General features: G+C 42.6%; 1 protein-coding gene across 2 annotated transcripts; it reads right to left on the bottom strand.

Annotated features, from left to right (window-relative positions):
• Positions 1-14,399: 14,399 nt before the first annotated feature.
• Positions 14,400-37,339, bottom strand: LOC121167760 (UPF0547 protein C16orf87 homolog). 2 transcript variants are annotated; one of them, XM_040997341.1, is made up of 4 exons: positions 37,234-37,339; positions 27,254-27,350; positions 20,588-20,770; positions 14,400-15,450 (listed from the first exon to the last, which is right to left on the bottom strand). In XM_040997341.1, exons 1-4 carry the CDS (start codon positions 37,297-37,299, stop codon positions 15,332-15,334), a joined length of 465 nt encoding a protein of 154 aa, XP_040853275.1. In that variant the 5' UTR covers positions 37,300-37,339; the 3' UTR covers positions 14,400-15,331. The 2 variants fall into 2 exon arrangements, with proteins under 2 accessions (XP_040853275.1, XP_040853276.1); XM_040997342.1 differs by lacking the exon at positions 20,588-20,770 and having other exon boundaries at positions 37,234-37,334.
• Positions 37,340-72,089: the final 34,750 nt, after the last annotated feature.

Here is a 72,089-nt window from a genome sequence, read left to right as displayed (position 1 = left end):
GGTCAGCTGTACCCACTCACAGTCCTTCTGACACTGCTTCAACAAGCACAGGCAGCTGGCATTTACCCTCAAGCAAAAGTAAACAAGCCCCTAGAAAGAAGTGGAACAATGGAACAATGTAAAGAACCTTGATACTTTAAACCATTAACTTGATGCTGCAAACACCAGGATCCCGTATGGGCGCTGGCTCATGATGCTCCATTTCCCATTCAGCTCCCTGCTTATGACCCGAGAAACTAGTAGAGCATGGCCCAAAGCTTTGGGACCCTGCATCCGCATAAGACACCTAGAAGCTTCTGGCTCCTGGCTCAACTGGCTCTGCTCCAGCCAGCGCAGCTACTTGGGGAGTGAACCAGCAGATGGGAGCTCTAGCTCTCCTTCTGTCCATAAATCTGATCTGCCTTTCCAATAAAAATAAATCAATCACTAAAAATTTCTTTCTGGGGAGAAGTCATCCAGTTACATAAGCCTTGTCTTAAGTATGACCAACAAACGATCAGCACAACCAGCAGCCTGAAAGAAGAAGGTATGATAAACCAAAGAGAACATCAAACTGGTAGAAACAATACCAGAAAATAGAAGAAAATCTGACTCAAAGAGATTCAAGAAAGCTTTTCAGAAAGCTAGTCTTGATCAGCTTGGGAAAACAATTGCAGAACAAGAGGAAGCAATTAGATTTAAAAAATAAAATGCTCAAAGAATTATAAAAGAGAAATCACCCAGGACACTAGGTTAAAGAGAAAATGTACATGGCAGAAAAGACACAAAGACACAAATCCCAAAGTCCCATGCACACTGAATTGGGTCCCAGGATTGGGAGAGGTTGGGGTGGCAGGAGAGGACTGAATTCCCTCCAGCCGTTCACCTTCCCACATCACTCATTCCCAGATCACTGATGGGAACCCACTTGGCTGTCACTGGAGATCAGTCCCTGCATTTACCAGCCCATCCAGACTGAGGGAAAAAGGGAGTTGAAGAAAAGTGGCCCAAAACTGGCAAATGCATGCCACGTTCTTAATGTGGCCCAACAGCAACAGAACCAGGACAAGTCCCTTCATGAGTACTGCAGGGATGATGTAAGTCATTGCAACAAATGCTAACAGCTAGGTACAGCTCCTCACCTCATGGAGAAGCTGCCTGGGCTTGCCACCATGTTTCTAATCACACTATGACTTTCCCCAATGCCTAGGTGTACAGGGCAGAGCAAGCCTCTCTTGAGTCCCTGGCCAAGCAAACCTTCTGCATTTTGCAGGAATGCTCCTAACAGAGTCTGCATTGATGGACTCCAGGCACCCATATTTCCAGTACAACCAATCGCTCATATCAAACTGACCGTGACTGACTGACCCAAGGTAAATCTCCACAAATGTAAACTACTGAATTTTCCTTCCTAAGAACTGAAAATTAATCTGTTAAGACAGAGATGCAAGAGACAGTCTGTAGGCTCCAGCCTAAAGGGGCTATGGACTCCTAGAATATGTAAAGACAGAGTGAGACACAGTAACACGTAGGTCACGACAGATGTAGGTCAACCAGACTTTCAAATTTCAAATGAATAATCCGGGCCTGATGGCGTGGCCTAGTGGCTAAAGTCCTCACCTTGAATGCCCGGGATCCCATATGGGTGCTGGTTCTAATCCTGGCAGCTCCACTTCCCATCCAGCTCCCTGCTTGTGGCCTGGGAAAGCAGTCGAGGATGGCCCAAAGCCTTGGGACCCTGCACCCGCGTGGGAGACCTGGAAGAAGTTCCTGGATCCTGGCTTTGGATCGGCATAGCATCGACCGTTGTGCTCACTTGGGGAGTGAATCATCGGACGGGAAGATCTTTTCTCACTGTCTCTCCTCCTCTCTGTATATCTCCCTTTCCAATAAAAATAAATAAATCTAAAAAAAATTTCAAATGAATAATCCAATGAATCAAATGAATAATCCAAACTGCACAGGCTCAAGGGAGTGTGTCAAGACTTGGAGGTAGAACTCTCGGTACAGGAGGAGGTGATGAGGCTAAGGAAAACACAATAATCAAGAGAAAAGCTGGTCAAGACACAAACACAATGCTTGAATCCAAAATTTGAATCTCAAAAGAAATCCTGCAGCACATATGGACAGAACCTCTATGACCTAGGCAGATTTAGAGAGGAGAGACAGAAACATTTTCCCCCTACTGGCTCACTCCCCAAATGCTTGAAGTAACCACCAGTGGGCAAGGTAAACACCAGAAGCCTAGAACTCCATTCCAGTTTCCTAAGTGGTGGTAGGGATGTTAAGTCCATAACTACTGCCACCCAGGGTGCAGTTAACAAGAAGGTGGAACTGGATGCTGAGCCAAGATTTGAACCCAATCCCTCAATCCCAGCAGTAGTAGCTTAATTGCTGTTAAAAATGCCTGCCCTGAGTGCTTACACTCATTACATCAAAGGGATGTTGGCAATAGCAGGTGGAGGATAAGCCTATTGATCCACTGTGCCCACGCCAAATCCTCTGTTTTCTCAATATCCACATGGCTTTCCTAACATCACATTACTTAAAATGCATTTTTGTTTCTCCTCTATCCAACTCCAATGTTTCAACACTGGGGTCACACTGATGCAGATTTTATCCTCATTTTATCACTAAGAATATGATCCTCAGTAGCTTTGTTAAGTGAACTTCAGTTTCAATCATGGAAAACATTTGGCACAATGCTTGCGGCATAGTCACTCTATTACAAACAGTGGCTCTTTTCTATTAAATCTGCTGCCCTTCCTTCAAATACTATCATAAAATAAACATACTGAATTCAAAAATGCTTAAATGATTCCCTGTTAACCTATGCTTCTTGATGAAGGGCAGAAGCTGCACTTATGAGGGTACTCCAGAAAGTTCAGAGGGGGTTAGCATTGTGGTGCAGCGGGTTAAGTTGCCGCCTGTTACACCAGTATCCTATATGAGCGCCAGCTCATGTTCCAGCTGATCCACTTCCAATTTTGTTCCTTGAAGTATTAGGGAAAGCAGCAGAGACTAGCCCAGGTCTCTGGTTCTTTCCCCTGCCACCCATGTGGAAGACTGTGATGAAGCGCCTGGCCCAGCCCAGCTCCAGCAACTGGAGTCATTTGGGGAGTGAACCAGTGGGAGATTTCTGTCTCTGCCTCTCTCTTTGCCTTTCAAATAATAATTTTTAGAAAGTTTTTGCAAAATCAAATTAAGATATTTTGGAGCAAAAATCCTTTTAGTTTTAATTATGTATTTATTTGAAAGGCAGAGTGACAGGGCAAAGCAGGTAATGAAGCCACGTGTGATACCAATTTCCCATATGGGTGCCAGTTCTTATCTCCACGGCTCCACTACCAATCCAGCTCCCTGCTAATGGCCTATACAAGATGGCCTAAGTACTTAGACTGCTGTCATTCCTGGGGGAGACCCAGATGAACCTCCTAGCTCCTGGTTTCAGTGTAGCCCACCCCCAACCACTGCAGCCATCTGGGAGTGAACCAGAGATGGAAGCTCTGTAACTTTTTCTTTTTAAGATTTATTCATTGTTACTGCAAAGTCAGATAAAGAGAGAAAGAGAGACAGAGGAAGATCTTCCATGCACTAATTCACTCCCCAAGCGGCCCCAGTGACCAGAGCTGAGCCTATCTGAAGCCAGGAGCAGGAGCTTCTTCTGGGTCTCCCATGCGGGTGCAGGGTCCCAAGGCTTTGGGCCATCCTTGACTGCTTTCCCAGGCCACAAGCAGGGAGTTGGATGGGAAGTAGGGCCACCGGGATACAAACCAGTGCCCATATGGGATCCCAGCACATGTAAGACAAGGACTTTAGTCACTAGGCTACTGCACCAGGTCCAGCTGTTAACTTTTCAACAAAGGGAAGGACAGCGAAGCAAAGGCGAGGGATGGGAAGGCAACAGAGACACAGCTCTTGTGCCTACTTGTTCACTCTCCAATTACCTCCAACAGTCAGGCTTAGACCAGGGTGACAACAGGAGGCCAGAAGTCAATCTGGGTTTTTCATGTGGGATCCAAATATCTCAGCCATCACCTGTTATCTTCCAAGGGGCAGTATTAGCAGAGAGCTGGATCAGAAGTGGAGCCAGTCGCTGGGCTGAACTAGGCTTCAATGTCTACTGACATATATAAGAGCCGAATGAAATGTCGGACAGACTGGACTAGTCTGCTGCATATACTGGCAAACCAGGGTAGGGGGCAGGCCTGGTGGGGGTTATTGTGGATCGCTCCGACTAGGCTGCAGCTCCCACGGGGTGCAGGGTCCCAAGGCTTTGGGTCGTCTTCAACTGCTTTCCCAGGCCACAAGCAGGGAGCTGGATGGAGAGTGGAGTAGCCAGGATACGAACCAGCACACATATGGGATCCTAGCACATGCAAGGCGAAGACTGTAGCCTCTAGGCTACTGTGCAGGGCCCCATGAAGAGCTTTTGCATAATACACATTTTTCCTTTTTAAAGTTTTGAAGAACCTTTGTATTTACATTCCACTAAATCCTTGTGGCTTTAACTCAAAAATAGCAGATGGCAAATTTGTATCCAAACTTCCTGCTGGAGGTAAAGTAGATCCTCTTAATGATGATGTGTGCGATTTAAATGAGTTTCTCAAAAAAAAAAAAAAAAGAGGACGTTCTAAGTTGAAGGTATAATTAGCAACTAAGCATAAGGGGGAAGGAGTTTTGTTCCTGTTCTGTATTTCATCATAAACGTAAGTTTTTTTCAAGCAAAAGAAAAGTGAAGTGTGACATGTCTATTACTGGAGTCTTGGGGAGCCTCACCCTCAAATCCCAAGGGTCTAGTCAGTATTTTTTTTTTCCTGGAAGTTTACCATATGGAAAACCCAAGGAGCACACTCTGGAAATAGTCCAGACACACAGAAAAGCACCTCAGAATCACCACCTGCTTTTTCTATAAGAAAGAGCTGTCACATACACGCAATTCTCGTGGAAACACAAAGTAAATTTTCTGTTTAGCATTTTCTTGACACATGTCATATAAACCATCAAAACTATTATCTACAATCTTAAATCTTGGAAGAATATATTTCACTATTAAAATGCAATGCCCCAAATTGACCCCCAAAATAAACAACTCAATCAAAGGACCTGAAAAAACATTTTGTCCAAAAAAAGATACATAACTGGCCATTATTACATATAAATATGCTCAGTATATCACTAGTCACTAGGGAAATATAAGTGAGAAGTACAGTGAGACACCACTTCATACCCATTCTGGGTGGCCAGTATTAAAAAGAAGAAGAAGAAGAAGAAAAGAATAAATGTTGATGAGAATGTAGAAAAATTAGAACCCTTGGACTTTCCTGGAGGGAATGCAGAATGATGTGGCCACTAAGTAAAAATTGAGCTGCTTCTCAAAAAGTTAAATAATTACTCTAAGATCCAGCAGTTCTTAGGAACATACCCCAAAGAACTGAGCCAGACTCTTGCACCCCTATGTCCATAGCAGTACTATTCACAGTTGCCCAAAGATAGAAACAACCCAACTGTTCAATAGATGAAAACAAAAATAAAATGTGAATACATATATCATTTAATTAGAAAAAGGAATGAAATTCTGACACATACTACAACATCAATAAACCCTGAAAATTTTCTAAGTAAAATACTTACAAGCCAGCCAGACACAAAAGGACAAAAGCAAGTACTATATTATTTCATTACATGATGTACCTATAATAGGCAAATTCATAGAGACCAGAAGAGGATGGGGTGACCAGGGACTCAGAGCAACAGAACAGAGTTACTCAGCAATGGGTACAGAGTTTTAGTAAGAATGCTAAAAACATTTCGAAAATCACAACATTGTGAATGTACATAGCGTCACTGAATTGTACACTTAAAACGACTAAAATGGTAAGTTACAACTAAAAATAGACAACTACTTTAACCCACATTTTAAAATTTCATGAGTTGTGTGCCAATATAACAAGAAATTGAATCAATTATCAAAAATATCCCACAAGAAAAAGCCCAGGACTAAAAGGCTTCACTGATGAATTCTATCGATCACAGAAATCCTTCTTTCTCCAGCTCTTAATGAGAACAGAAGAGCAGGGAACACGTCCTATGTCATCCCGAGTCCAGCATTGCCTGATGGAGACATCACCAGAAAACCTCCAGCATGACAGCAGAATAACAAGCTCCAGCTCTTAGTCCCTAAATGCCCACAACAGTGAGGGCTTGCCAGGGCACGACCTGGGGACAGGAATGCAATCCAATTTACCACATGGGTGGCAGAAATCCAGCCATCATGGCTAGATCCCAGGTCTGCAGTAGCAGAAAGCTGGAGTTAGAAGTCAAAGTTAAGAATTAAATCCAAGTATTCAGATACAGGATGTGGGCATTTCAACCCTTTTCCCCATCAAGGTGATTTTTAAAAGGTCTTATTTCTAGTAGTAAGTCCATAATGCATCTGCTGAATTAGTGTCAAGCATTTGACAGCACAAATGGGAGACCGACTTCAGCTCTCAGCTTTCCGTGAGGAGAGAACACCCATTCAGCACTCCCACTTTCCCCAGAGAATCTCAAGTAACTGGCTACCTTGTTCATCTTTGGTCACTAACAGGACTTGCCACATTCTAATTCCCTAAGTCACTAAGAATAAAGACAGTAGTTTGGACAAATGCAAAGATTTGAGAAGCATCTAGGATTAGAATGACCCAGCTGGTTATCTTATATTTAATGTATAGAAACATACACAAAATCAAAGAAACAGGAAAATACATTACAAATCAAACAGTAGGGTAGGGTAGGGTCTGGTTCTGTGGAATAGCACCCTAAGCCTCTGTCTGTGGCATCAGTATCACATATGGGCATGGGTGTGACTCCTGGCTGATCCAGTTCCCATCCAGCCTCTGCTATTGGACAGAGAAAACAGTAGAGAATGACCTTGTACCCACATGACAGACCAGGGAGCTCCTGGCTTTGGATCAGCCCAAATTTGGCTGGTGTGGCCATTTGGGGAATGAACCAGTTGATGGAAGATCTTTGCTTTTCCCTCTCTCTCTGAAATCCTTTATTTCAAATAAAAATAAATAAATATTAAAAATAAATAAATTTAAAAAGAGTAAGACAAGCCTTCAAGAACAGATTTATGAATATGGGCATTGTTAATAACTACTGGTAGAAAATGGAAAACATTTCCTTAGACTTTTTGAAGTCAGTGATGTTGGATCTCACCACGTTCAGTCACAGCAAGTACTGGAAAGAATAATCAGAGAAGAAAAAGATACATTCACGTTATAAAGTAAATTTATTACTGCTTGCAGAAGTCAGAATCCTCTGTAAAAAAGAACTCCAGCAAAAACAGTTAAACAATTCAATAGTGTCAGAATACAAAAATGAATTGCATTTCTTCATACCAGTAACACTCTATCTGAAAAATTAAGGGAAAAAAAATCCACATTTGCCACAAAATCCAAAGAGTAAAATTCTCAGGAATAAATTAAATCAAGGGAGTAGATCTGTACCTTAAAAACTGTAAAACCTGAAGAGACTGAAGAAGACACATTTAGGATACTCTGCATCTGTATATCTGAATTATTATTCATTTAAGAACAGTTAAAAACCCATACTATAAAAGTGACATAAAAATTCCAATATCTTTTCATTAAAATAAAGTTCTAAATCTCACAGAACCACAGAAAATTCTGAATAGCCATAACAATCTTAAAGAAAACAAAGCCAGAGGCATCACACTTCCTGATTTTAAATTATACTTCAAAGCAGTGTAGCAAACAAAACAGTTGCTAGCAAAAAGACAGCCACATGAGTCAACGGGATAGAAAAGAGTCCAGAAATACACAAATGCAAATAAAGCTAAACAATTTTTGAAAAAGAAAAGCTGAAATGCAAAAAAAAAATTGTGTATCTACACACAAAAGAATTAACTTGAACGTTTATGTTAAACCACTTAACAAAATGCTCAACATGGATTAAAATCCTAAACACAGAATCACAAACAATGAAAGAATAAAAAAAAATTTTTTTTAAAGCTCCTTAACATTGGCCTGGGGGAACTTTTGGACATTACATACCTCAAAAGCACAGGCAAAACAATAAGCTAGTAGAACATTAAATTAAAAAGCATGTGTAAAGCAAACACACACACACAACCAAATAAACAAAAAAAAACCCCACACCCAACAAAATGAAAAGGCAATCCAGGGAATGGCAGAAACTCTTTTGGAAGTCATAAGGGGGTTAATGTCTAAATTTCATAGTAAGAAAACAACTTCAAAAACAGTTTAAGTACCTTAACAATAATTTCTCAAGACATATAAATGGCTAGCATATATATGAAAGGTATATGAAAAAGTGCTTAATATCAAGCAATCATCAGAAAAATGGAGATTACAAAGACATGTCACCTAACACCTGTTAGGATTAAAAAAAAAAACACACATAGTGTTTGGATGTGGAGAAATGAAAAGCATATGATCCAGCAACAATCCTATACTGGGTACATATACATAAAAGCAATTAAATCAGTATGCCAAAGATGTGTCTACATGCTTAAACACAACAGCTAAGATATGGAATCAACATAAGTGCTTATCAATGGATGGATAGATAGATGGATGGATGGATGGATGGATGGATGGATGGATGGATGGATGAAAAAAAAAGAGAAAGAATTTAGGCACAGAAAGACAACAGATTATAAATTTCACTTGTGTGAGCTCACAGAAGTACAGAGTAGAACGGTAGTTATCAGGGACTGGGAGATAAGAAGGTTTGTGAACATAGTGGTCAAGATACTGGATGTAAGATTTTAAACATACAGGAGTAAATCTAAAAGATACATTGTACACTAGGTTGACTATAATTAATAATACTATACTTTCGGGGCTGGTATTGCAGCATAGCACATAAAGCTGCCATCTGTTGACACCTGCATCCCATGTGGGTGCTGGTTCGAGACAGGGCTGCTCCACTTCCTATCCAGCTCTGTTCATGTTCCTGGGAAAGCAGCACAAGACGGCCCGAATGACTGGGTTCCTGACCCACAAGAGAGATTCAGAACAGCTCCAGACCTGGCTTCAGCCTGACCCAACCCCGGTGCTGCAGCCATCTGGAGACTGAACCAGCAGGTGCAAGATCTGGCTCTTCCTCTGTGTTAACTCTGGTTTTCAAATAAATAAATCTTCAAAAAATAATGTTTTGCACAGTTGTAAAACTTAAGAAAGCAGAATTCAAGTGTTCTATCTACCAAAGTTAATGAAGTATATCTGTAATACTTATGTATGCTCATTAGCCATTCCACAGTGCAGACAGATATTTGGAACATTCTGTTTACTCTAAGTAGAAATAATCTACATAGGTTCAAGTAATTAAAGTAAAATAAATGAATAAATCATATGGGATCTGTGAAACAGGACATTCAATCTTACATGTGCAGCACTAAATTCTCAGATGGACAGGAAAGCAGAGCAGAAAAAAATAAGCCAGTCCCCAAAACACAAGTATCATATGTTGACTCTGCCATAAACAGCCTTTAGGCAACTCACAAAATAAACAGATGTAAGTAATCAAGTGTATATACACACTCTCTCAGATGAATGGAGACAAGCACTCTGGGAAGTAAAGTTACATTACAGTATGCATCTCTTCTCCCAAATAAAAGTGGGATTCCTATTTTGAAATGTAAATATATCCGTACATCATGATACTAGATTTCCCACTTCTACCAATAACTACCATGTCATGAGACATTTAAATAGCTGAAAGCTAATCTTGTAACGGTTACTATGGGACTATACTACTGTAATCATTCAGGAAATAACAGTGGGGCTGGGAGTGGGGTGAACAGAGAGGGAGGAAAGGGGGGGAATCCCTATACCTACAAAACTGTACTGTGGTAAATCATAAATGTATTACAAGTTTTTTCTTAATACGTGAGCAGTTAAAAACTTAACATTTATGGAGAAAGGCATGAACTTGAGAATTTCAACAAACTCCAGTCATGACAAACTTGAGAAGTTCAACAAACTCCAAGCATACCATAATCAAATTTTTTAAAACTGAAGGAAAAACATTCAAAGAAAAATGCTTCATATAGGGAAAAATTATTTGACTGCATTATTTCTTATCAGAAATCAGGGAAGCTAGAAGAGAGGGAGATTTTCATACGTCGTGAAACACAGAGCTGTCAACACAGAACTTTATCAACAAATCTCTTTCATGAATTAAGGCAAAATACATTCTCAAATAAAAGAAAATGAACAGAACTACCCATCAGATCAGCTCTATAACAGCAGTGTACACTGAACAATCAGCAAGGTGGACTATCTAGCTTGGATCCTAACAAACCCTAATCATTTTGAAAGAACTTAAATCACATGTATGTTCTCTGAACATAATGAGATTTTCCCAAAAACTCAGCAATAGAAAAATAATTAGAAAAACATGGAAATATTTGGAAATTATAGCAGTACTAGGAGGCTGGCATTATGGCATAGAAGCTGGAATTCTTACATCAGACTGTGGTTCAATTCCTAGTTGTTTCGCTTCTGATCCAGCTGTCCACGAATATGCCTGGGAAAGCAGCAGCAAATGTGTCCAAAGTCTGGGTTCCTGCCATCCGTTTGGGAGTTGTGGATGGAACTCCAGGCTCCTGGCTTTGGCATGGCCAACCCCAGCTGCTGCAGTGTCCATTTGGGGAGTGGAGTGAACCAATGGAGAGAAATTATTTTTTTTAAAAGATTTTTATACTTTTATTGGAAAGGCAGATTTACACAGAAGAGGCAGAGAAAAAAGTGTTCTTTCCGCTGATTCACTCCTAAATGGCTACAATGGCTCAAGCTGAGCTCATCTGAAACCAGAAGATCAAAGCTTCTTCTGGGTCTCCCACACAGATGCATGGTCTCAAGGCTCTGGGCCATTCTCAACTGCGTTCCCAGCCCACAAGCAGGGAGCTGTATGGGAAGTGGAGCAGCCAGAACATGAACTGGCACCCATATGGTATCCTGGCACATACAAGACAAGGATTTAGCCACTGAATCATCACGCTGGGTCCACAAATCTTTTAAAAAGTAGCATCAAAGAAAATTGGAAAATATTCTGAATTAAAAGCAAACTTACAACACAACAGAGTTTGTAGGAGTGAAAAAGCAGGCAGAGTTGCTCTGTTGCTCTTTCACGTAGAAAATATTTTAAAAATGCAAAAATTTAATTTCTCCAACTTTAAATACACACACACTGTAAAGTTACACCAAAATTAAATATACTGCCAATTCAGAACTATCCACGTGGACCGAACCCCTGGAATGTGTACACATTGAGACTCTGGGTTGACATGAGCTGGCAGTTCCTCAGGGACGTGTGGGAGGTCGTGAGTGGTTTCCCACTTTGTTTCTCCTCTTCTCTCAGAAACAACAAGAAATAGCAAATTTGGGAGCAATGAATTTTTTATCTCAAGAAAAACACTTTTATGAAGCAATGAGAGTTATGCCACAATAACCGTTACTTTAAGTACTTCTGAAATTTAAACTCAATTTACTTTGGCTAAATTCTTTAACATTAATTTTGAGAGAAAGAAAGCTCTCCCATTTCCAAGGCTAATTTTTAAAAATTTTTCCATCAGAAACTTTCTCAAATCGATTATTTTCACCAAATACTACAAAAGAAGTAACTTGTGGCATTTCCTTTTCATTAATATTCAAACATGAGTGTCTATGTTCATAAAATGTTAACAAATGTTCTGTTTAAAACTAACAAATAAGGGAGCCAGGATTGTAGTATAGCAAATAATGCAGCTGCCTGCAATGCTGTCTTCCCACTGAGGTGCCAGTTTGAGCCCTGGCTGCTCCACTTGCCATCCAGCTCCATGCTAATGGCCTGGGAGAGCAGTGGAAGATGGCTCAGGTACTCAGGCCTCTGCCATCCGCATGGGAGACCCAGGTGAAGCTCCTGGCTCCTGGCTGCAGCCTGGCACGGACCTGATGGCTATGGTCATTTGCAGAGTAACCAGTGGATGGAACATCCCCCTCTGTTAGTCCCTCCTTCTAACTCTTTCAAAATAAATCATTTCAGAAAGGTAATTTTTAAAAATCTAACAAATGAATAAAATCAACTCTCAAGCATCAAAGTTTTCTTAGAAACATTCTGTAATACTATTGAGCAGCAGTGTGTGAGGGTAAACAGACAAATCTGCATCATTTAGCCTAAGGATTTCCAAATTACTTTTTAAAATCTTGATGGCATTTAAGAGTACCAGAACATTTTCAGGAAGGCAAATCTAATCATGTAACTTTCAGAAAATTTTCCAGGATCACATTACTACAGATATGAAAACAAATTTTAGATTAAGTAATTGAATAACTAAAATTACACTCATAGGATATCTGCCAGCAAATGAGGTTTCTTCAACATTATCAACAAAGAAATCTTTTATGAGTCTATTACCATGTGCCTGCACTAATTAATTTTTTAGCTTTATAGCATGATAATTCACAAATATACCTACCAGAGAATCCAATATTTGCAGCAACCATTTAGATGAATTATTTTTTTATAAACAGGAGAAATCTAACTTGCCATTACCGAACAATTTCTTTAAAACAATTTTTTTTTTAATTTATTTGAAAAGCAGAGTTGCAGAGAGAGGTAAGACAGAGTCCTCTATGTACTGGTTCACTCCCTCCAGGGCTACAACGACCAGACCAAAGGCAGATCTTCCCAAGGTCTCTCCATGGGTGCTTCTGCTCCTTTCCGAGGCACTTCGGCAGGGAGCTGGAGTGGCGGTAGGGCACCTGGGTTTGCAGTCAGCACCCATACGGGATGCTGGTAAGGCTAGCATGCCCACAACACTGGCCCCAGAAATTGTTCAATAAAGCAACAATTCAACATTATGAGCATCTAAAGTAAAGCGATGACTTTTCTACATGGCAAATGTCAGCCTAGTCATGAGTATTCTCTTTTTTACTGTATAATGCATATTTTAACATAACTTTCCTCTAATGGTCTTCAGCTTTAAGTGGACATACTTTTTTTAAGATTTGTTTTTATGGAAATGTCAGATTTACAGAAGAAAAGAGAGAAAGATCTTCCTTCCACTGGTTCATTCCCCAAGTGGCCATAACGGCCAGAGCTGAGCCTATCTGAAGTCAGGAGTTTCTTCCGGGCCTCCCACATGGATGCAGAATTCAAAGACTTTGGGCCGTCCTCTCTTGCTTTCCCAGGGCACAAGCAGGGAGCTGGATGGAGAGTGGAGCAGTCAGGACATGAACCGGTGCACAGCAAGGACTTTAGCCACTAGGCTATTGCACCAGGCCCTAATGGATATACTCTTGTGTAAGTCTACTTTTCACAAGCTGTTTTTGGCTTTCCGTTGCCATATGCATATTCACAAGCAATTTTTAGGAATTAATCAATTTTAAAGTTTCTGGTTCAAAATCAAAAGTTTTCTTCAAAAGATTATTACAAGATAATTGCAGTAGTACCTGCAGGTACATATGAGGGTTAAGAGAAAATACATTCTTAAGAGAATTCTTTGTCCTTTCTGGAGTGTCTCTTAGGCTCCCTCTGCTGGCTATGCCATACTCACATAAAGGAGGAAAAAACAACTTCTTTTTCTTTAGGACAAGTGATATACAAAACAGGATGAAGCCGACAGGTAACTGAGCATTTCAAAAAAGCGAGTGAAGACTTGGAATGCTCTCAATACAAACCAAAGCTGCCTGGGCCGATGGAGATGTTGACTACCCTAACTGGACCATTACACTTTCCATACATGTACTGAAGTATCATACTGTGGCCCACAAATATGACAGGTTTGCAGAAAGATCAGAGGAAATGCATATGAAACACTACACACAAGGTTCAAAACACTGGGACAACATCAAGTTATCTTTTAATTCCATTTCTCCATAAACTTTTTAAAGACATCCTTATATATAGTAAGAAAGGAGTACCTCAGCGTGTGGTGTGTGTGTACAGAGGGTTAAGCCATTTGGGATGCCTGCGTGTCACACAGGGCCAATTCAGATCGTGGCTGCACCACTTCTCATCTAGGTCCCCGCTAGTCCATACGGGAAGCAGCAGATGGTGCTTCAAGTACTGGAGCGCCTGCCACCTGAGCAGGAGACCTGGCTGGAACTCCTGAGGAACCAGTGTGAACCCGTGAATGGAAGATCCTCTCACTATCACTCTGCCTTTAAAATAAATAAATGTTAAAAAAAAAAGAGGGGTGAAGAAAGATGGGGGGAACTGAAATTGAAAATAAAGGAGGTTATTTTCAAACCTGAACGTTAATCATTAAACTGGTATATCAACTACATAAGCATTTAGTATAAGTCAACTATGAACAGTTACCATTTAACACTAGAAAAATTAAAAATTCAAATATATTTCACAAACTTCATTAGAACAAAAAGGTTACACCACACTACTTAATCTACTTAGTTCCAATATTAAGGTTTATTTTTTTTTCAGAGTGAGATTAAGTAACAATTTAAATAATTATCAGGATGTATAAATGAACATCCATTCAGGTAAAACATTACCGCTTAAAAGTGGCTAGCTAAGAAACATTTTGCACGTAATAAATATATTTTATGTTTAGGTTAACAGGCACCATCTTGAGAGCACAAAAGTTGTTTTAACCAATAAATAAATTACATTCAAGAAAACAGGTTTTTATATCCGAAATATTATATATTCTTAAATGTTTTTCTTCATATAGCACCCAAACTTCCAAATGTTCCAGAAAGTACAACCTCAAATATAACTCACCATAAGTCACAAAAATAAAAGCCAGAAAAAAAATCAAGTTAAGACAAAATTTACAGTTTATATTCTTAATTTCCCATTCAATAAAATATCAATTGCCGATATAATGTAAAAGTAAATGAACTGTATATATGGCATCCATTTAGTGCTGGAAATCTGAAATATATATATTTAAAGTCACCATTTCTGACAGTATTTAAAATATTGCATCTCTGGTGGCAAACCTGAAAACTATTAAACATTTGCTTCCCTAGGTCTCATACTTCCACAAACCACCTTATGCTTCTTTATGTGGTGTCTGTGTGTATGGCATATAGCACACAGACACCCACACACACACACACGTATATATAAACACACTACACTTACTGTATCCCAAACACAAAACACTGATAGTGCTCCTTGGTAAACAAGGAAATCCCCAAACAGTCCAAGCTTACAGCTTTGCTCCCAAAGTGTGGCACTGGCTAAGTGATAGAGGGAAGAAGAATCAGTAACCCTTACAGATGCAGTCAGAATGCTCCTGAGAGTCCTTAAGTGTTTGAGAATTTGCTGATGTAATCCTGAAGAAACTTTCAACAGATTTCGCAGACAGGTATCAGAGAATAAGTCTTTGATTGATAATTTTCCTATTTATTTCTGCCAAGGCGACTGAAAACACGAAAGCCTTCTCATCAGAGAGGTTAGCATAGATGTCAATTTCTTTTTCCTGTTTCTCTGTTAAAAGAAAAATGGAAAGTTTGACATAAAGCAGTAGATGTAGTATTTCTTTTCAAAAACTGAGCTTTCAAGTGTTTCCTTACATGAAAATATTACACATACATTGTAAAAACATTTAATTATAGAGTACTATGCTGTTAAGAATGTTTCTAAAAGTACACAGAAGAGGCAGTGAGATGAAAATTAAATGGAGTTTATACACAACCCTATAAAGTCTGGTAGCTATACAATTCCCAAAAGAATTTTAGGCATTTCTCTTCCCTAGTATGCGACTTCTCAGTCTTAATCAAAATGAATTTTTCACCCTAAAAGATGCTCAGTGATAATTTTATGACTGTATCAACACTATCTAAACTTCACTATATGAATATAACCGACATTTCATTTTTATTTTTTCTTCTTCCACATTATAAATACAACCCATATTCAGTGTAAAAAACTTGAAAAATAAGGAAAAAAGAAAAGAAGATGCACCTAGTATACGTCCGTGAACCAGCTAAAATCACAATTAATATCCTGGTATGTATTCTTTCAAATTCCTTTTTTAGCATCTACTATGATTCTGTTCCTTCCCTCTAGTTCCCACTCTACAAATACAATCACTTTTTTTTTTTTAGTTGTTCCTTTTGTTTTCACAAAAACAAATCTATCTCCAAATCAGTTCTATAGAATGTCACTTTTGGCTTTAGGCATGGCTTACTCACTTCCCATCATGGAAAATTAGGATTTTATTGTTTGACAGCTCTTGCTCCAAAACAAATACTGCTCATTCTTTTGTCTTCTTAAATCACAATTTCAGTAACATCAATTTTCAGTGTTTATAACGATTATATGAGTGACCTCACTTGTCCTGCACATTTCTTCCCCCTGAAGTGATTTTCTTTATTTGCTTGGTTTTCATTTCTAACTCAAACTGTTCCAATTCTATAAATCTTCCTTTGGGATCTTTACACATACTAGGTATTTTATAAATTTCATCTTCTTGAAGAAATTTCTCCAAGTCTTCTGACTTGCTCCAATCTGGAATGGCTGTTTGCTAGGCTTACTGCCCAATTATCATCTTAGACGCCTTCTTCAACATCACTGGACAATCTCCTCTCTCTCAAGCTGGATCCTCCTGGTCCTGGAGTCCAGGATACTGCTTCATTTTGGTGCCATGTAACATGCAAAAGCTTCCTGGGAAAAGGGAGTGTGAATAGCACATTTCCTGATACCCTGAATATCACAAAAAATGTTTAGTCTCTCATTAATTCATAATTTGGCTGAGTAAAAACATGTAGGTTTCCCTTAGAATCATAAAGGCATTAAATTGCCTTATGATTATCAGTGCCACTGTTGAAAAAAACTAGTATCTTTTTAATACTTATTGTCCAAATCACTGCTAAAATTATGTACAGTGAAATGCACAGAAAGTTGAATTGGATAAGTTTTGACATATGTACATATATTCCCATGTAACCCACACAAGATCAAGAAAATTTTTGTCACTCCAGAAAATTCATCCTTTTCCAGCTAACCCTCTATTCCCTTACCAGTTAACTACCTGTTCTATTACTACAACTTCATTTTCTCTATTCAACTTAATCCAAATGGTATCTCTTTTATCCAGTATTTTTGAAAAGCACTGATGTTGGTTACCAGTAGTCTGCCCCTTGATGAGCAGTATTCACTGTATTTCAATATTAGTTTGAATTATTTCTTGAATTTTTTAGAATTATTTTTCAACTGAAAACTTAATAATTTCCTCTATATGCTTTGGCATAATTTCTATTTTTAACCATCCATAGGGCTAGGAATTTTGTGTAGACTTTTACTATGGAAAATATATTCCTTACGTTTGGGAAAATCTGTTAGATTATTTCATTCATGACTTCTTTCTCCATCTTCCATGCTCTTTTTTGGAAATCTTACATATTTACAGATGTTAGACCTTACACTGGTCTTCTTTCTAAATTTCTGATATTTTCTGTTCTTTTTTTTTTTCTACTATTATACTTGCTGGAACCTTTTTTTCAATTTTATCTTTAAGTTGCCTATACCTGACAGAGTTCCGATCTGCTGCTTCATTCCTGACATGCCTGCAATGGCCAGGAAACAAAAGGTAGGTCTCCCACAGGGGGACAGGAATTCTACCATTAAGGCCACCTTGCAGCCTCCTGGCATCCTCATCAGCAGGCTACCCCAGAATGGAACCCAAAGGCTTAGAAACAGGAAACAGGTCTCTCAGCCACTAGGTTAAATGCCCAATTCATTAAAGTTCATTTTTCACGTCCTTTTTGTTCTCTACAATTTCTTTTTAAGTATCATTTTGTTCTTTTTTCATGACTACAGTATCTTCTTTTGCTAAAGATATTGATAGCTTTCATCATTTCCTTCTCTCAGCAAAAATTTTGTTTTTTCAAGTTACTGTCTTCAGTAACTTGATTCAGCTGGTTTCAGCTTTTTACATTAAGTGCTTTCTTCCGGATTTCTTAGTAATTCTTGGTGACACGTGCATATTTAGGCATGATAAAAAAGCTGTTTAGAGGCATGTACACATATGTGGAGCATGACTAGAGTCACCAATCAGAACGACCTGACTAAGCCATTTCTATGAAATCACTAACGCAAGCATTTTTATGTCAGTTCTTCTTTTCAGATTCCCCAGAGAAGATATTTCCAGATTCTTTTTGCTTGAAAGATATAAAGTCTAACTGAAGAACTCAGTATTTATCATCTTAAATTTTTATCTAGTCTTCCTGACCTAGTAGGTTTCTCTGCCAATTCCTGATGTTTTTTAAATCAAAGATTATTTTCCTCTTATCCAATTCAAAAAATAAATTTGGAGAGAGATTTCCATTCTTCCAGATCTTTTCCAAAACACAAAACAATTATTAAAAGGATTAAAATGATTATTTTGTATACACACTGTTAGGTTTTCCTTAATTCCTGTGTTAAGGAAGCTAAAACTTATTCAAATGTCCTAACAGCAGACAATCAATCAAAATTAAACTAGTAACTATTTAAGATTGAATATACATATTTCAAAGGTTTATATTTCTATCCATACTGTATTTGGAGAACAATGGTCTACTATATTAAGAATTAGCAAATGACAGCCCATCAGCAGTTTTTATAGAGCTGAAATGGAACACAACCATGCCGTTTCATTATACATTACTTTTGGCTACTTTCCAGCTACAGTGACAAAGCTGAGTTGTTGTGACAGATCTCACAACCACAAAGCTAAAATATCTAACATGTGGCTCTTTACAGGAAAAGTCTGCTGAAAACCTGGTATACATTTAAAAAATTTAGTTTATACTACAAGATTGGCATTGAACAACTTCCTAACATCTCAAATCAAAAGTATATCTTACTGTAGAAACAATTTCTAAAAATCCTTCTATAGTAAACTAAAAACACCAGAAAAATTCTTATAGAGTCAAAAAACGCTTATTTTTTCCAGTGATAAAGATCAAGACTGTATATATAATATTCCAACACAAGCATATAAACTTCTTTTCCCTAAAACTGAAAAACTGTCATTATCTGTTTTCTCATCTCTTACCACTAGAAGCATTCCTTCTCTATTCTTTCGGTCATATTACCTTAACTTCAACTGCGTAGAATGTTCTGATTTCAAGCCAAGCAGTACTTCTCTTCTTCCATTAACTTAAAAAAAAATATATGCTTCTAAAATAGTCTTTAATATTGATTTTCTGATCATCCAACTGTTAAAGCAGCATATTCAAATTCAGCGAATAACTCAAAAATCTCAAAAATCTCTAAAAATAAAAAGTCTAATAAAGAGGGGAAACAAAAATAACATCGCCCGAGGATTTAAACAGTACCTAAGTACAGCCTTCAGAAAAATACAGTGAAATACGAACCTTATTCCTTTATGAACACAATATAAGACATTTTCAAGTTGGATAAAAGCTAAGTAAAGGTAAACTGTGTTATTTTACCTAACTTTACTCCATTAAAAGCACATAAAAACATAGAGAATTGGTAAACAGGTAAACATTCTCAGTGTCTAAAACAGCAGACATTTACATTTACACAGAAAGCACTTGAATACTAAAACTAAATACCTCAGAAAACAAAGCATAACTTACAATGTAAACGAAATATAAAAGCATTTCATAGAAGATAAAATCATTTTGTCTTGAAAGTTAAAACATTTAAATGATACTCATGAGCACAGAGAAGTGAAGTTAAAATATTAAAAAGACATTCATAGGCACAGAGAAGTTCACTACTTCTGTTACATATGTGAAATTTTCCACAGTAAGTTTTTAAGCAGATGCATAAATGAAAAAGAGCTGAATTTCAGTTAATGTCTAAAACAAAGTCGTTGGTAAGGCATACTAACAATCAGAAGAACTTTTAAGTAGAAACAAATATAATTCAGCTCAATAAAACTTCACTTAGCTGTGTAAAAAAGGTCTCAAGACAGGGAGCACACAAATCTCCCTTTGATGAACATAACAATTCCTCCTGGGACAGGTGATGGCCTAGCAGTCAGGACATCACAGGGACCGTGACAGCCCTCAGCAGAGTGCCTGCGTTGAGTCCCAGCTCCCTCCCAACTCCAGGCTGCTGCCTCTGTGCACCCTGGATGGAAGGATGGCTGAGTACTCAGGTCCCTGTTACAGACATGGAGACCTGGATTCAGTTCCATGCTCCCCCATGGGCTACTTCGGTTATCCCAGGAGTGAGCCAGTGAATGGGAAACCTCTGCCTTTCTGTGCCTCTCCAAGCACGAAACAAAATTAAAAGTTGTAAGAAAAACATTTTAAATAGCATATTTCTAAAACTCCTGTGTAAGCTTAACATGTCATAATAGGGTTCAGACATATATTTTTTTAAAAATACAATCATTTTAGTAGGCTTTCCAATTGAGGATGTCACATATAACTTATTATTTTACCTAATTTAAGCTTTTAGGTTTCAAACAAGAATTGCATTCCTGGTGGTTTTTTTTTTTTTTTTTTTAGATAAGCATCTACCACAGAGGACACACTTTCAAACTGAAATATGAATTGTGTGGGGCTCAATGACTCCATACTACCTAATTATGATTTCAGGTCAATTTGATTCTTGGGGAAAAAAGCAGCTTGAATTTATTCATACTTGGATTTATTCATACCTCTTTCTTCCTCGTGTTTTTTGGCAGAAGAACTTTTTGGTCTTCCTCTTCCTCGTCTGATATGATCTGAATGGCTGTTACTTCGAGACCGCTTTCTGTTTTCTAAATCTTTATTTACTGTAGAATTTATCTTCTCTCTCCTAACTCTCTCTGTTCGCCTCCTCTTGGCCTCATGCTTGTTTTCTGTATGGATGAATAAAAGTGATATATTTTAGGGCTAAGCAAGAACCATTTGCCCACTCACAGACTTCTTTGCACTTTCTAAGCATCACTGTAGTGCCCAACACACTTCACAAAACTAGAACCATAAACACGAATGTCCCCCACGCCCATACTGCAAAACAAGAATTTCAGTAGAATTCAGATCTACATACCATGTCAGGCAGGAGGAATCTCGGAAGAGAAAATTAAGTTTCTTTATTTGGGAGCTTTAAATTTAGGCCTTGTAAATCCCAATAATCCACAAACACCTTTCTGCCTTTTCCTCCTCTCTGTTTCCAGAGAATTAGGAAAAAAACATTTTTTTCATTCTTTTTTTGTTTCCTATCTGTATTACAAACTGAAATACTCCAAATACTCAGAAGCAAAATGAGCTTAGCCATATATATTAAGGTTACAATAATATTAAATAGCTTCCACTAAAAATAATCAAACACTTAGGGAAGTGAGTTTTCGCACTAGCTCCAGATGAGCTAATCTGTGACATTAAGAGCATGTTGTTCTATAAATGGAACAGTAATAGAAGAACTTAACCAATATTGTGATTTAGTCCATTTGTAGTCTTTGGCAGGGATTCTGACTCAGTCTAGATCTCCAGCGCGCGTGGCAGGACCTCCACACTTAAGCTATCCACTGCTGCCACCCAGGATGTGGTTAAAGGCAGCTGGACTGAGGTTCTGGCTCCTGGCTTCAGCCTAGTCCAGCCACGGCCACTGGGGTAAGGAGGGTGACTGAATCAGTAAACAGAAGCATCTCTCAAACTCTTTCGCTGCCTTGCAAATAAACATTGGACAATTTAAAGCAAATTGTGTAGTTTCTCTTCAGAAGGCCCTTCATTTGCTTCGTTTTCATTGGCTTTTCTCCTAGTTTATTTGAAAAGCAGAGTGACAGAGACAGAGGGAACAAGAGAGACTGATTTTCCTTCTGCTGGTTCACTCTCCATTAAGGGCTGAGTTTTTCATCCTGGTCCCCCCGACACGTGGCAGGGGCACAGAGCCCCTGCCAGCAGTCGAACCAGCACTGCAACACGGGACGCCGGCATCTGCAGAGAGCAGTTTACCACATTTCTTAGCAAACAGTACAAATCCCCGTTAAGATCTGACGTTTGCTTCTCACTCCAACGCTTTTTTATTCACATGGCCCTCTACCCTGTTCTCTCTATTCCAGACACGATGCTTCTTAGTAAAATAAGTCCCTCCATCTGCTAACCTTCTGTCAACAGTTCTTCTCCCAAGATTCTTCCTTTGATGGTCTTTTTCCTTGAGCTATCAGTTTATAGGTCACTCTTGATCCAAATTACTTCCTGTAGTCTAGTACTACTACAATCTGGTATTTACTTATAGGCCAAATATGTTTCCACTATGGAATTATAAGTTCTATAAAAATCATGGCTGTATCATTTCAGAAATCAGAACACTTAGGTACAGTTGGCAAATGAATAAAAACAGACTGAGCACATGTGTTAGTTTAATACCCCAAATCTCACTGAAATGAGAAGAATCATGGGAAAGGGGATAATTGAAACAGAAAAATAAATTTAGTGTTGGAAACAAGGAAAAGGTACTTATTAATGATCAAAAAAGCACCAATTTCAGTAACTGAAAGCTATTGGTTCAGATTAAGAAATCAAAATAGAGGAAACGTGAAAGCAGGATGAGCATGTAGCACAGCAGTGAAGTCTTCCTCTGGGACACACAAATCCCAAATCGGAGTCCCTGGTTCGAGTTCAGGCTCCTCCATTTTAAATTCAGCTACCAGCAAACTCTGGTAATAGCAACAAAAGTACAAGAAATAGGGTCCAGGCTAAAATACAAACAAAAGCTGTCCAGGAAACAAACAAAACGCTAATGTACACCTTCAGAGAGATCTGAAAGGAGACTACATAATTAACAATGAGATTCTTTGGAGCCCAGCGCAATAGCCTAGTGGTTAAAGTCCTCGCCTTGCATGTGCTGGAATCCCATATGGGCATCGGTTCATGTCGTGGTGGCCTGGCTTCCCATCCAGCTCCCTGTTTGTGGCTGGGAAAGCAGTTGAGGATGGCCCAAAGCCTTGGGACCTTTCACCTGTGTGGGAGACCCGGAAGATGCTCCAGGCTCCTAGCTTTGGATTGGCTCACCACCGGCCATTGTGGGTGCTTGGGGAGTATATCAACAACTGGAAGATCTTCCTCTCCTCTGTATATCTAACTTTCCATATAAAATAAATAAATAAATAAATAAATAAATAGTCTCTGGAGTTGGCACTGTGCACAGTGAATTATGCTGCTATTTAGTACCATTTCAAGTTCCAATTACTCCACTTCCAATCTAGTGATGCTAGGTTTAAATTAAACATTCAAATAAAAAGTTGTTAAACTCAAAAGGTTAAAAGAAAGGGATTAATGTCAAATAAGATATCAAGCTAAATTAAGAATCAAATTAAGATTATTATCAAATTAAAGGACTAATCAAAAATTTTAAAATGTTAAAATTCAAAACTTCAAAAGAAAAGGATTAAAGAACTAATTTTATATGTTAGATTTATAAATACTCTTTGAAAAGACAGGGGAGGGTCCAGCACCTAGCACTTAGCCTAGCAGCTAAGGTCCTCGCCTTGAACGCGCCAGGATCCCATATGGGCACTGGTTCTAATCCCGGCAGCTCCACTTCCCATCCAGCTCCCTGCTTGTGGCCTGGGAAAGCAGTCGAGGACGGCCCAAGGCTTTGGGACTCTGCACCCGCATGGGAGACCCGGAAGAAGTTCCTGGCTCCTGGCTTCAGATCGGCATAGCATCGGCCGTTGCGCTCACTTGGGGAGTGAATCATCGGACGGAAGATCTTCCTCTCTGTCTCTCCTCTTCTCTGTATATCTGACTTTCCAATAAATAAATAAATCTTTTTAAAAAAAAATAAAAGACAGGGGAGCTTCATGCCACTAGATTTGGCAATCATTTCTTGGGTAGGACACCAGGAAATTTAGCAACAAAACAAGCTTTTGTGAACATACAAGCTTTTGTGCATCCTAGCACTCTATGAACAGAATGGAAAAGCAACACAGGGAAGGGCAGAAAATAACTGCAAATTACTCTCAAATGAAAATAAAAACTAAAGCTTCTTCATTTCCTCCCTTTTTCCTCCCCTTCCTCCTCTCCTTTCTCATCCCTCTTCCCTCCCTGCTCTCACCCTCTTCTCTACCCTTCCTTGGAAGAGCCTGGGAGACAGCCTAGAGTCTGAGTCACATCGCGCAGGCCAGAGTCTTTGGAGGGGGCCTGAGGCTGGCGCCACATGGCTTTAGATGGTCATCAGCTTGGCAGAGAGGACCTAGGGCTGGAGTCCTGCCACACAAGTTGGACCTGATGCCAGAATCACATACCCAAGAGGGTTGCACAAATGGGCCTGGAGGGGGTCGGGGCTGGAGCTATGCCTCACGGGCCACCAGCACCCTACGAGAGGCCTGAGGCTGGGGACATACAAGCAAAGATGGCTGCTGGCTCAGTAGGGGCTGCAGCTGCACCATGTAGGACCAGGCATGCACAAAAGATAAACCTGCCTACTCTAGCAAATCAGCCAAAGACCTCAAACACCTCTTCAAAAAGCAAAGGAAATACAGTCATTGCTTTCTCTGTATTAAGGGGCCCACTGATGGCCTTTCAGCAGGCCTGATGGGTACTAGGGGACCTCAACCTTGCTCAGGCTAGGGGCCCGAGTCGAGGTCCTGGAATAGGAGAGTTCTACGTATGGCCTTTGGTATTGCCAAGAAACCCCAGGCTTCCATGTCTAATTGATCCCAGATGCGACAGGATCTCCAGCCTCAGGTACCAAAGACCAGGGTGTGTGTCTTGGCATCAGAAATCATGGTACATGTTGTGCCACCTCCTAAGTTGACTCCTGTGTAGGGGAGAAAGCAGGCCTAGGTACACACAAATGATAGGCTGGCCAAATCCTGAGAACCAGGAAAGGCCCTTGGATGCTGCATGCATCAAAGGACAGAAAAAGGCTGGCGATTTCTGGGAGTGGTGGTGATGATGATGCAAAGGACATAGCCACTTGCACCAGCCTCACTTTCTATGGGTTCTGAGATGGATTCACTGGATGAGACAAGGAGAGATTTCTGAACCTGGGATGTGCAGGGTCTAAGCCCCTGATCAGTAGGAAGGAGCTACAGAAGATGAGCTGAATCTGCATCTTTCAGCAACTCAAGAACAGAAATTGGAAATCTCTGATGAGAAGCTGAAAAGGGACAGGCAGGTAGCAAGCTTACGCTCATGAACTAGAAGCCATACAATTCCTCTCCCTATATATTGGTCTGCTTACTTGTCAATGATATAACCTCTTCCCCAGAATGTACTCCCCCTCACCTGCGACTGGAGGTGATAGCATGTAACCACTCTCCTTCCCAGGCTCATAAGAACGCGGGCAACAAGAAGGGGCACACTCTCTCTCCACAGGGACACAAGATGAATGCGGAAACCTCACTCTCCCATCTTTCCCCTTCGGCCCACTCTGACCCTGAATGTGTGTCTATGACTTCCTCACCTTTCAAATAAACTTTACAAAAAGAAAAAAGGAAAACTTACGGAGATAACCTTATGGTGTAGCAGGTTCAGCTGCCTTCTGCAACACCTGCATACTACAAGGGTACAGCTCAAGTAAGGAATGACAGGTAAACAGAAAGTCCTGCCTGATGACACACGCCTTGCAGGAATTAAAACAGTCCTGCCTTCCTGAGCCTGCGTGTAAGAGACTACTTTTTATGATTAGAAATGGCTTCTTTGAACAGGTGAGCCTGAATTGACAGGAGGAATGAGAAATGTCAAGATGATAGGGACTAATATTCTTGACAGATGGAAATATCAAATAGAAAAATGCTGAGGCTGAGCAAAGTTTTATATATTTTAGTATCAGAGAGTGTGAGACGACCCTGGTTTTTTGGCAATACCAAAGGCCATTAGTGACCCCCACCCCATAAGACCCCAGCCTCTAGCACCTGGCAAAGCACAGTGGTGTGCCATGGGTGAAACCTGCCTAAAGCAGATAAAGTGTGGCCCGACATGCTGCTTGCAGATTGGTGTGGTGGCATACCACTGGTGTGGGGCACCCAGGACCCCAGCCTTGGGCATCTGCTCTAGCATTGAGGCATGCAGCAAGTACAGCTTGCCTAGGACCCGTGAGGCCCTGGCCAGCCTGTTCCTAGATCAATGCAGGAACAGCCCTGGCCAGCCTGTTCCTAGATCAATGCAGGAACATTGTCACGACTGCTGCCTGCGTCATAACTTTTTCTTAGAATAAATGTAGCTATTAAATAGATTCAATTTGTCTACATTAATAGGAAATCAACAAATTCAAGCAAAATGATTTTTTAAAGATTCTTCAAAAATTATAAAAAATAACCAATACATTAAAAATTATATTCATATTAAACCAAGTTATATTTTTTCATTGGCATCAGTTTATACATACACACACAAACAAAACAATACATGCAGATTTGCAAGTTTTGCTAGCAGTGTGAAAGAAGAAACTCAAATGCCCATCAATGGATTTGGCATTGCCTCCTACAATGCCGGCATCCCGTATGACTGACTGCTCCACTTCCAGTCCAGCTCCCTGCCAACGGCCTGAGCAGAGCAACAGAGGACGAGTCAGGGGTTTAGATCCCTGCAATCCACAGGGGAGACTTGAATGAAGTTCCTGCTTTCAGCACAGCCAAACTCTGGCCATTGTGGTCATTTGGGGAGTGAACCAGCAAATGAAAGATCTCTGCCCAGCCTCTCACTCTCTTTTTGTAACTCTAACTTTCAAATAAATAGATCTTTTACAAAAATGTCGAGCAACAGGTAAATGGATAAACAAACGGGACATACATACTCAAAAAACACCAATAAGCAATAAAACGAACTAGACTCACTGATTCACACAAAAGCAAGGATCCATCTAAAATAACTATGTCCAGTAAGAAAGTAAACAGAGAAGTGCATACACTCTATGATTCTATTTATATGAAAAGTGACAGAAAGATCAGTGGCTCGTGGGATGGGGATAGCGGGAAGGAATCAGGAAAGGAACTAGAAAAGTTTTGGGAGTGATAAACGTCCATAAAACTGCTTGTGGTGACTGGTGTGTACAAATACCAAAACTCTATCAAACTCTATACTTTAAACATATCTTGCAAAATGTCAATTATTACTTAAGCTATTGTTAAGAAGTATTTGTAAATTACATCAAGTCTTGTACAAGACCTTCAATGATTCACCACTCTTTAGAAACTTAACCATTATTCTGAAGTAGTTAACATTTAAATGGAATAAACACAAAACCAATTCATAAGCTAATTCACAAGTTAATAAAAACAAAAGACACTCAGTACATGTTAATTTTTAACATCAACCAAAAATGTAAAGAGTAAAAAAGTTACTTTGAATGTCTACATCAAAAAGCTTAAAATGTGTTAAACTTTGACCATTACCTGTAGAAGGTGGGGATTTCTCTGAATGTTTTGCATTTAAAAGTTTTCTGCTAATAAATATGTAACCACAGGGACATGATTTACATGCAACAGGAACCTGTAAAAAAATACAAAAATTATATTACTACCTTTTTACTATTACATTTCTGTGTTTATGTAACATCTCTGAATGAAAGATAAACTATTTAAAGTAGGAATCACAACTTTTTAAATAACATCACTTCTAGCTGCTAGTGTTGTGGAAGTGGGTTAAGCCACGACTAAACACAACAACATCCCATAGGGAAATGCCAGTTCGAGTCCTAGCTACTACATTTCCAATCCAACTTCTTGCTAATATGCTTGGGAAGGCAAGAGAAAATGGCCCAAATATGTTGGCTCTTGCCACCCAAATGAGTCACCCCAAAACAGTTCCTGGCTCTTAATTTCAGTCTGGCCCACATCTGGCTGTTATGACCATTTAGGGGCATGAATCAGACAGAATTCATTCAAACTCTCCCTCCCTCCCCCTTTCTGCATGCATCTATGACTCTGCTGTTCTTGCAAATAAACGTTGTAAAAACTCTTACTCCTTTCTAAGCCAGGTTGCTGCACCTGTCGGCATGCATACGGCTGGGCAGGGGGAACTAGAGGATCTTCCTAGACCAGGCCACTGCAGCCATGCTACATGCAAGAACTGCAGTGGGAGTAAACCAGAGTACCAATAGAGCCAGCACCACAGGCTTCCCCAGATCAGACTGCAGCATCCACCAGCACGCACCGGGCCAGACCACAGCATCCACTGTTGGGAGAGGCCCATAGTGGCTTTTGGTGTCAGCAAGCAGCACACCCTCTCATGTCAAAACAGCCTCAGACATGTTAGGATCTCCAACTTCTGGGACCGGAACACAAGGATATGTGGTCTGGCCTTAGCGCACAGGTTGCAAAGAAGCCATACTTCCCCTCACCTGGCCCTGGGGCGGAGTCATGAAACCACTCGCCTTCCCAAGATCGTAAGACTGGTAACACGGAGGTATGATCTCTCATGAACACAGAATGGAAGGCAGAAACATTTCCCCCTCTTACATCCTTCCCCTCACAATCCTCTACCCCTCCACCACAGGCCCTGTGTACCCGTAAATCACCTCACCTTTAAAAAAAAACTTCTTAAAAAGGTGGAAAAAAATACCTCTTTACTTCAATTATTTGAGATGGACATCATTTAATGTTCATGTTCACCTTATCCTAAGAGCTTAACAATACCAGAAATACCACACTGTGTCAATGTCATAACAGAAAATGCATGATAAATATGTGCAGATGTGAATGACCAACGTCACAGGAAGCTAGGCTGAAGACAGAATTGCAGGTGAAAAAGGAATTCGCCAGCAGAACACAGTAAGGAATGAGCAGAGTTCGATTTATTAAAACACACTGCAAGAGAGCAGTGGGTGAGCACACGGCAAGAAAGCCGACTTTGGCAGCAACAGATCACAATCTGCAGAGATCTGACACAGACTGTCACTGACTAGACTAGGGGCTTTTACAGCCCTGGTGACTTCCTTACTGCTGGGGATTCCTACCAGGAGCTTCCCTACTGCCAGGGCCCCAGGTGCCTTCCACAACCAATAAAGAACCAGAACATCATCAGAATCAGAGCAGAAGTGCAGCAAGGGTTATAGGTAGCATCTTCTAAAATGTTATTTTCATAGCAGTTGTTAATGAAATGGAAGAGTGCCTACTAAGAAGTCAGAAAGTAATCCCAGCATAGGACTGTAAGTGCCCAATGGCTCTAGTGAGAGCAAAAATGAAGAAAAGATAGATCTGCCATATGCTTCCAAATTAGGAAAAACAAGGCTCAGGCCCAGACTATCTGCTGCTAACAGAGCGGGAAGAACTAAAAATAGCTTAAGGTTCTCGGATGAGAAGGAAAAATGCCAATGACCACCAACAAAAAACAACAGTTTACAGCAACCACTCTGAGCGGCCGAAGTATAAACAAGAGAGAATGCAGCAGTTATACAGGGACCCTAAACTCTCAACTCCAGGAAGGACTGTGGACAAATGTCCTTCATAATTGTTTCCCAATCTACAAAGCATTTATGGCTTCCTTCTGTACTTAACCCTATACATATTTCCTTAGTCAAATTTTATTGAAAAAAAAAAATCACTGGAAAACATTGTGTATATTTTTCTCACAACTGTTTCACTAATAATAATAAGATGAATAATTCTTTGAATCAAGACACATTGACCAAAATTCAGGAATTAATCAACAAAAAGCATTTTCAGAATAGTAATAATTAGAAAATTATATTTCCCTTTGTAAGATAAATTCTATTTGCTAGTTTTTGATGTGTTAAAAGTGTTGTTATAAAAGCTTTCCCTCCATGTATGTGCAGAATGTTTCATAATCTATAATATATTTATTTAATTAAGTTAAACTGAAATTTTTGGCATGATTTTTTCCTTGCCTAAAATACTGAACAAAGGATGACTAAATTATACTTAAAGAACGTTAACAGTGAATCTTAAAACAATAATCAAACTCCAGGTATGTGTAACAACATCCTTTATTAAGACTGTGATGAGTGAAATCCCTTTAACACGTGATGAAAAATGTACATTTTTTCTAGCAGCGGAAAAAACAGCCAGAAATAGATATGTCATTTTTTGAAATTTCACATCTTCATATGTCTCAAGTTCAAAGGTACTGACTCATTTCCTTTACACAGCTCATTAAGGACATCCACAGTAAATTGTTTTAAAATTAATGCTATCCGAAAAAAAACCACAGAAGCATGTTCTCTCATTCACCAGCTTTTTGCTAATCAGCAAGCATTTTCTCCCAGCTACTAGAGATCAATAAAATTGAATTCAGATCTCTTTTACACAAGAAATCCCTCTCAACACAGAATAGGGCAGTTATGTGAGAAATGCACATTTGGCTTTGGGAGTCACAAACACTAATTCATAGTTTGATTTCCACCCTTTAATGGCAGTGTTTTATGACATGCCTGAGATAATTCAAAGTGGAGAGTCCCATCCCCCACCATCCCAGCTCCTGCCCTCAGCCAACAAAGTCAAACTTTATGCTCCAGTTTCTTAGTTTAGAAAATATGCTAGATTAGAATTGGTCATTAGCACCACAGGCTAATTTGGTATACTTCATATTTTAGAGTACACATTTTAAATAAGAAACTTCACATTTTTAACAAACACCCTAAACTTCCTTTAAATTTCAACTGATAATATCAAAGATAACAGTAATGGAAATACTGACCCTTCACTTTCAGGATTTTAAAATGGGAAAAAATATTCAAATCGAGTTTACTAATGGTTTATCTATACCAATTCATTCCTGGAAAAGTGTAGTTGCAGGCCGAATATGCTTCAAGTCCTAACATGACTGGGAAAGTACTGGAAGATGACTCAAGTGTCTGGGCCCCTAACATTCAGGTGGGAGAACCACAAGTTTCTGGCTCTTGGTTCAGGCTAGTCCAGCCCTGGCTGCTGAAGCCATTTGGGGAGTGAAGTAGTGGATGGAGATGTCTGTTCCTCTCTGTAACTCTTTCAAATAAATAAATAAATAAATAGATAAATTGTTTTGTCAAGTGTAGTTGGGTGGTGGTTGTTTCACAAGTAAGACAAAAGCTGTGGAGTCAGCACTGTGGCACAGTGAGTAAATGTACCACTTGCAGTGCCAGCATGGCACATGGGCGTCAGTCTAGTCCTGATTGCTCTATTTCTTTTCTTCTTTCTTTTTAAGACTTTTTATTTTTATTAGAAAGCCAGTCTGAAAGAGAGAAGGAGAGACAGAAATATCTTTCGTCCCTTGGTTTACTCCCCAAGTGGCTGCAACAGGCAGAGCTGAACTGATCCAAAATAAGGAGCCAGAAGCTTCTTTCAGGTTTCCCACACTGCACTCCCAGGCCACAATCAGGAAGCTGGATTAGAAGTGGAGCAGCTGGGACAAGAACCAGACCCCGTTTGGAATCCTGGAACATGCAAGGTAAGGATTTAGCCACTCAGTCACTGCCTCACTGCTTAATGTGCCTAGGAAAGCAGCAGAAGATGGTACACATGCCTACTTAAAAAAAGAAAGAAAAAAGTTGCCACAAAAATACTCCAAAGCTGGGCCCGGCAGCGTGGCCTAGCGGCTAAAGTCCTCACCTTGAATGCCTGGGATTCCATTTGGGCGCTGGTTCTGGTCCCGGCAGCTCCACTTCCCATCCAGCTCCCTGCTTGTGGCCTGGGAAAGCAGTCGAGGATGGCCCAAAACCTTGGGACCCTGCACCCGTGTGGGATACCCGGAGGAAGTTCCTGGATCCTGGCTTTGGATCGGCATAGCATCGGCCGTTGCACTCACTTGGGGAGTGAATCATCGGACGGAAGACCTTCCTCTCTGTCTCTCCTCCTCTCTGTATATCTGACTTTCCAATAAATAAATAAATCTTAAAAAAAAAAATACTCCAAAGCTGGTCATACATGTTGTTTCACTGACTTTTATCTGTATCTTTTATTTCTAAAGATTTATTTATTTATTTGACAGGCAGAGTTAAAACAGAAGAGAGATCTTCCATTCTCTGGTTCACTTTGCAAATGGCCACCACAGCCATGGCTGGACCAGACCAAAGCCAGAAGCTAGGCACTTCGGCTGGGACTCCCAGAGAGGTGCTGTAGCCTAAGGATTTAGGCCATCTTCTGCGGATTTTCAGCTGCCTTGGCAGGAAACCTGATCAGAAGTGGAGCAGCCAGGATTCAAAAGGATACCCAAATGGGACACCGTTGTTCCCAGGCAACAGCTTAACTGGCAATGCGAAAATGCGGCCCATTATTTGTATCTTTACAAATAAGAAATGGGGAGAGATACCAAGCAAGAGACAGATAAAGCTCCTATTCACTGATCTACTCCCAACATGCCTGCAATGGGGGAGGGTCTAAAGGCAAAGGACAAGAATTGAACCCAGGACCCCTGCGTGGGTAGCAGGAACCCAATGACTTGGGCCACCACTGCCACCATCCAGGATGTGCACGAAGCAGGAAGCTGGAGGCCGGAATCCGAGCCAGGCACTAGGACGTGCAATAAGAACATTTTAACTGCTTCACTGCAAGCTCAGCCCAGGATTTTTTTTAAAAAAACTTCAAAATCATCACATTACAGAGAACTCATTTACAACAGGTACTCCTTATCTGTGTTTTCACTTTCCAAGATTTTAGTTTACCCACAGTCAACAGGGTAAGTAAAATATTCTGAAGGAGACTATCTTCATGAAACTTTATTGGTCTGTTTTATTATTGTTAATATCTATTTTTTATTTTTATGTATTTTTATTGTTAATGCCTTTTTAAATTTTTTTCATTTTTCATGATACAGTTTCATGGCCTCAGGGTTAATACACCTAATTTTAAAATCAAACTTTAGCAACACTATGTGTATGAATAAGAAAGAACATGCTATGGGAGTGGACATTTGGTGGATCCCTGCATCCCATGTCAGTCCCAGAGTGTGAGGTCCAGTTCTGTTGCTGATCCCAGTTTCCCACTAAATCACACTCTAGCGGGGCAGCAACAACGGCTCAGCCCCCCAGAGCTCCAGTGCACACTGGGGAAGTGAACCAGCAGAGGGAGATCCTTTTCTCTCTAGCTCTACTTTTCAAAATACTGAAGTAAAACAACAACAACAACAATAATAACAGGACGCAGGCAGGCATAGTGACAGTAACCACGTTCACTACCTGGGATGAACGCACTCTAACATCTATACCAGTTGCCTGACTGGAGTCCTGGTTACGCTGCTTCCAATCCAGCTTCCTGCTAACCTGTATCCCTGGGAAGCAAGCAGGTGATGGCTCAGCTGCTTGGGTCTCAAGCACCCACCTGGGGGACCCACACTGGGCTCAGCTTGGTGTAAGCCTAGCTGTTGCAGTGACCCAGCCACTGGAGCATCTCTCTCTCTCTCTCAAAGCTCAACTCTGCCTTTCAAATAAACACACACACACACACACACACACATACACAATTAGTATAAATAGTGATCATCGCTATCAAAGACGGGTATCTACTAGTGGTCTTGGAATATATTCCCCAAAGATACAAGGCACAAGAGAGGATTACTAAATATTCCTTACTGCTAAGAGGATCAGTTACCTGTAGCATACATATTTGCCATGTAACATAAAAATTCCTACAAATGAAAATCTGCCATATTTTAAAACAAATACAACAGGAGCGCCCAGTGCGGTAGCCTAGTGACTAAAGTCCTCACCTTGCACGTGCTAGGATCTCATATGGACACCAGTTCCTGTCCTTGTGGCCTGGCTTCCCAAACAGCTCCCTGCTGGTGGCCTGGGAAAGCAGTTGAGGACGGCCCCAAATCTTGGGACCTTGCACCCGCGTGGGAGACCTGGAAGACTCTCCGGACTCCTGGTTTCAGATTGGCTCAGCTCTGGCCGTTGTGGCCACTTAGGGAGTAAACTAGTAGATGGGAGATCTTCCTCTCTGACTCTCCTCCTCTCTGTATACCTGATTTTCCAACAAAAATAAATCTTTAAAAAAAAATTAAAAAGGAAAGCAAACACATACATTAAAGAAACTGGCAACAATCCTGAAAACTATCATACACAAAATTTTGAAAGGCCAAGAGATGTGAAATCCCTTGAAAATGAAAAACACTGTGATTTAGATGCTGTGCAATATTTAAGATTTGTTTTACTTGAAAGGAAATTAACAGAGGAAAAGAGACATGGATATCTTTTATTTACTGGTTTTCTCCCCAAATGACCAGAAGTGGGCCCAGCAAAAGCCAGGTGACTAAAACCCCATCGATGCCTGCCATGTGGACGCAACAGCCATTTTCCATCGCCTTACAGGCCCAACAGCAGGGGAGCAGGTTGAAGTGAGGAGCTAGGATTACAAACAGAACTCACGCAGTATGCTCGGCTAGGTATCAATACGGGCAGTGGCTTAACGCACTGCACCACAACGCTACTCCAAGAAGGATATTTTCAACAGAGGCATCCAAAACGATGCTATAAATCAGTCATCTTCTCACATGTCCCCTTGTTATGTCAAGCTTGTTATCTGCTGCTATTTCCACACCTGGCTAAACTGCACACATAACACAGAAACACAGGACAGGTAAATCCAGTCAGCTAAGAAAATCTCAAACTTTACAGTTTACATTTATATTCACAAACACTATCTAAATTCTATCTGCTGTTTGTCAAGAAACTTCAAACCATTGCCACATTCGAATACATCTAATACACTGTTTAGAAAATGGTTTTCTAGGTTATAATTTTTTTTGGCATATAACTTTAAAAAAACTTGTACCTTTATATAATTAGAAAGCTAAGGACCCAACGCAGTAGCCTAGTGGCTAAAGTCCTCACCCTGAACGCGCCGGGATTCCATATGGGTGCCAGTTCTAATCCCGGCAGCCCCACTTCCCATCCAGCTCCCTGCTTGTGGTCTGGGAAAACAGTCAAGGACGGCCCAAAGCCTTGGGACCCTGCACCTGTGTGGGAGACCTGAAGAAGTTCCTGGCTCCTGGCTTCGGATTGGCTCAGCACTGGCTGTAGGGCTCACTTAGGGATTGAATCATCGGTAGCAAGATCTTCCTCTCTGTCTCTCCTCCTCTCTGTATAACTGACTTTGCAATAAAAATATATCTAAAAAAAAAAAAAGAAAGCTAAAATAACCTATTATTTTCAATAGTTTTTACTAAAGAAAATTCTCTCTGAAGAATGACCAAGTTTTAATTGTACATTCTCTTAAATATTTAGAATAAGGAACAAAGCAAATTATCTACTAGCGTGCTATGCACTACACTGTACATTTACACACTGAGGCCTACTGTGACGGCAATGGAGATGGGGCCTGTACAAGACACTCAGGTTTAAATAAGGTCATGGCACGGGGCCATCATGATGGGGTTCCTGACTTCATAGTTTGACTTTTCTAATCTGGCTGCTCTCTCTACCACATGGAGACAGAGATGGCCATCTGCCAGCCCAGGGCACAAGCAGGCTGGCACCCTCATCTTCAGGCTCCTGAAAGGAAGAAAACGTTTGCTGTTTATGCCACCCAATCTATTGGTTTTTTTGGTATGGTATCAGAGCACATCAAGATATAGTTAATTTCATACAAAAGAATCCAAAAATGTATGTAAATGTCTGTGTATAACAAAAACCAACTTGCTTTCTCCAAATAACCAAGCGTGTTTTGTTGAACAGTTTTAGGGACTCCTACAGTTTATCATCATTAACCAGGATATTTCCCCCTAAAGGTTACTTCATGTCCAGGAAGACAAGGACAGGATTTGACATGCGCTCTGCAGAAACTGGAATGCATAATGCATTCCATGTAAACCTAACGCTTCTGTGCAATACAGAATAAACAGATATGTTTAAACACTGAAATAACCTTTTTCTGCAAAGAGATGTAGAAGAGGATGTTTCAAAAAGTTCATAGAAAATGGAAATGAAAGTAGCGTTTTTGATGCAAAAATGTCCAACAGAGTTTGACCAATGTGGTTTCATGGAAGACGAAAGCAATTATTTTGGGAAACATGGTTGTTTTTGTACTGAATACTATCAGAGTTCAGTAAACTGTTCGGATAAACCTTTCTCTGATCATGTTACTACTGCACATAATTGATATTGAATAAAACATGTTAACATGCCTTGTCACAAGATTTGATCTGCAAGGCTGCTCCTTAAGGAGCACCTTAAAATCAGCCTATTAATGAGTCTCCAGCCATTTCAAATTACTCTAGATTTCCAAGAAAAAGAGATTAGATGAGGGGGAGAGGGAGGAGGGAGAGGAAAAGAGAAAGAGAGAAAGAGGGAGGAATGGAGGGAGGGAGGGAAGGAAAAAGAAAGAAAAAGAGCAAGACACAGAGGTAGTCATTTTGAAAAAATTCACTCAGTGGAAAAGGAAAAACACTCCCAGATCTGCATGTTGGCATGAGATGCAGGCCTTACGAATGGTTTTAATTGAGACACTTTTAACTCATCAAACCATAAGGCTTAGAAGAATGTCTATTATTCTAAAGAATGAGACATGCTTAAACGTTGGAAATACTCAAATAAGGTTTTTCAAATTACAACTATACCACAAATTCAGTGTAAAAAGAAATCACTAAAAAAGCAGGATCCCACGTATATTCATATATACATTATCGTATAATATGTTTTAAACATCTAAAAGGCTGACATATCAAATTTGTAACAGTGGATACCGCGAGGAGTGGGGGAGTAAGGAGCGCCCCAAAACGAAGGGATTGAACTGGGATATTATTCAGCAATGTTCCACCAAAAGGAATGTTAAGAGAAGCCTGCACGGTTACACAACACCGAAAATATAATTCATCTGGGGGAGGGGATCTCATATTGATCGAAACTTAAAAATCATTCCATTGGGGCCCCCCCTTTTTTTGTCACGTTCAAGCGTCCGCCCAGTCGCGGTGGGGAGTTTTGGGGAGCCGCAGTGCACAGTTGAAATGGGAACAAAGCAACCTCGGGTGGCAGGAGGGGGCTGCGGAGCCAGGGGCCTGGACACACCGAGCCGGGCACGCTGGGCACTTTGGCTGGGTGCAAGGGGCTTCTTGGGCCGCCGTCCCCCAATGCCCCCCGGTTCCCACCGCTGTCACCCGCAGGCGGATAGGTGACTCCCAGAGGGTCCCGGCACGCACTCACCACAAACCCACGCCCCCTCCGGCGGTCCCAGCCACAAAACCCAGGGACTCACCCGTCACTCCCGGCCGCCGGTGGGCACCGGGCGGGCTGCGGGGCCCCGAGGGCTTCCCGCAACCCTCGGCTCAGCCCCCCGCCCCGGCTTGCTCTCTCGGACTCCCTCCCCAAGGGCCTGCCCACCCGCCCGGCCGCCGGGACCCCGCCGAGACCGCTTCTCCTCAGCCAACGGCCGCCAAGCAACGGCCGCCCTGCCCGCCCGCGAGACTCGCTCCGCCGACTCGCGCGCCCGGCCTCGGTGCCCACCTGTTGGTCGCACTCGGGGCATGATTTGGTGGCCATCTTCACTTTCTTGGCTCGAGTTGCAGACATGCTCCTCTCCCCCTGGACGGCAGCGGAGGTGGCGGCGGTGGCGGTAGCGGCGCTGGCGGCGGCGGCGGCGGCGGCGGCGGCGGCGGCGGCGGCTCGGGCTCCTCCCCTCGTCCCTCAGCGGCCCGGCCTCTGCCCGCCCCGTCTCCTTCCCCGTCACCGCCGGCCGGACTCGGGCTCCGGCGGGATCGCGCACGCGTGCGCGCACTCGCGCAAGGCCTGCGTGCCGAGGGGCGGGGCGGGGCGCGGCGGTGGCCGGCGGCGGGCGGCGGGCTGCGGGCCTGGAGCTCCTCACGGCCACGACGCGCGCTCCCCGCGGCAGCTGGCACCCCACTGCCCGCCCACCCTGGGGCTCCCCGGATCCTCTGGAGAGGAGACGGCCTGGACCGCCCGGCGAGGCGATGACCACGCCTTCTCTCGGTCTGGCGGGCTGTGTGGGGGCGTGGCGTGGGCGGGACTGGACAGTAAGGGGAAGGCAGCTTGACACACTGGTGGGGATGGGCCTTCGTGCTGTGCACCTCCTTTCCCTGGCCTGCTGAGAACGCCAGTCAAAGGGGGAGGGCGCGGGTAAAGGGTTTGAACATAGGTGCTTGTTTGCTGTTAATAAGCTTCAATAAATGTTACCAGGGCTAGTCGCAGAATGTAATAAATGTTTGATGATCTCCTCTATGCCAAGCCGCGGACTCGCCACCGAGGGATATAAACTCAAAATAGCCAATTCTGCTGCAAAACTGTAGCAGTGGGGGCAGCCTGACACATTTGAATACAGCAGAGTGGGTTTGTTGATGATATGGGTAAATAAGTTTCTCATTAATAAACTCCTGCCTCTGCTTCAGATCCGGCTTCCTGCTGCTTCCTGTGCACCGTGATGGGCAGCAAATGACTCCTCAGGCACTTGGGTTCCTGCCATCCACGTGGGATGGAGTTATTGCATCTCCTTTCAACTCTGGCCCAGTCACTCCAGCGCTCACAATTATTGATCTGAGATACTCAAAGGTGAGTGATCCGAAGTGCAGACCCTCACCCAGAAGCCACAGTCTTTTATAACCAGATCTCCTCACTTCTACTGTATTCCATCAGGAGTATGTTGCTAAGTCCAGCCCATCTAGAAAGGGAGGGAATTACACAAGGAAAGAATACTAAGAGGCAGGCCTGGCACAATGGCCTAGTGGCTCACCTTACAACTGCTAGAATCCCAGATGGGCACCGGTTCATGTCCAGAACATGTTGTTCCAGCTGCTTCACTTCCTATCCAGCTCCCTGCTTGTGGCCTGGGAAAGCAGCAGAGGATGACCCAAAATCTTGGACCCTGCACCCACTTGAGAGACCTGGAAGTGATTCCTGGCTCCTGGCTTTGGATCAGCTCAACTCCAGCCATTGCAGCTACCTGGGGAGTGAACCAGCAGAAGGGTAATGTTTTTATCCTTCTCTCTCTCTCTGTAAAATCTCTATTTACAATAAAAATAAATTTTTTTTTTAAAGACCTGTATATTAGGGCCCGGCATGATAGCATAGCCATTAAAGTCCTCACCTTGTAGGTGCCAGGATCCCATATGGGCGCTGGTTCTAATCCCGGCAGCCCCACTTCCCATCCAGCTCCCTGCCTGTGGCCTGGGAAAGCAGTTGAGGACAGCCCAAAGCCTTGGGACCTTGTACCCACATGGGAGACCAGGAAGAGCTCCTGGCTCCTGGCTTCAGACTGGCTCAGCTCTAGCCGTTGGAGCCGCCTGGGGAGTAAACCATTGGAAGGAAGATCTTTCTCTCTGTCTCTCCTCTTCTCTGTACATTCGCCTTTCCAATAAAAATAAATAAATCTTTTTTTAAAAAAGACCTGTACAATAATATTCCTAAGCTGGGGCAGGCCATGTCAGACCACCACACCCACCAGTGCACAAGAGAGCCAGGGGCTGACCTGGTAGGGATTCTGGAAGGCATTCCTGACCAGGCCAATGCACCCACCAATACATACTAGAGCTGGGGTTGGGAAGCTGTGGAGGATGGCCTGGCCAGGAGTGGGCTTTCTAAATATCATGAGTTTCTTAGACCCACTGGATCCCCTCTCCCACAGAACATCCCATTGATGCAGGGTCTGAACTCAGAGCACATATTGCAAGATTGGGTCACCTCTGTTGCCGACTTCCAGCCAAGGATGAAGAACATACACAGATGTACAGGAAAGACAAAGACAGGCCGCTCCTCTAAACCAACAGAAACCCTCAAGTACCTCTTCAAATTGGAAAGGAAAGCAAGTGACAAAACACTTAAGGCCAAGTGCTACAGCAAGCACCCAAGTCTCTGGCCATTCTGTAGACGTAGACACCAACAGGAGAACCACAAAGAGTGTGTATGAGGACAGGTGCAATTTGCCATCTCTTGTACAATGAATCCAACAGCTTCTCAGAGCAGTCAAGATGATGTGGCAGACACAGCCATGGCCACTGAATGGAAAGTCTCCAAGCAGTGATAAGAAATCACTCGATGAGGGTCAGAATCAGGACAAGTAGGCAACTGGCTTAGGGCCACAAGTTGGAAGTCATTCTTGCCCCTCTGTCAGTCTCACCCCCAGAACATTCTATGCCCACCAGAGTCCTGGAGGCAGCATCGCATCCTGCATCTCCTGGCCACCTGCATCCCCTGGCATCCATGTAGTCTAACAGCAAGGAGTTGCATACCCCCCATACCAACCCTCTGTGGGCACAGGAGGGAAGACAGAAACATTTCATTCACTTCACCCTCCCCTGGCTCTCTCCATCCCAATCTGTGCCCTGTATGGGTCTGTAATCCCCTCACCTTTATAATAAATTTTGAAAACAGTAAAATAGGCCTAATAGGTTTTTAAAAGGATGCATTCACTTATTTTTTTTTTTCTTTGTAAAGCAGATTTACAGAAAGAGGAGAGAGAGCGAGAGATCTTCCATCCATGGGCTCACTCTCCAAATCGCCACAATGGCTGGGGCAAGTCTGGTCCAAGGTGGAGCTTCTTCTGAGTCTCCCACAAGGATGCAGGGGCCCAAGGACTTAGCCATATTCTTTTGCTCTCAGGCACATTAGCAGGGAGCTGGATTAGAAGTGGCGCAGCCAGGATTCAAATCTGTGCTCACATGGCATGCCAGCAGGCTTAACCTACTGTATGGCTGTGACAGTCCCAATAGTTTTATTTATACTAGGCCAAATCTGAGGGGGGGGAACAGATAAATATATTGTGGTATTACTAACCACTTCTAAAAATGAGGTAATTATTAATATCTACAAAACAATGGAGAACTCTCAGGGGAATACTTTAGTAACACAAGATTAATTCCGTGTTATATGCAGTTATTAAAAAATCAAAGCTATCTTACAGTTTAAAAAAATCAGCATGTTTAGTTTAGGGGAATAAGGATAGAAATAACATAACTGGCAGAGCATAGACCAGTGTTGTAATATAGCACGTTAAGCTGCTACTTGCAATGCTGGCATCCCAATCCCACTTTCCAATGTGTCTGGGAAGGCAGTATATAACGGCTCACATACTTGAACCTTACTACCCATGTGAGAAACCCAGATGGAGTTCCTGTCTCTTGAGTTCAGCCTGCCCTGGATGTTGGGGCCATTTGGGGAGCCAGTAAATGGAAGATCTATATCTCTCTCTGAAGCTCTGCCTTTCAAATAAGTTATATAAAGAGTTACAAGGGAAATTTGTAAGCTGGTAATAATTGTATCATAATTTTGTTACACAAATGTCTACACTGGTCAAAAGTTTTTACTAGTATCCTGTCTAATGCTGACTGCACTTGCAATTACATCTGCCTTCTAATATGCAGTCTGAGGGCAGTGAGTACTTGTGCTCCTGCCATCCACATGAAAGACCCAGACTGAGTTTAGGACTCCTTGACTTCATCCTGGTCCAGTCCTGGCTGTTACAGGCTTTTGGGAGTGAAACAGAAGATGGAAGACTGTTGTCTCCATACCTTTTCAAGTAAGATGAAATAAGTTAATTGAAATTAGATATTTAAAAGTCTGGATGGCAAGTTTTTTTTAATTTTTTAAGGATTTTTTAAAAAAATTTTTATAGACAAGGTAGATTTACAGAGAGGAGAGACAGAGAGAAAGATCTTCTATCCACTGGTTCACTCCCCCGAGGAGCCAGGAGGTTCTTCCAGGTCTCCCATGCGGGTGCAGGATCTCAAGGTTTTGGGTCGTCATCCACTGCTTTCCCCCAAACAGGGAGCTGGATGGCAGTAGAGCATCCATTACATGAACCAGCACCCTTATGGTGCAAGGCACGGATTTAGGCCCTGAGCCATGGTGCCAGGCCCACTTTTCTTCATTAACATTGAGATGTTATCACTTCTGGTCCCTTTCAATGGACAGAACTAGGAAATACATGAATGCATATTAACTCACAAATTCAAAGATACTATTGAAAGTTTGAAAAATATACATTACCTTTTAATTCCACTTTCTGTAAGCATTTTTATAACAGAAATGTAATGGAGGACCTGGCGTGATGGCTCAATGGCTAAAGACTCACCTTGGAAGCACTGAGATCCCATGTCTGATCCAGGCCAAAGTACAGAGCCAGAAATCCAATGCAGGTTTCCCACAGGAACCAACTACATGGGGCATCCCTTGTTGCCTCCCAGGGCATGCATTAACAAGAAAGCTCAAAGTGACAGCAAAACCAGGAGCTTAACCTGGCACTTCTATAGAGAACGTGAGCTCCCTAACCCAGTACTTAACTACTACTCCATGAACTTTTTAAAGTTCCCTAACATATTGATTATCTCAGATTCCAATACATTCTAAAAGTTTATTTAACACCCCCTTCCCTATTTGCGAGAAACCTGGTTCTTATTATTGAAAAACCTATTTTTCATATTTGTACACTTTTAGTACACATACAGTTTCAGAATTGCTAACCCAGCAGGTGCTGAGGCACACAAGTTAAGCCGTAACTGAGGATACCGTCATCCTGCTGGTTCATGTCCCAACTGCACCATGCCTTGTCCAGCTCCCTGCTGATGAGCCTGAGGAGCAGACGATGTGAAGAGCCTTCCATGTGGGAGACCCAGAGGGAGGGGTTCCTGGCTCCTGGTTTTGGCCTGGCCTCATGTATTGCAGAATTTGGGAAGTAAAACAGCAGATGTAAAAACCTCTGCTTTTCTCTCTTTCAAATCAAAGTTAAAATCAAAGAACTATTCATAGATTTTTAAAATTTTACACAAAAAGAAACATCTTTTAATTCCCTTTCCCACAAATGTTGTGAAATACCTCTACTTTATTATCCTAAATATGCTTTTTTCTTACATATCTTTTTTAAAAGATTTATTTATTTTTATTACAAAGTCAGATATACAGAGAGAAGGAGAGATAGAGAGGAAGATCTTCCATCCAATGATTCACTCCCCAAGTGAGCACAACGGCCGGTGCTGTGTCAGTCTGGAGCCAGGAGCCAGGAACTTCCTCCAGGTCTCCCACACAGGTGCAGGATCCCAAAGCATTGGGCCATCCTCGACTGCTCTCCCAGGCCACAAGCAGGGAGCTAGATGGGAAGTGGAGCTGCTGGGATTAGAACCGACGCCCATATGGGATCCTGGAGCGTTTAAGGCAAGGACTTTAGCCGCTAGGCCACGCTGCCGGGCCCACATAAAAATATATCTTACTCTAGATATTTTTGTGATTTGCTTTTTCCACTTATCGGTATATCCTCAGAAATATTCCCATATTAGCTATCAAACATCATCCTCATTCTTTTTTTGTTTTTTTTAACAGCAGCATTGCTTCATTGCATGAATGTCCCCTATTCAGGCAATCATTCTTTATACATGAACAATTACACTGCTTCCATTATTTTACAATTAGACCATGCTATACCTGAAAAGGTGTTAAACATAATTAATAATTAAAGCCATTAAGGAAATGTAAATCAAAATCCGAAGAATTATCGTTTTATCCCTGCTGTGCACACATGCAAGGCAGTAAGTGTCAACTCAGATACATGGTCCCTGCCACCACACAGGAGTCATGGACTGAGGTCCAGCTGCTCTGTGCCTCCTAGTTCAGTCCTGACTGTCACAGGAATTTGGGGAATAAAGCACCAAATGAGCCAATGGGAGCTCTGCTCTCTTCTTTCTCTCTCAAATAAAAGTAAATTTTTAAAAATTAATAATGATATAAAAAGTAGATCCCCTGTATATTGTTTGTAGGAATACAAAAAATATTTAAACCACTGTGAATAACAGTTTGGCCACTCCTTAAAAAGTTTAATAGAGAATCATCATTATGACCCAGCAATTCCATCTAGTGTGTATCCAAAATAATTGAAAGACTCAAATGGATACTTGAGCACTGATGTTCATAGCAGAAATATTATTCACAAGAGCCAAAATGCAGAAACCCAGGTCTATCAACAGAGCATGAACAAAATGAGAGGACACCAGCAATTAGTGATGAAGACACCCATGCCCTACAATAGAGCGCCTGGGTTTGATTCCTGGCCAACGCAGACTAAGGAACATGGCGATAATGGCTGAAGTAATTGGGTACCTGCCACCCACACAGGAGATGTGGATTCAGTTCTTGGCTCCTGCTTTCAGCTCAGCTACTGCAGAGCTGAGACAGCAGATGGCCATTAGCATGCACCCAACAAACTGCTTGAAAAAAATAAAATATGAGGTCTGCATATGGTACAGCAGGTTAAGCAGCCATTTCTCTTGTTTGTTTGTTTTTTAATTAGTGGTGACATTTGCATAGTTGATCGGGGTGGGAAGAGTCGAGGATCAAGGGATAATGGTTGAGACCCTTGTTTACACATTTTTTCTACTTTTTCCCGTACATGGGGGAGAGAGCGAGACAAGAGAAGAAACTATGCCCAGCTTCTCAGCCATCGCATTACCCTGGGGACTGGGGAATTGCCACCCATTGTCATCCCAAGTTCCCCAGTGTGGAGCATTTTCTCAGGGTTCTGTTCATGTGTTCACGATAATTCTAACATGCTGCTGATATCACTGCTCCAAGGATGAGGAAATCCTTCCAAGGTCAATTGGCTGACATAGTCCACCTCTGAGTCTCCATTTGCCCAGAAGTTTGCTGTCAAGCTTCACTGGGGTAGTTGATCAATTTGTTCTGCCCTCCTTCCTCTGCAAACCAATGGGTACTGCGATGCAGCCCAGCCCTGCCAACCACACCAGGAAGAGCTGCAGCCCAGTCAGAGTGACTCCCAGTAACTAGATCTACCTCCCAACTCTAGTTCCTGTGCCTGCCAGCATACGCAGTGCAGTAGTCCAATCTGCCCCATATCTCACTGAGATACGTCATTGGGCATTGAAGCCTAACTCAACCCAACCAACTCCACCCTCCAGCACACACTCATGCCAGTGGGTGCCACCACCTGTTCAGCCTGGTGTGTCCCCAGTCCTGGTTCCCTCATTCAAGAGACCAGGCTTTTCCCTGGATTATTTTCAGTTTTGTTGTCAAAAGTTAGTTAGCTGTACATGTATGGGCTCCCTTCTACGGTTTCTATTATTTTGTTCCATTGATCTCTGTTTCTGTACCAGTGCTAGACTGTTTTGATGACCACTGCCCTGTAGTATGTCTTGAGATCTGGAATTGTGATTCCTCCAGCTTGATTTTTATTCTTCAGGATAGCTTTGGCTATTCGTGGTCTCTTTTCCAGATGAACTTTCTCTCTCTCTCATGATATAGTTCCATAGGCTCTGGGACTTCTTGTCCTCTTCCCCAGTCGTCCCTCACCCTCCCACTAATTTCCCCTCTAGTATTACTGTGGGTGGTCCTTCATGAACAGTCATAAGTCCATCACGCTGTTATTGAAGTGTTTCCCGACACTGTAGGCATGGACAATGTCGGAGAGTCCAGCATAGGTTCGTTAACTTCATGTTGATGAAAATCTACCCTTTCTCTCCTTGTTGTGAACCGTGTTCGCTGACTTTGTATTTAGGGTGATGTGTAATGGAAGCATAGCAAAGACTGATATGCTCAGACGTGGAGACAAACTGCAGTATGTCTCTGCGTCCAAACCAACACCAAGCCCCCAGTGAAACAGATGAACTTTTATATCATCTTTTCTATTTTTGAGAAGAACGTTGTTGGGATTTTGATTGGGATCACATTGAATCTGTATATTACTTTTGGTAATATGAACATTTTGATGATGTTGATCCTGCTGATCCAGGAACATGGTAAGTTTCTCCATCTTTTAATGTTTTCTTCTATTTTTTTTAATGTTTTGTAATTTTCATTATACAGTAGACTAGCACCATGGGTTTGTGCTCACTAATGCTGTAGCCTGCTACCCTGCCAAATTCTCTTATGAGTTCCAGTAGTCTCTTGGTTGAATCTTTTGGTTCTCCTAAGTAGAGAATCATGTCATCTGCAAACAGGGATAATTTCAATTCCTCATTTCTGATTTGAATTCCTTTAATTTGTTTTTTAATTTTTTGCCTAGTAGCTCTGGCAAGAACATCCAATATTATATTGAATAGCAATGGTGAAAGCAGACATCCTTGTCTAGTTCCAGATCTTAGTGGAAAAACTTCCAGTCTTTTCCCATTTAGTGTGATGCTGGTGTTGGCCTTTTATGGATATTGCTTTGATGGTGTTATAGCATGTTCCTTCTATGCCTCATTTGTTTAAGATTTTTAGCAGGTATTGAGGGGCCTGGTGGTGACCATGCCAGGATCACATTTGGGCGCTGGTTCTAATCCTGGAAGCTCCACTTCCCATCCAATTCCCTGCTTGTGGCCTGGGAAAGCAGTCAAGGACAGCCCAATGCTTTGGGACCCTGCACCCATGTGGGATACCCGGAAGAAGTTCCTGGCTCCTGGCTTCGGATCGGCATAGCATCGGCCGTTGTGCTCACTTGGGGAGTGAATCATTGGACAGAAGATCTTCCTCTCTGTCTACTCCTCTCTGTGTATCTGACTTTCCAATAAATAAGTAAATCTTTTTTTAAAAAAAGATATTTTTAGCAGGTATTGGATTTTTATCAAAATCCTTTTATGCATTTATTGAGATGATCATATGGTTTTTATTTTTCAATTTGTTGATGTGGTGAATCACATTTATTGATTTGCATATGTTAAACCATCCCTGCATGCCAGGGATAAATCCCACCTGGTCCAGGTGAATGACCTGCCTGATGTACTGTTGGATCCTGTTGGCTACTATTTTGTTGAGGGTCTTTACATCTACGTTAATCAGGAATACCATTTTTTAGTTCTTTTTTTCTGTTGTGATTCTATCGGACTTTGATATTGAAGTGATAATTGCTTCATAGGGAGAGTTTGGAAAGATTGCTTCCCTTTCCGTTGTTTGGAATCACTTGTGGAAGATTGGGGTAAGTCCATCTTGAAACATTTGGTAGAATTCTAAAGTGAAGCCATCTATTCCAGGGCTTTTCTTTGTTGTGAGGGATTTAGTTACTGATTCAATGTCAGCTCTTGGTATGGGTCTATTTAGATGATTAATTGCCTCATAATTCAATTTTGGCAGTTTCTGTGTGTCCAAAGTCTATCCACTTCTTTTAAGTTATTATTTACTTAGTGCATAGTTGCTTGTAATAGTTCCTAATAATTCCATGTATCTGAGGTACCTATTGTTTTTTCATTTTTCGTTGTGGAACCCATTTATTCATCTTCTTCCTCCTTTTTTTGATTAGTGGGATTAGTGTGGAATCTATTTTGATGATTTTCTCAAAGAACCAGCTCTTTGGGCCCGGCGCGGTGGCGCAAGTGGTTAAGTCCTCACCTTGCACGCCCGGGATCCCATATGGGCGCCGGTTCTAATCCCGGCAGCCCCGCTTCCCTTCCAGCTCCCTGCCTGTGGCCTGGGAAGGCAGTTGAGGACGGCCCAAAGCTTTGGGACCCTGCACCCGCGTGGGAGACCCGGAAGAGGCTCCTGGCTTCGGATCGGCATAGTATCGACCTGTTGCGGCTCACTTGGGGAGTGAATCATCGGACGGAAGATCTTCCTCTCTGTCTCTCCTCTCTGTATATCCGCCTTTCCAATAAAAAATAATAAAAATAAATCTTTTAAAAAAAAAAAAAAGAACCAGCTCTTTGATTCATTGACCTTATGCCTTGTTCTTTTGGTCTCTGGTTTATTTCCTCCCTTTGGTTATTTCCTTTTCTTTTTCTTTCTTTTTTTTTCCTGCTAATCTTGGGATTGCTTTGCTGTTGTTTTTCTAGCCCCTTCAAGATTCTTCTAGCTCATTTACTTGGTGCTTTCCTAATTCCTTAACATAAGCATTGATTAAAATAAACTTTCCTCTTAACACTGCCTTGGTTGTGTCACATAAGTTTCGATGTGATGATGACTTCATTTGTTTCTAGAAATTTTTCAGTTTCCCCTTTCATTTCCTCTATAACCCATTGTTCATTTAGTAACATATTATTCAGTCTCCAAGTAGTTGCCTGTCTACTGGGATATTCTGATTTACTGGTCTCCAGTTTCATTCCATGATGGTCTGAGAAGATGCATGGTAGAATTTTGATTTAAAAAAAAATTTCTGAGGCTTGTTTTGTGGCCTATAACATGGTCAGTCCTGGAGAAAGTTCCATGTACTGATGAAAAAAAATCATAGGATAAAAAATTCTGTAGATATCAATTAATTACATTTGATCTTGTGTTTGGGTAAGCTCTGCTGTTTCCTTGCTGAGTTTCTGTCCTATCTATCCATTGATGTTAATGGGGTATTAAGCTCCTCCACTATTATTATATTGGAGTCTATTTCTCCCTTTAAATCCATTAATATTTGTTTCACATAGCTAGGTACCCTGGCATTTGGTGCACATACATTTATTATGATGATTTCTTCTTGCTGAATGGATTCTTTGATCATTATGTAATGTCTTTCTTCCTTTTATTGCTTTTTCATGTCAAAATCCATATTATCTGATATAACAACGGCTATGCCAGCTCATTTTTCCTCCCCATTAGCCTGGAATATCTTTTCTATCCTTTCATTTTCAGTTTCCACATCTTTCTTGGCAAGATGTATCTCCTGTAGGCAACAGATGGATGGGTTTTGTTTTTTGATCCAGTCTACTAATCTATGATGTTTGATTGATGAGTTTAATCCATTTACATTCAGGGTTAATATGGATAGGTAGTAATTTGGTCCTGTCATTTTAGCAATGGGTTGTTCATTGTTTGATTTAGTTTTCTGTTGTCATTTTACTGGGATGTTCTCCATGTTTGCCTTTGGCTTTTCTTGGTGCTATTCTTTTTCTCTGTCAAGAGAACATCATTTGTATGGAAGGTCTGCAAGAGGCAAATTCTTTGAGGTTTTCTTTGCTGTGAAAGAATTTTCTTCCATTTTCAAAGACAAAGGAAAGCTTTGTTGAGTAAGTTATTCTGGGCTGACAATTTTTTTTCTCTCCTTTAGAATCTAAAAAATATGTCATTCAGTTCTCTTCTTGCTTGTAAAATTTCTTCTGAGAGGTCAGCATTGTGTCAGGTTCCTCAATCTGTTAATGTTTTTCATGTGTACATTTAAGGATCTTTTCCCTGTGTTCAACTGAAAAGAGCTTGATTATCATGTGTCATGATGGAGATCACTTTTGGTCAACCATATTGGGAGTTCTGTGGCCTTTCTGAACTTTCCCAATTCTTTCTCCAAATTAGGGAAGTTTTCATTTATTACTTCATTGATACAAGTTTTTAAAATTGTTTATCCCCCATTTTCTCTATGCATTCCCCAGTTAACTCTGAGGTTGAGAAAAGCTTTTACTCCTTTGTAGGGAAGGCATCAGTAATATTCACTGTGCTTCTGTCTCTTCTTTTGCTCCTGGTCATTGCTATTCTGCTTAGCAGATTCCTCTCCTTAGGGCCAGTTTCTCAGCTGCGTCACTTAGAATTGTGTGCAGGTTAATTTTACTGATTGTGTTTGGTACCTGCTTCTTTGTTTGCAGTCTCCTGTGCCACTCCCTCCAGTGACTTTCAGTCCCAAGCTTTTGTGCTAGGCATCCATTATGGCCTTGATAGCTACTGACTCAACACTTTACAGCCCCCGTGATCCTGTGCTATGGCCACACTCTTACCTGCACAGCCTTTCTCTCATTCCTGGGTCCAGCAGTGCCTAGGATTAGGAAAACACCATCTGTCCTAAATCACTGGGTTGTTGACAGTGTTGGTCTTGCTGGAACCTGTTGGACCCTAGGTCTGAGGGCCGCGCAGACCTGTTTTGGATTGAACCCATTGGATGCCAAGTCAGTACTGTTTTCCCTGTGAGACCAGTGCAATGTACTGCAGCAGAAGTCAGTTCGCTCCCGGCTTAGTGCATGCACAGCTTGCTATTGTTACTCCAGTCCCACAGCCTTTCCCTCAGTACACAAAATGTCCCCTGATGTGGCACTGGTGGGGTTCTGGGCTGTGAAATCCACCCTTTTCCTGTATAGCTGCCTGGGTCTGCTGCTCTGTCTCTGCTTGTGGTCAGGTCAAACAAATCCACAGGATGGACAGTTTTTTTCCTGGGTTTACCTCCTCAGCTCCTGGTGAACTCCCCTTCCTACTTGGCTACTAGTGGAGTTCTGATCACTTTTCGCTGACTGTCACTGAGGCATCTGGTCATTGCAAAACCGCTCTGTTTTCTCTGCTGCTTCCCCATGTCTGAGTCTCCACAGGCCTAATTTCTTTTTTGTTGTTTTGTTTTTTGACAGAAAAAAATGAATATATTTTAATAGCTTATATAGAACCAGTACCAAGTATGCTCCTGTGTCTTGAAATTTAATAGCAAACCTTAGTATTCATGCAAAATACTATTAAATATGAACCCTCCAGCACTGAAAGTATAAAATCTTCAACTTTATGTCTTGTTGAAAATAAAATTACCAGCTAGGATATTGGGAAAATACAATTTTTAAAACTTCATATATAGATATGAATTTCTATACATATATACACATATACATATATGTAATATATAAGTTGTATACATAACATAAAAATATAGACACATATATACATACAAATATATACATACACATATACACATATATGTGTGTATTTTTTCATTTTTTTAAAAATTTTTATTGGAAAGTCAGATATACAGAGAGGAAGAGAGACAGAGAGGAAGATCTTCCATCCGATGATTCACTCCCCAAGTGAGCACAATGGCCGGTGCTGTGCCGATCCGAAGCCAGGAGCCAGGAACTTCCTCCAGGTCTCCCACACAGGTGCAGGGTCCCAAGGCTTTGGGCCATCCTCGACTGCTTTCCCAGGCCACAGGCAGGGAGCTGGTTGGGAAGTGGAGCTGCTAGGATTAGAACCAGTGCCCATATGGGATCCCAGTGCATTCAAGGCGAGGACCTTAGCTGCTAGGGCACACCGCCGGGCCCCATTTTATCATTTTTGAGCAGAAAATGCAGTTCCTCTAATCACTTATTATGTCATCTTCAGATGCTGCCTCATTTAGTATGGTTCTTGTGGTGATAGATGTTTTGTGTAAAGGATTTGGGGCAGCAAAAGAAAATTTGAAATAAAATCATTTCTATTTACTATGGTTCTGTTTATTACATCCTCTTCTACTACAGCAGATCTCAAATAAGTGACCATTAGAACCAGCTTGGTTACACTTTGATGCTCAAATTCCATTCTAAGCAATTCCATATTATTGAATGGGGCAGGACCCTGAAGCATTCAATAGTAAGTTTTAATAAGTTTTAATAAGTTATCTAGCCTTGTTAACACCCAAAGTTGAATGGTGAAGCCACTATCTGACATCAGCAACCCATATTTGTAGTTGCTGTGGTATATCCTATTCCATTAAAATTTTTTTGATGTATATTTTTTTAATAATTTTTATTTATTTGATTAGGATGTGAAGGGTCAAGGGCTAGAAGAAAGTGGGTGAGACCATTGTTTTGACATTCTCTTTTTTCCTTCCTGTATCTGGGGGGAGGGAGAAAAAAGGGGAGAAGCCACATCCAACATGCTGGTCTGCTCTATCCATCCCAGCCTTTGTATGTGCTGGTGAGGCCTGCCCCACCCATGCCCTGTTTTAGGGTGCTCATGTGGGTGCTGCAGCCTGGACCTGCCCTGCTTGTTCCCAGCCCCAGTACCAGTGAGCATCAGTGAGTTCCATGATCATGCCTAGCTCAGCCCATCACCATCCCAACTCTCAAGCTAACCAGTGGGACTTGTAGTTCCATAGGGTTGGGCCCACATATCCCTAAAGAATCCAACCTGGTTCTCTTGCTTGCTGGTTGGTGTCATGGCCCAGTCTAATGTGTCTTGAAACTATGAATGGATTTTAATAGCAAACCTTAGTATTCATGCAAATTCATGGGTCTAATGTGACCCATCCCCTGATCCGACACTCACTGTCAGGTACTGGGATCTAACCCTGCCAGACAGGCCCCCAGCCATAGCTTGCATGTGTGCTGGTGTGTGGTGGTCAGCCATGTTCCATGCTAACAAGCCAACCCAGGACTTCCATGTGGGGTGCTGCATCATTTTGACCCATAAATATCTTCAGGTCTCTCCCCTCCAAACCACCAGGTCTCAGTCCCCTCACTTACCTGCAAGTACAGTGGCCCTGTCATTGGGTGTCCCTCAGGATTCATTCCTCACCTACATGTACAGTGGCCTTATCCATGGATGTCCCTAGGCAGTAATTCCATACCCCCAAGACCCCAAAGTTCACAGCATGGTGAACAGTAAGCGGAGCCTGGTGCCAGTTGGCACTCTGGTTGCCCACTAGGCCAGGATTCAGCTACTACTTGGCAGCAGTGGATGGGGAGCTAGAATCCCTAGCTAGAAGCCTGGCCCGTATGGATACCCCCAGCTACAGCCACATGGCTGGGAGATCCAAACACCCACGCCGCTGCTTCCATTGTCCAATTTCTTGATAATACACCTAGGAAAACAATAGACAGTTACTGCTACTTAGATCTGTCATACACCACGAAATCTAGATGGAGTTCCTGGGTTCTTTTGTAGCCATTTGTGGAATCAACCAACATATTTAAGATCTCTTTCTCTGTCTTTCCTTTGCCCTTTCTCATTCTACCATTCAAATAAGTAAACCCAGTCTTTAAGAATATAATAAATATGTATATCCACACAATGAAATGTACTATTTGGCCATAAAAGGAACAAATTTTAATACATGTTACACATAGTTGAACCTTAGAAACATCATGCAGTGAAATGAGCCAGAAACAAAAGGACAAGTATTATATGTCTCTTCTTACTCGAGGGCCATGGGCAAATTCATATGGACAACACCTTTTGGTACTGAATAGCAAATGACAGAAATTACACAGCATTGAATATGTATTCAGTGTTACTTAACTGAACACCTACAAATGGCTGAAATGATAAATTAAAGAAAAAGGGAAATTCAACTTTATTGATTTAAAACACCATTTCTTTCATGTGCAAATTTTGATCTAATTCTGTACATTCTGTTCTTTTCTACAGGTCTACTTACCTATTCATATGTTATTCACAGAATTTTCATCTCAATAGTTTTTATATATTTAGCTAATGGTAAGATAGCTGCCCTCACAGTTTTTCTTCTTAAGTGCTTTGGTGGCTTTTTTTTTTTTAACTGAGGTATTTGGCCCAGCATTGTGGCACTGTGGGTTAATTTGCTGCCTATAGGCCAGTTTGAGACCCAGCAGATCCAATTCTGATCCAACTCCATGCTGACATGCCTGGGAAAGCAACAAAAGATGGTGCAAGTGCTTGGAGCTATGCACCACATGGGAGACCCTGAAGAAGCTCCCAGCTCCTGGCTTTGGCTTGGTCCAATCCTATGTTGAAGATATTTTAGGGAGTGAATCAGCAGATTAAGATATATGTCTCTCCCACTAACCCTGTACTCTTGCTTTTCAAATAAAGAACTCTATAAAAACAAAAGAGGCATCATTCAGATGCCATACAACTCCATTTGAATCTAATTTTATAACACTTTCATCATCTCTAACAGAGGATCTCTAACCTCATTGATATTCTCTCCTATTCCTAAACCACTGATGTATTTTCTTTATAACTAAATAAGCATGTATATATAATTAAAACCATACACTGAGTGGCTTTTTGTGACTGGCTTCTTTCAACTATAATGTTTTCGATGGTTGCATATGTAAGTACTTATCCACATTTAACTCTTTTTTTTTTTTTTGAGATTTATTTATTTGTTTAAAAGTCCAAATTACAAAGAAAAATGAACCAACCACTAGTGTACCCCATTGCTAAACCCCAATGTTTAACTTTGTCTATTTCTTTCCCTTCCTTTATTTTCTTTCTTTCTTTCTTTCTTTTTCTCTTCTTTTCTTCTTTTCTTTTCTTTTCTTTTCTTTTGCCTTTTTTTTTTTTAAAGATTTATTTTTATTATTTTTTCATTGGAAAGGCGGATATACAGAGAGGAGAGACAGAGAGGAAGATCTTCCGTCCGATGATTCACTCCCCAAGTGAGCGCAACGGGCCGATACGATGCCGATCCGAAGCCAGGAGCCTCTTCCGGGTCTCCCACGCGGGTGCAGGGTCCCAAAGCTTTGGGCCGTCCTCGACTGCTTTCCCAGGCCACAGGCAGGGAGCTGGAAGGGAAGCGGGGCTGCCGGGATTAGAACCGGCGCCCATATGGGATCCCGGGCGTGCAAGGTGAGGACCTTTAACCACTTGCGCCACCGCGCCGGGCCCTTCTTTTGCCTTTTTATTACCCTATCCTAGTGAGTGTGAGGCAGTATCTTCCTGCGCTTTGACTTGCATTTCCTAATGACTAATAATGTTATCTTTTCATGTACTTTTCAGGCAAATATCTATTCAAATCCTTTTCCCATTAAAAAAATTATTTGCTTATTTAAGGCAGAGTGACAGAGATCTTGTATCTGCTATTTTCTAAACAGACACAAATAGCCCAGGCTGAACCAGGCTGAAGTCAGGACCCAGAAACTTCATCTGGGTCTCAAAAATGGGTTTCCATCTTTCACAACCTTAAAGGGTACATGAGCAGGAAACAAGATAAGTGAAATAATGGGTTCCAATATGGGATGCCAATGTCACAGGCAGTGGCTTAACCTACTAAACCATAATCTAGGCCCCCTAAAAAAATCCTTCACCTATTTTTTAATTATTGAGATACAAGAATTATTTATATGCTGGAATACAAGTTTCCTAAAATATATAATTTCTGAATTTTTTCCCTCCCATAGGTTGTCTTTTTACTTTATCGATGGTGTCATTTCTAATGCAATTGTTATGCATTTTTAAATTGTTTTAAGATATATTTTTATTTGAAAGGCAGAGTTACAGATAGAAAGAGAAACAGAGAGATATCTTCCATCTGCTTGTTCATTCCCTAAATGGCTGCAAAGGCCAGAGCTGAGCTAATCTGAAGCTGGAAGCCAGGAACCTCTTCTAGATCTTCTACATGAATGCAGGGCTCAAAGCCATCCTAGATTGCTTCCCCTGGCTATAAGTGAGGAACTAGGTCAGAAGTGAAACAGCCAGGACTCAAACTCGTGCCCAAATGGGATCCTGGTGCCGAATACTGAAGCTTAGGCTACTGTATAACAGTGCTGGCCCCAATATTTTGCATTTTGAAGAAGTCCAGTTTGATCTGGTTTTCTTTTGCTGCTTTTGCTGATGATCCGAGGTCATAAAGACTAACTTCTAGTTTTTTTTTTTTTTTTTTTTCCTGAAAGTTAAAACTCCTGCATTGAGTTCTGTGACCTATTTTAAGTGAATTTCTGTGCATGGTATGAGAGAGTCCCAATTTCAGTTTTCCTCTAATGGTTGGATATCCAACATGAAGTCCTAACACAATCTGTTGTAAATACTATTCCTTCCCTTTTAACTTCCTTGCACCATTATTAAGGTCCAGCTGACCATTTTCCTAACTATTTTTGTATATTTGTTTTTCCATACTGACTCAGAATTAGTCCACCATGTTCATGACCTTCCTTTATTTTGATTAGTGATAAGGTTAAGCATGTTTCTTTTGTAATAGGCCCTGTCAGTCTAGGGCCTATGGGTGAGAAGCTCTAGCACTGAGATGTTATTTATAGGGACAATGACTCTGCCATTCCCTTCATTTGCTGAATTAAAGTTTATGGAGAAACAACAAGCTGAATGAGATACTGAGGCCTGATAAAGCATATGTACATCGAAATCATTAGCGGTAAAGGGCGCCACTTTAGCAACTTATTTTAATTCTCTAACTGGTAGGTGCTGCTTTCCTTTATGTTCTATATAAATATCTCTTTCCATTAGAAATATATGCTCGCATTTTGCAGACTTACTGTTACATGCCCAAAACATACAAGACCTGGAGTATGCTAAATGCTTGGCAAATACTTATCACAAACTTACTCCCTACTGGATTGACCAATGTGATAACCACTGGCAGGCAGTTTGTAAAACACAATGGCATGACTTGATAAATAAGAGCAGGACAGGCTGTATCTGGAATCTTGAGGTCCTAGACTATTGGTGCAGGACACCGAGGTCAGACTCTTCGGATGGTGACTGGTGAGTAAGCAAAAGTCCAAGATCAAGATTGAGACCTGCAGTGCGCCATTTGGTGCCAGGCTCTGCCTGCTGGCCGCCTGGCCAGGGAGCTCTGGGGTTTTGGTTCTTTGAGTTGCTGCTTAGTTAGCTCCAGGTTGAACCCATTGTGCTTCTAGGACGTGAAGCATTCGTAAAGATTCCCATTGGCAGTAACTCTTCCTTTGTAAAACTTGTAATCACTGAACAATGCTGACCACCAAATACCAGTCCACGCAAAAGCTATGGCTTGGGGCTTGTCCTGCAGAATTATATCATGTTATCTGACATGATGATGGATCAGGAGAAGGGTCACATTAAGCAAGCCATTACATTAACTAGCACTCAAGTACCATAACCGGGGGTAAATTCTGTGAGGGATGTGTGGGCCACATCCTGTGAAAATTCTAGCCCCACTGGTTATCTCAAGAGTTGGGGTGGTGATGGACTAAGCTAGGTGTGACCAAGGAGCCTGCCATCAATCACAGGTAAAGGAACCCCCAATAGTCTGGACTGGTCAGGGCAGCAGCACCCGAATGTGCATCCTGATTAGGGTGTGGGGTGGGCCGGGCTGCAACGTTCACCAGCTCATACAAGGCCAAATGGAAGGCCAGACTGCACCAGGCACTGGCCTAAACCCAATGGCATGTATGAGAACTGGGCCTGGGAGTGGATTAAGTGGGTCAGGTCCAACATATCCACCACAGCATGAAAGAGTCTGGACTGGGCCAGCCAAGGCTGCAGCACCTGCTAGTACATGTGAGAGTCAAGGAGCCGTGGATGAGCTGGGGTGGTCTAGGCCATTGCATCTACCAGCAAGTACCAGGACTGAAGGCAGACCACTCCAGGCTGGGCTATAGCACCTTCGGGCACGCATGAAAAATGGGGCTGGGAGCCAGCCTGGTAAGGGGTTCTTTACAGTCACTATGACTAGGCCATAGCACCCACTAGTGTATGGAGCAGGTGGGGCTGGGGTCAGGCCAGGCTGGGTTAAGCTACAGCACCTGCTGGTGGATGAGAAAGCCATGACTGTTAGTGGTCCTTACAGCGGTTCTTTGGAGTTGCCCTGACTAGGCCATGGACAGGCTACTTTGCATGAGAGTTGGGTCTGGGGATAGGATTGGCCAGGCAGATGAACTCCCCCAACCCAGCATATATGTGGGTTAATATAGGAGGCAAAATCACCATGAATCTGCACCAATCAACTCACACAATGACAGGTCTTAGGACCTCCCAAGTGGAATTTCTTTTTTTTTTAAAGATTTATTTTTATTATTATTATTTTTTTTCATTGGAAAGGCGGATATACAGAGAGGAGAGACAGAGAGGAAGATCTTCTGTCTGATGATTCACTCCCCAAGTGAGCGCAATGGCCGATACTATGCCGATCCGAAGCCAGGAGCCTCTTCCAGGTCTCCCACACGGGTGCAGGGTCCCAAAGCTTTGGGCCATCCTCTGCTTCTTTTCCGGGCCACAGGCAGGGAGCTGGAAGGGAAGCGGGGCCGCCGGGATAGAACCGGCACCCATATGGGATCCTGGGCGTGCAAGGCGAGGACCTTTAACCACTTGCGCCACCGCGCCGGGCCCTATGACAGTTTCATAGGCCCCGGGATTCCCCTTGCCCCTCCCCAAGCCCTCTCCCCATATTGAATTCCTCCATATTGTTATAGTAGTACAGTTCATAACCAGTCATGATTCCTTCATTGCAGGCATGGACCATGCAGAGAGTCCAGCATCTTATTGTCCAGATAAATTCAACAGTTTCATTGGGAGACCATCCCTGGTCTGAAAGTAGAGCTGGCAGAATATCATCCCCTCCAATGAAAAGCCACTACACAACTTCAACAACAATTTACAACATCATGAAGTTAATTGACATGGTATTGAGTGACCAATATGTTAGAAAATGCAAGTTCTTAACCACATCCTGTGACTACTTCATTGACATTTCAATTTTAGTTTATACACAATCAGCTGCTATATACCTTGTAATAGTTTTAGGGTACTATTCAGCTGTCTCGTGTCTATTTTCATTGTTATATTTAGCAGCTTAGAGTATTCAAGCGTGATTTTTACTGAACTTTGTGAATTTTAGTGTAGTCCAAAAACGTTTATAACTCAAACATGCCATATGGTTTTTTTTCAATATTTATTTTATTTTTATTGGAAAGTCAGATATACAGAGAGGAGGAGAGACAGTGAGAAAGAACTTCCATCCGATGATTCACTCCCCAAGTGAGCACAACGGCCAATACTATGCCGAGCTGAAGCAGGATCCAGGAACCACTTCCAGGTCTCCCATGCGGGTGCAGGGTCCTAAAGCTTTGGACCATCCTGGACTGCTTTCCCAGACCACAAGCAGGGAGTTGGATGGGAAGTGGAGCTTCCGGGATTAGAACTGGTGTCCATATGGGATCCCGGTGCGTTCAAGGTGAGGACTTTAGCCACTAGGCCACGGTGCCACCGGGCCCAAACATGCCCTATGTTAACAACTAAGGAGCAGAACAGTTTTAAGAGGACTGTGCAGAGAAATCTTCAATACCCTAGTGAGGAGTAACTAATCTTTGTGTCCTACCTAGTAAGGTATATGGGAGTCCAAGCTGACAGTTTCCTGTCTGTTATAAGCTTTCCTTATTAGTCTCTATCTATCTGATGTAATTTGGGGGGTGGGGCTCTGAGCGACCCTGATGGTCATTGCAAGAGAGGGTGGGGATCCAAAGTTGGAACTAAGTAATGACCAGAGAAATCTCCTCACACACATACTCCTAAACTCAAAAATAAGACAGCAAACAATCTCATGAAAACTTGGGCCAGCCCAGGCTTCTGCTGGAGTGGCCCTGGGGACTTGTATATGTGATTGGTTCTTGGCTATGTGGGCGGATCCAGGCCAGCAACCTGGAATAGGTCAGAGGACACATGTAGGCATGTGGGTCCTAGGTAGGCAGATCAGGCTCCAGGCTGACATGATGGCATGGGCCTGGGGACTTACACGTGTGCTTGGGTCCACCAGGGCAGGCAGTGGAGGGAGTATAGAGTCTCTGACATGATGTGCTGCTGGATTGCATCTGGGTATCCATGTATGCATTTGGGATCCAGGCAATTGGGCAGGGCTTAAGGGTAGCATGTTATCTCACTAGAAGACTGGGCTGGGAAACCCATTCACTCATGGGCCTGGGACTGACGGGTTGTTCAAGGAAGGGGATATGAGGATGTGTGAGAGAGGGAACTGCTGAGGTGAGGAAGGATTTCTGGGGATTCCAATGACCAGGTCACTTACTTGCAGGAAAGTGAGGGGATACAGACCAGGTGGTATTGAAGAGGGTCAGACCGATGTACCTACTACCTATGGGAGACCAGCTCTGGGATCGTTTACATTAATCACTGCTGACCACCACTCACCAGAGCACATGGAAGCTAGGGCTAGGGAACATGGCAGGACTAAATCATAGAACCTGCCAATGAGAGTCAGAACAGGGGATGTTGGCAAAGCCCATGATACTAACCAGCACACAAGATAACTGGTGTGCATGAGAGCCAGGGCTGGTGGCAGGCCAGGCTGTACAAGGCAGCAACACCCATTGGCATATGTGTGGAGAGGGTCATAGAGTGGAATGGGCAGAGCTAAACTCCAACATCCACAGGTGTATACAAGAGCCTGGTTGGGATGTGGCACTGACTGGAAAAGTCTGCTACACACACTGGCACATGCAGCAGCCGGGGCTGGGGTTAAGCCTGGTAGAGGTCGCCCCACTAGGCTGCACTTCCCACTAGTGTGTGCCAGGGTCAGGTCTGTAGCACACTGGGTTGGGCTGGGCTGCAGCACCCATCAGTTTTTATAGAACATGGGGCTGGGGATAGAACTGACCACCAGTGTGTGCATAGGTTGATGCAGGTGATGCACTGAACCAACTCTGTACTGGCCAGCACATGCAAGAGCTAACTCCTGCTCACCCCACTTGAGGCTTATTGTGGGAATCCCCAGTTGGACCACAGGACTCAAAATTCCGGCCAACAGGAAGAATCACAGGACTCAGGACTTGTGGTCCAGTCTTGCTAAAGCCTATGCAATGAACAGGATATTCAGGTGCCTAAGGGAGACATGATGGCCAGCCCATTTAGGCCTGCAGAGGATGGCAAGTGCCATGTAAGAAGAGGGAGAGCAGAACAGGTTGGACAACTCTCCTGGCTTATCTTTGGCAACAAGTGTCTGAGTAAGTGCATGCACTAGGGTACATTCTGTCAGCCAATGGTCCTTGGAAGGATTTTCTCAATCTTGGAGCAAGAAAACCAACAGCATTTTAGAATGAGCAAGACCGGGCCTGGTGCGATAGGGTAGTGGTAAATGTACTCACCTTGAACACACTAGGATCCCATATGGGCGCCGGTCTAATCCCGGTGGCTCCACTTCCCTTCCAGCTCCCTGCTTGTGGCCTGGGAAAGCAGTTGAGGATGGCCCAAAGCTTTGGGACCCTGCACCCACGTAGGAGACCTGGAGGAGTCTCCTGGATCTGGATTGGCTCAGCTTCAGCCGTTGCAGCCGCTTGGGGAATGAATCATTGGACAGAAGATCTTTCTCCCTGTCTCTCCTCTCCGTATATCCACCTTACCAATAAATATATATATATATATATATATATATATATATATAAATCTTAAAAAAAAAAAAAGAATTAGCAAGACCACCTAAGAAATACTCCATATTCTTCTCCATATCAGGGTTTCTAGGATGACATCAAGTGGACATCCCCCATCCCTGGGTTCTAATGCAGTTTGGCATTTGGGAGTAGCCCCCTACACCCTCACATCCATACTCCCCAATCCCAGATACAGAAAAAAAGAGAAGAAAAGGTTAATTGGAAGCATTTGTCCCACCCATTTTCTGCCATCCATCATCCCTCACCACTCTAATCAGTGATCTTTATGGGCATGCATCCTTGTCAACTACATGAACAACACAAAAACTAAAATTTTAAAAATTTAAAAACAGGCTCACAGCTGGGCAGTGCTGGGCATGCCAGGCATGCTGTTTCAAGAGTAGAATTGCCAGGATCCCATATTGGAGCCGGTTCTAATCCCGGTAGCTCCACTTCCCATCCAGCTCCCTGCTTGTGGCCTGGGAAGGCAGTCAAACATGGCCCAAAGCTTTGAGACCTTGCACCTGTATGGGAGACCTGGAGGAAGTTCCTGGCTCCTGGCTCCGGATCGGCACAGCACCAGACGTTGTGGTCACTTGGGGAGTGAATCATCAGATGGAACATGTTCCTCTCTGTTTCTCCTCCTCTCTGTATATCTGGCTTTGCAATATAAATAAATAAATCTTTCAAAAATAGTTTCTTTTCTCTTATTAAATTCTTCAGGGATTCATATTTCACCCACTAACATTATCTTCTCCCTGGAGGTTTTTTTTGTTTTCTTTTTCATTTCTTCATCAACACATTGATTATTCAGTAGCATGCTAATTAAATCCATGGCATTGTAATTTTTTTTAACTTCAGGGCCCTGCATGGTGGCCTAGCGGCTAAAGTCCTCACCTTGAATGCACCCGGATCCCATATGGGCGCCAGTTCTAATCCTGGCAGCTCTACTTCCCATCCAGCTCCCTACTTGTGGCCTGGGAAAGCAGTCAAGGACGGCCCAAAGCCTTGGGACCCTGCACCCGCATGGGAGACCTGGAAGAAGTTCCTGGCTCCTGGCTTCAGATCAGCACAGCACCGGCCATTGCACTCACTTGGGGAGTGAATCATTGGACCGAAGATCTGCTCTGTCTCTCCTCTTCTCTTGTATATCTGACTTTGTAATAAAAATAAATAAATCTTTAAAACATTTTTTTAACTTTATTCCTGTTGTTGATTTTGTTTTATAACTTTTCATTTAAGGGAATGTATAGTAACTGTGTAATAGAAACTATCATATCCAGATGTGAAGATACAATGCAGTATGCATCTGTACTTCCAAATCAAAGATAGACTCTCAAATGAAACTGTTAGATATATCTTGACAATAGGATGCTGGAATGTCTGTCTGTTTTGTTTGTTTGTTTGTTTTTGTATGCACAATTTCAGTATACACTTAAATACCAGAATGGTAGACTTTTAAGTGCTTATGAAGGATTATACTATTGTATTAATATGGGGGAAATCAGTTGGGGGGAAGGAATTTGGGGAGGGAGTAAGGAAAATCCCAGAGCCTATGGAATTGTATCATAAAATTTAAAATGAAATAGAAGGAAAAAATTAGATAGAAGTTTATCTAAAGGCCTTGCCTTTATGAAATATAATTGATGATTAAAAATAACGCATTTATAGCAGGAAAATGACCTTTCGAAAAAGCAGTAATAGGGTATTTTGTTTTCTTTTACTATGCTAAAATAGGTCTATGTAGTCCAGAAAATGGAATAGAGGGGGCAAATATGAGTGGTGATTAAAGAGGACTTGATCAGTAAAAAAAGTGGGGAGAGAGAGAGACAGACACCATTTGCAGGGATGTAATAGGGTGCCACAGTTTGACTCTCAGTCCCCCTCTTTCTCTCCAGATTCCTGCCAGTGCAGATTCTGGAGACAGTAGTTAATGGCCAAGCGACAGGGTCCATCACATCTGCCCAAGTGATCTGGAATGTGTTATTGGCTGCTAGCTTCAAACTGTCCTCCTCCCAGCTGTCACAGGCATTTAGAGAGAGAACCAACAGGTAGGAGATTCTCTCTCTGCTTTTCCAATGAATAACAAGTTTTTCAAAATGAGTCATTCTTTTTTATATAAATGTGTACCTATAAACAATTATATTCCTAAAAAATAAATTGTATTGTTGCAGGATTTTTGACTCCGAGTATGGCAGCAACCTCAAATTCTTGTCTCGCAGGAAAGAATTTTCATGCGGACACAGTTTAGTTTTAAAGCAAGATTTATTAGAAAAGCTGAGAAGAGAAACTCCCGTCCTAGCGATGGGAGGGGGTTTTGAGATAGAAAGGACCCTTACCCCCTGCCATAGTGGCAGGAGGAAGAGTAAAAAGAAGACCCTAGTGCTCTGCCATAGTGGCAGGAGGAAAATGAGAACCCGTATTAATGGTGGGGAATGCACCTTTTAAAGGTTTCCCTCAAAGATGTTTCTCCATGAACAAAGAAAATTCCTGGTTTCCATGGTACCTGGCCTTGGGACAAAAGGCCACAGAGGTGCCAGACATAGGACATTCCAGGCCTTAGGCAGATGTGTATTACTTCTTCCTGCTCTCCTTTCAATGATAAAGAGATCAGCCTGAGGCCCTCCCACAATGGCAGGAGGTAATGGCCAATACTTCAGGTGGGGAATTGATATGTTAATAGCATCCTTGTCCCTTGGAAGAGATGTGCTCTGGTGAATCTAAGACATGGTGGGGAAATTCTCTTTTACTCGGGGACCCAGAATACCCTAACTGCCTACTACCCACTATAACTCCTCTCTCAGTATCTTTATAAATAATCATAAATAATCTCATAACTTCTCCAAATATAGGCATATATATGAATAAATATTTGCACATGTACATATATAGCATGTGTATATATATGTATATCTATATATACACACACACACACACAAATAAGTAGATTGAAAAAGAAAATGTGGGACCTGGCACCGTGGCCTAGCAGCTAAGGTCCTCGCCTTGAACGCACTGGGATCCCATATGGGCACCGGTTCTAATCCCGGCAGCTCTACTTCCCATCCAGCTCCCTGCTTGTGGCCTGGGAAAGCAGTCGAGGACGGCCCAAAGCCTTGGGACCCTGCACCCGCGTGGGAGACCCGGAAGAGGTTCCTGGATCCTGGCTTCGGATCGGTGCAGTACCGGCCATTGCACTCACTTGGGGAGTGAATCATCGGATGGAAGATCTTCCTCTCTGTCTCTCCTCCTCTCTGTATATCTGACTTTGCAATAAAAATAAATGTTTAAAAATAAATAAATAAATAAGTCTTTTTAAGAAAGAAAATGTAAAAATATTTCCATATGAAGATGATATGATCTTGTGTATATAAAAATTCTAAGAAATCTACCCACAACTATTTGAATTATGTTCCAGAATGCAAGGTCAGTGCACAGGGTTGGAGTTGTGGTGCAGTGGGCTAAAACTGCAGCTTACAACACCGGCATCCCATATCAGAACAATTATCTGATTCCTAGCTGCTCCACTTTCCATCCAGCTCCCAATGAACATACTTGGGAAAGAAACAGAAAATGGCCCAAGAGTTTGGGCCTCTGTTACTCACATGGGTGACTCAAATGATGGTTTTTGATTTTGACCTGGCTCAGCCTTGGCCGTAGCAAATATTTTTTTTTTTTCGTAGCAAATATTTTTGTGGTGAACTAGTAGTTGAAAGATTTTTCTCTAACTCTCTCTCTCTGTGTCTCTCCCTCTTAGTCACTCTGCCTTTCAATTAAGTTTTTAGAAACCTTAAAAAACATATACAAAAATCAAATGTATGTCTATACACTTATATCAATAAGAAGATGAAACTAAGGAAATCCCATTTAAAATAGTGTCAAAAAGAACAAAATATGTGAGAGTTAATTCAGTAAAACAAGTTTATACACACACACACACACACACACACACACACACACACACACACACACACACACACACACAAAACCACTAGAAGAAATGCTACAGATCTAGCTAACTGCCTAGGCTGCCTTGTACCTAGGCAAGTGTTACACTTGAGAGAAAAGCAGCCAGGTCAGTAACTCATTGGCATGCTGAACCTGGTTAATGCTAAATTTTTGTTAATTATACCAGTATTCCAGCATAGTTGCCTATTCTATTTTTTTTTTTTAAGATATGCAGGGAACAGGGCCTGGTGCGATAGTGTAGCGGTTAAAGCCTTACCTTAAACACATCAAGATCCCATATGGGTGCCGGTTCTAATCCTGGTGGCCCCCATTTCCCATCCAGTTCCCTGCTTGTGTGGCCTGGGAAAGCAATCGAGGATGGCCCAAAGCCTTGGGACCCTGCACCCACCTGGGAGACCCAGAAGAGCTCCAGGCTCCTGGCTTTGGGTCAGCTCAGCTCCAGCCCTTGCGACTGCTTGGGGAGTGAATCATTGGACGGAAGATCTTCCTCTCTGTCTCTTCACCTCTCTGTATATCTGCCTTTCCAATAAAAATAAATAAACCTTAAAAAAAAAAAAGAAGAATAAATGCAGGGAACACCACATGGCACCATGCAGTGGCATGGAAGTAGGGTTTAGGGGAGCTGCAGAGTGCCCAGGAAAGGGGATCTGGAAGGCATGTTTAACAGGTGAGGAGTGACTTCTGGAGGCTTCCATGGATCAGGCCACTGCACTCACGGAAGGTAAGGAAGCTGAGACAAGACGGTTTAGAGGAAAACCAGAGGGCAGGTCTTAGGTCAAGGCGTCTGCTCACTAGGGAGATCTCGGCTGGGTTAAGTAGCATCGCCCACCTTGAAAGCCATGCATGGAAGTTGGCACTGGGGAACATGACTGGCAAGGATAGGCCATAGTAATAGCCCCTGAGTCTTGGGGAGGGGTTGAGCCATATCATGCTAGGCCACAGCCCCCACCAGCACATGAGAGAACCAGATCTGGGGTCAGATTCTATAGGAGAATCGTGGGCTCACCTCTGTGGAACTGCAGTACATTCAAGCTTGCCGGAGAGCTGGGGGTGGTAATGGGCTGAGCCAGGCTAGAGCATGGAACTCAATGGCTCTCACGGGTACTAGGGCTCAGGGTAGGTTGGCCCAGCCAGGCTGTAGCACTGTAGGTACACACAAAGGCCAGGTCTGGAGGTGGACCATGCCAAGCAGGGCTGCCGAACCCACTGGCATGTGTGAGATTTGGGGTTTGGAGTGGGTCTGGGAAGGAAGCTTGCGAAACTCCCCTGCTAGACTGCAGCTCCCGTTAAGGGAGCACAAGAGCCAGGGCTGGGGTCAGACCAGGCTAGTCATGACTGCAGCACTTGTTGGCATGTATGTAGGCAGCTCAGGGGACAGGCTGGGCTGGGCCAGGCTGAAACTCCCATTGAGATGCATGAGAGCCAGAATAGGGTGTTGGCTATGCTGAGCTGGGCTATGCTGCATCACCCAGTGGCAAGAGCTGGGACTGAGGGTGGGCCATGCCGGGCTGGGTTGAGGCACCCACTGACATACACAAGATCTGAGGTTGGGACTAGGCCTGGTAGGAGAACTCTGAGGACTCTCCTGCCAGGCAGCAACTCCCACTGGTGAGCACAAGAGGTAGGGTTGGGGACAGACCGGGCCAAACAAAGCTTCAACACCCATTTATATGTGTATGAGCTTGGCCTGTAGGCAGGCCAGAACAGGGTAGGCCGCAGCACCTGCTGGCATTTGCAAAAGTTAGAATGGGCGTGGGATAGGCTGGGCTTGGCTGCAACACCCACCAGTTCACATGAGAGTCCGCTCTGGCAGTGAGTCAGGCTGGGTCAGGCCATGGTATCTGATCAGTGATTTGGGGCATAGCTGGGTGCTGGGCTACAGCATCCCACATGCACACAAACAAGATCTGGGCCTAGGAGCAGACTTAGTGGGAGAACTTGGGGAAGGCCACAACTCCCACTGGTGAGCAAGACAGCTGGGGCACCCACTCACATATGTATGGGCTGGGTTTGGGAGCAGGGAAGGCTGAGCTAAACGCTGGCACCCATGGATGTGCATAGCAGCCTGATGGAATGCAAGATGTACCAGGCTAGGCTACAATACATGCTGGCTGATACGTGCAAAAGCTGGAACTGAGAACATGGATTGTGGAGATTACTGGGGTCTCCCTGACTAGGCTGTAGCACCTGCTGGGGTACACACAGACCAGAACTTAGTGGACTGGGCAGGCTTGGCTAGGCAACAGCACCTGTCAGTTCATGTGAGAGATGAGGCTGGGGGTAGAACTTAACAGGTAATCCACCGATACGTGAATTAACTGGTGTAGGTAATGGATTGAACCTGACCTTGTACTAGCTGGCACACACAAGAGTCAAGTCTGAGGTCACCCCAGGTGAGGTTTCTTGGGGGATTCCCCAACTAGACCACTGGACTCAGACCCTGATTAAAGGGAAAATTACAATATATGGTCCACCTTGGAGTGCCTGTATCTGGACTGGATTCCCTCAGTTGCTGATGCCTGTGTAGTGGACAGCATGCCCAGACGCACATAGGGGACATGATGGCCAGCTCATCTAGGCCAGCAGGGGACATCGAGTGCCTCATCAGATGGAAAGCAGAACAGGTTGAACAACTCTCCTGGCCAAACTTGGTACCAAGTGTCTGGGTCTGTGGATGCCCTGAGGTAGACTTGGTTAGCCAATAGACCTTGGAATGATTTTCTCAGACCTGGCGCAGTTAAGCTAATGACTTTTCAGAACTATTAGAACCACTCAAGTAACACCCTAAGAACATTCTTCCCCACATGAGGATCTGATTGTCCCCCATTCTCAAGTGCTAATGTAGTTTGACAGCAAGTAGCAGCCCCAGCCCTTTCCCACCCTGCAAACAGAGGAGAAATTTTTTAAGAAGGGAAAATAAAAGAACTGAAGGATCCTGACATGATGGCTCAATGACTTAAATCCTTACCTTGCAAGCACTGGGATCCTATATGGATGCTGGTTCATGTCCTAGCTGCTCCACTTCCCATCCAGCTCCCTTGTATTTAACCTGGGAAAGCAGTCAAGATGGAAGCCTACATCTGCATGTGAGACCCAGAAGAAGCTCCTGGCTGTTGTTTTCAGATTGGCTCAGCTTCAGCCATTGTGGCCATTTGGGAAAAAAAAACAGCACATAGAAGATTTTTCTCGTTGTCTCTCCTTTGCTTTGTAAATCTGTCTTTCCAATAAAAAGTAAATAAATCTTAAAAAAAAAAAAAAGTGGGAGTTGGGGGTCTGGTACAGTAACCTAGTGGCTAAAGTCCTTGCCTTGCATGCACTGGGATCCCATACGGGTGCCAGTTTGTGTCTCGGTGGCCCTGCTTCCCATCCAGCTCCCTGCTTGTTTCCTGGGAAAGTGGTCAAGAACGGCCCAAAGTCTTGGGACCCGGCACCCACATGGGAGATGCGGAAGAGGCTCCTGCTCTTGGCTTTGGATTGGCTCAGTTCTGGCCGTTGCAGCCACTTGGGGAGTGAATCAATAGACAGAAGATCTTTCTCTTTGTCTCTCCTCCTCTCTGTAAGTCTGACTTTCCAATAAAAATAAATAATTCTTTAAAAAAAAATTAAACATTTGTCCCACTCATCTTCTTCCGTTCTTCCATACCTCAGCCCTCCCCAACCTAATCAGAGGCTCATATGGAACGCATCCCTCTCAACTATGCAGACAATTAAAAAAATAAAAATTAGGAAACTGTAAGAAATTGTTGATGAAATTTAAATTGCAAGAAATAGGAGAACATTGCATGTTCACAGATTAGAGGGTTTAATTTTGTTAAGATGACAATATTCAAACTTATCTACAGATTTGATACAACCCCTCTCTAAACCTAGCTGTCTTGAAACATACTTTTGATGCAGTGATAAAGTTGCCATTTGGGACGCTCACATTCTGTATTAGGCTGATTGGTTCACCGCCTTTTACTCTGCTTCTAGGGGCAGAGATGTCACGTAGCATGTAAAGCTGCCGCCTACATCGCCAGCAGCCATGTGGGTAACGGTTCAAGTCCTGGCTGCTCCACCTCTGATCCAGCTCAATGTTAATGTGCCTGGGAAAGCATAGAAGGTGTTCTAAGAGCTTGGGTCCGTGCAGCCACATGGGAAACCTGAGGAAGTTTCTGACTGCTGGCTTCAGGCCAGCCCAACTCTGGCGGTTGTAGTTATTTAGGGAGTGAACCAAGGGATGGAAGTTCTTTCTATCTCTCTCTCTGTAACTCTCTCAAGTAAATAAAAATTTTAAATTAAAACAAAGAAGAACCAGGAACTGCATCTGGGTCTTCTATGTAGATGGCTGGCGCCCAAGTACTTGAGCCAGGTACATTAGCAGGGAGCTATATCAGAAGTGGAGCAGCTGGATCCCAAACTTATGCTGTGATACGGGGATGCCATTGTCGCAGGTAGTGATTTTATCTCTGTGCCATAATGCCAACCCTAAACATTCACTCCCTCTTATTCTGTCTGTAAATGTTATTTAAATTTTGATTTTTTTTTTTCATTTTCACTGGTCAATATCATCTCCACAAATAGAATACTACAGTCTTATTTCTTCTTCCCATTTCGGGGAGGAAGGGGGAAAATAAAGGGAGAAGCCATACCCAGCCTCCCAGCCACCCTGGTACCCAGAAAGATGGGGAACAGCCACCTGATATTAACCCAGGTCCCAATGTAGTGCATGCTCCAAGGGTTCTACCCAGCTGGTTTTGATAATTCTGAAATGCTGTCCATCTCACCAATCCAAGGATGAGGGAACCCTTGTGATGTTCATTGGCTGACATAGTTGACCTTAGAGTTTCCTCCATCTGCCCAGGTATTTGCTGTCATCATTTGGCTGGGGTAGTTGTCCAATTTTTTCTGTCCTCCTTCCTCTGGGATGGTACAGATGTTCCCTGCAGGGCTCAATGGGCTGCCATATCCTCCATGTGGATCTGGACCAGCTGTTTGCTACTCTGTATTTTCCACTAAGGGGCACCAGTTCTCTCAGGTGGGCCAGGTTTCCAAACCAGTAGACCTAGGCCTCGCTGAACCCACACACACAGGGTTCATGGGCCTGGCACCAACTGCGCAGGGGAGCCAATGACCCAAGCCAGGCGACCAGGGCCCCATTTTACCCCCAATCCCTGATATGCTCCACTATTTTAAGGGATGTGAATCTAAGTATTTGTGGATAATTTCAAACCCACCCCCATCGACTGAATCGGGGGAATTTACTGTTTATCGGATGACCTACAGCACTGCTTGAATATCCTCACGACACGGCAATTGGATTTCCCCAAAGCATGGAATCTGAGAGAGAACAAATAGTTTACAGCATCTTTCATGACCCTAGTATCAGAAGTTGCACTCTGTCCATTCTGCAATGTTCTACTCATTACACAGGTCAGTTCTATTCATTGTGGGATTGGACTGAACAAGAGCACGTACCTAGTGTCAGTGGTGGCCGTCTTGGACACGATCTATCACACACACCCAGATAAAGCAACCAGCTCGGACAGAGGCTTTCCCCGGAAGAGTCACCCAGGAGAAGGACCCTAACACAACCGAGCAGGATCGCTAGAGGTCTATGCCTTGCTCGACTGGAAGACAGAGGGAACAGGCAAGTTCTTTTTCATTAGCTTCTGATCCGATTTGTAACTTTCACATGTGTTGCTAAAGTGGCTGTAGGTGTTCTACTCTCACAATATGCAATCAGACGAGCCAGGAGCTTCCTTAATAACTGGCATTAAATGCTTGGTGAAGCAAAGTGCTGTTCCAAGCCACTTTTTGTTCTGTCGTGTAACTAAGACCTGAGTTTCCTCAGGAGGCAGGCAGGGATGAAATGCAGCATCCCTCACCTTCCACATCTGGCATTGTTTTAACATTCAGGACACCAAGTCTCTACCAGGGAGCTCTTTTACAGCTGTTATGCTTTTGTAGGGAGGAGAAAGGACCCATAGGCAGCCCAGTATATCTTTAAAGTATAAGACATTTACTTTCTGTAAAATATAACAAGTCCCTGAGTTATAAATAAGGTGTTTTGGGTACTTGTTTTTTTTTTTCCAAAAAATTTTTGTAATCATCACAGCTACAAATGTGATCACTGTTTATTTATTCATTTTATTTTGTTACAAATTTTCTATATCTCCACAGAGGAATACTCTACAAATAGCAATAATACAAAAATGCAGACCAAGCACCATCCAGATGGAGAGAAAGAACATGAGTAGCTTTTCTTTTTCTGCACATAGCTAAAAATGCACAAAGTGGGAAGAGTCACTGGAGAAAAGCTACAGGCTCCAAAATCTTAGGCAGCCAGTCTTGCTTTCTTGCTCGGTAACTCTCCGGACAGACAGGTCAGGCTCCGAGCTTCACTAAGCTTAGATCGTAACCCATTGGCCTGCTCTCCACACCGGCCACTGCGAGCCTCAACACTTGCTTTGCTTCCTTTGTTTTTCCCTTTCATTCTATTTAACGTGCCTGTTACACATGACTTGTCTCTTCCACGAGGAGGGAACAGTCCCTTGTGAGCGGCTATCCTAAGCCCTATTTTATAGATCATGAGAAAAGTTCAGGAAGCATATAAATCAAGAGCCATCAATTTTGCTGAGATGAAAAAAGCCAAGTCAAAATAGCCTCAAACAAAAGAGTGTTTTCTGCTTGCACTACTAAAAAGATCAAGAGTACAAGCACACCTGGGTAAATGCATATTCATGTCAGTGTACATGATTCACATATTCAAATTATTTTTTTAAGATTTAAATATCTGCTTGAAAGGCAGGGTTACACGAAAGAATAAACAGAAAGATGGGGTCGGCGTGGTAGCTTAACAGACTATTGCTCCACTGACATCCCATATGAGCACTAATTCATGTCCTGACTGCTCCACTTCTGTTATTAAAGATTTATTTATTATTTTTATTGGAAAGTCAGATATACAGAAAGGAAGAGAGACAGAAAGGAAGATCTCTCCGATGATTCACTCCCCAAGTGGTCGCAACGGCTGGAGCTGAGACAATGCGAAGCCATGAGCTCTTCTGGGTCTCCCCAGGCAGGTGCCAGGTCCCAAGGCTTTGGGCCTGCTTTCCCAGGCCACAAGCAGAGAACTGGATGGGAAGTGGAGCCACTGGGATTAGAACCGGCACCCATACAGGATCCCAGCGCGTTCAAGGCAAGGAATTTAACCTTTATGCTATCATGCTGGACCCAGCTGCTCCACTTCTACTCCAGCTCCCTGGCCTGGAAAAATAGCAGAGGACGGCCCAGATCCTTGGAACCCTGCACTCATGTGGGAAACATGGAAGAAGCTCCTGTCTTCAGACCAGCTCAGCTCTGACCGTTGTGGTCATTTGGCGAGTAAATCTTTGTTTCTAATTAAAAATAAATAAATAAACAAATCTTTTAAAAGAAAGAAAAATAAAGAAAGAACTACAGAGAGGTAAACCATCTCCTGTTCATTCCCCAGATGCCTGCAATGATGAGGGCCAGGCCAGGATAAAGTCAGGAACTTCATCTGGGTCTTCCCCATGGGTGCATTTGCAGACGCCAAGCCCTGGGACCGTCTTCTACTGTGTTCCCAAATGCACTGTCAGGAAGCTGGAACAGAGGTGGAAGATCTTGGACTTGAACCAGCTCACACATAAGATGCTAGCAATCAGATGATGACTTTACTTGCTACTCCACAATGCCAGC

The sequence above is a fragment of the Ochotona curzoniae genome, unplaced genomic scaffold (assembly GCF_017591425.1).
Source record: "Ochotona curzoniae isolate NIBS_2020 unplaced genomic scaffold, NIBS_Ocur_1.0 patch425, whole genome shotgun sequence".
NCBI classification, from domain to species: Eukaryota; Metazoa; Chordata; class Mammalia; order Lagomorpha; family Ochotonidae; genus Ochotona; species Ochotona curzoniae.
This window is presented reverse-complemented; position numbering and strand designations above follow the sequence as displayed.

What these genes read in the sequence shown, in the direction of transcription:
- LOC121167760 (XM_040997341.1), bottom strand. Translation starts at nt 37,299, where the DNA reads ATGTCTGCAACTCGAGCCAAGAAAGTGAAGATGGCCACCAAATCATGC. An exon ending in GCCCCGAGTGCGACCAACAG is followed by an intron (nt 27,351 to 37,233) that starts GTGGGCACCGAG and finishes ATTTTTTTACAG; the next exon opens with GTTCCTGTTGCATGTAAATC. An exon ending in GAAATCCCCACCTTCTACAG is followed by an intron (nt 20,771 to 27,253) that starts GTAATGGTCAAA and finishes TCATCCATACAG; the next exon opens with AAAACAAGCATGAGGCCAAG.